This window comes from Momordica charantia (assembly GCF_013281855.1).
Source record: "Momordica charantia cultivar OHB3-1 chromosome 3 unlocalized genomic scaffold, Mcharantia_2.0 BLBB01000003.1, whole genome shotgun sequence".
In the NCBI taxonomy this organism is placed as follows: Eukaryota; Viridiplantae; Streptophyta; class Magnoliopsida; order Cucurbitales; family Cucurbitaceae; genus Momordica; species Momordica charantia.
The window spans coordinates 543,283-614,881 of NW_028275161.1; the positions used below are offsets into that span (position 1 = coordinate 543,283).

Here is a 71,599-nt window from a genome sequence, read left to right on the forward strand (position 1 = left end):
AGGTAATTGAAAGAGGTTCAACCGCGAGAAACATCACTCGAGGTTGAGCCCCTTTCAATTACCTCGGGCTCAACCTCGCCCGAGGTCGAACCCGAGAAAAATGACGGAGGCTTATCAAACATTGAACGACATTTCAAATCTCTTGAACCTTGCTCGAGGTTCATCCCACTTCACCCGAAATACTTCTTCGTCTTCAACCTCCCACCACACCACTTCAAACATTTCAAATCAAACTCTCGCAGCCACATACCTCAATTCCAACATAAACGAAAAATCAAAGGAAAAACAGGGAACGAAACGAAGAACACTAGTAAACAAAATCAACAGAAAAAAACCTAAATTGATGCAATATTATACATGTATTCGTTCATCTAAACATTGAAAACTGAATCGACGCAAATAGACAACTATTCAACTCCTCAACACACATAAAAGCGAAACCAATCGCCAAGAGAAACAAAAATTAAGAAGAAATTCGAAGGGACTGCGAAGAAAAATCGAGAAGACGAATTGGGGCTGAAAACGGCGAGGAAGGGGGAAGGTAGCGTGAACGGTTTGGTTTTCTGAACAAAGGACAGCACTGTAATTTCGCGACCTTTTAAAATTAATTAAATATTCCAGGGGTCATTTGGACACATTTTGAAGGGGTAGATCATTAGGCCATTTGAGTGAATTCCCCATTTTGGTTGAACATCTAAATCAAATTGTTGGCAGGCTAGAAAAGGTAGATAAATCAGGAAGGAAATAATTATATTAAAAATTATATAATAAATGTTAAAAGATGCGCAAAAAAATTTGAAATTAAAATCTCGAAATATAGATTTGTAAAATAAAAAAAATTGTGAAATATCATGGTTAAATTTAGCCATTTTGAAATAATTTCCATTAATAGTTGTACTTGCCCAACAGTATTTAGACCATAGATTGGGCCTAGAGTTTAGTAATTGGGCCATAGATCGAAAAACTACATGTCGATTACTCAAAGAAACCCCTTTCTTTCCTCTCTGCTAGAAATCAGAAGGATTAGCAGCTCATCCTTTCAATTTTGTTGTCAATTAAGGGGACAAAACACTTAACCCTTTCTTTCTTTCTTTATTTATTTTGAAATATTGTTCACCTTAACTATTGCCCTTTAAAAAGCTAATTCTAAAGAGCTATAGTTAAAACTATAATTAAATTGAAATATAATCTAAACACCAAATTTATAACTCTGTACCAGAAAAAATCTAAGCAGTAATTGCACCAATCAAACAGTAATTCTAGTTTCAAACGCCCAACAGTTCTAATCCACCATTGTCAATCATTCAAGTAGAGCTTCAAAACTTCCATGGCAAAGCTTTGAGATTAAATCATATTCAGAATGGCCCTAAAGATACCCAGTTGCAGTTTCACCAGATCAAACCAATTAGAATTACAACCCAAAATTTCTTTGCCAACTGCTAACCTAACATTCATAAAGATTGCGTTTTGTATAGATATATTACAAGCGATATTGAACATTGATGGCTTACCCTTTACTTCCGCCCACTGCCCGATCCGCTGCCTCCTTCGAACAACTTGGTGATCCGAGCTTCCACGTCCTCCGCCGTGTACTTCAAATGCCGGTCTGTACGCTTTGCCAACTCCGGCAAACTCTGGTACCTTGCAATGAAGTTTTGGTAGGCCGGAATCAGGATTTTGGCCACCGAGATTCTTGCTTCCTCTCTGAGCTGATGCTCGAATATTACCCATGTGGATTGGGTTTTGCAGATTTCTTCAAACTGCAAGTTGAATGATTTGAGCTTCTCTTTCATTGTGGCGGCGCTTGGAGCTAACGAGCCACTGTCCGTTTTCAATACTCCGACCACCTTGCTCCATGAGCTTTTCAGGTAATTCCCGAGGTATTGCCGGCTCTTCACCGAGTGTTTTCGAATCCAATCGTCGCCTAAAAGTGATCCTAATTCACTGTCTTTCACTTTCTGAACAATGTATCTGCCGTTGTTCATCAGAAACACAGAGCTTAAGGAAAGATCCTTGTATATCTTCGACTTCGCCTCTAAATTGCTCTCTAGAAGCTCCATAATCCAGTCCATTTGAACCGATAACGAAGACGATGCTGCTGCTCTGTCCTCCAGCTTGGTGTAATCCTTGGAGGGAAGAGCGGTTTCTTCGAAAACTTGCTCCAGAGTTAGCCGCGACCGACAGGCTGCTCGTAGATAATTCATCACATATCGAGTAATTGGATGAAGCCCGCCGGCCGGCACTGGAGTTTTCGCAGGATCACGACGGATCAAATTCTCAAGCTCCATGAAGATCCCCTTGATTGTTTGGCCCAACCTTTTCCAGATTGTAATTGCTTCGTTTCTAAGCAATAAACAGTACTGGTCCGAAAACACCGAGTCCAATTCCGGCATCAAGTCTCTGAAGGTCTCGAACATGTCGAGGATTTTGAACAGCCGTTCCGGTGCGCGCGAGCCAATTGCTACCGCATCTGCAAAATTCAATAGCTGAATCGTTGATCCTCGGCAGACGTCCATGAAAGAGAGATGGGCGGCAGAGGAGAGGCCGAAGAAGACGCGGTCGCAGAGGCGTCTTTCGCTTGGGAAGAGGATTCGGAGGGAGACGGTAATCGCCTTCATCCAGCGCTCAATCTCCTCCTCAAGGTCCTGCCATGGCAATTTCTGAACCTCATCGATGCTCAGCTTCTGTAACCCCAACCTAGAAAGACTCTCCTCCAGGAACTCCCTCCTGCAGCTACTGTAAGCGTGCGAACACTCCTTCTCGAACCCGGCCGCCACCATACGCTTCGCTATCTCGTGGAGATCGCTGAGAGTCCCCGACGGGAGCGCATCGATCACAATGTTGTAGTCCGTAACCGGCTGCGCCACCGGAATCTGGTGACCGTCGCCGTCGCCAAGAATCCCCTCCGTAGCTTCCTCATCCTCTTCAGAATCGAAGGAGAAATCGCCCGTTGACTCGCCGTTCCTGAAATGGCGAGTGAGTTCAAAAGACTCACCACCGCGCTCCATCAACGAGCGGAACTCTTCATCGACGCGGAACATCGCCTGGTGCATCAGATCGTCGGCGCGGGCGAGGTAGGAGCCGACGGTGTTATCCCTGGCCATGGGGGTCCAGTCCCTAATGGTGGCCATCAACTCATCGATGGCGTCGAGAAAAGCAGAGGAATCGGCGGAGTCGGCCCAAATCGGGTGGTCGGCGGCCAAGTATTGGGAGATCCGGCGGTCGAGAGACTTGAGAGTGCGGTGCAAGGCGGCGGAGCCTCTGGGATCAACCTCATCGACCTTATCAGACAACTTATCGAGGGAAAACCTAGCATCGAAATTGGAGAAAATCTGGAAAATATCATCGGCCATGGACTCGTTACGGCCCATGGTCTTGGCTATGTGGCGCGCCATAGCCAGCAGCTTCTCCTCGCCGTTGTCAACCATGAGAAAGAAGAAGGTGGAAGCAGCAGCAGCAGAGCAAAGAAGAGACGAAGGGTGAGGAAATTGAGGAGAGAGTGAATGGAAATTTGGTTTTGCAAACCAAAAGAGGAGAGAAGAGAAGGAGGTGAAAATGGGGACGCGGTTTTGCGTTTGTGGGGAAAACGAAAATATCTCACCCTCACTCGTTACTCTGACTCAATATTATTAAATAATTACTTTATCAATTAATCTAATCATAACTCAGCCGTAATTAACTTCTCCTTTTAACTTATATTTCTAAATTCACGTAGCTGTGATGATTTACTTTACGGGTGAGATCCTTGGTTCAAGTCCAAAGTGGCCCAGTTACACCAAGAAAAATAATAAAAGAATAGAAAGAGCATCTGACTCCTTCGTGCATGTCCTACTTAGCTTGGAGAGATATGGCTCAGAGCTCTTGCAATTGGATTATTGCGATTACGGGTTGAATGTCTACTCCTGGTGATGATGAAAGTATCTTGTACCTGAACCGATGGCTCACTTTTTTTAAGTAACGAGGAAGAAGACCTAAATATACTACAGAAAGATTCTACTAAGACAAAAACCTGTTTATTGAAACTTCTTATCTTCTAGATGGAAATAAAGAAAATTCTCGTTTGTTTATCTACGTCTTTCAACTCTAAAAAATATCTATTATGTCAATTAAGTGTTTAATAAATTAATATATTTTTACTAAGTATTACTTCTTTCTTCAAACATTAGAGATTCAAATCTCCACTGTGACATTTTTGTAATAGAAAAAAGTTTGAAACATAGGGATGCACTTGTGATTTAAAATTTATTTTTTAGATCTAAATCCTCCTTTGGTCCTTATTTTAGAAGCATTATTGTTGAAGAATAATATGATAGTCAAATTGGTTCTAGAAGTTCATTATAAATTCATATAATTCATGTTTGAAGAAACATGTAGTGTTAGATTGAATCAAGTTAGGCCATTACAACATTTTTAGGGCAAATTAATGGTTGTAATTGCAAATATTAAACCTTTAGACTTAATTAAGTATTAAAATAGACCCCTCCTATAATAAATTTGCATCTCCAAGATAAAGTGAGAGAAGTCAGAAGGAATTGGAGAGCAAATGAGTTGCTTGGAGAGTGTCAAAGGGGGAAAGAAAAGGAAAGGGCAATTCAAAGATTGAAAAAAAGGCATTCAAAAGAAGGAAGGAGAGAATGCTTTGCTTCTTTCATAATCCTATAAGAATAAGGGACCAAATGACTTTTGGTGTTCTTTTTCAGGCTACATCATCATCATACATAGCCTTTGAATTGAATCATCTTCATCTGAAAAACACAAATTAAATAATCAAAGGCTAAATTGACGTTGATTGGTATAATAATAACCAACCTATGAACGAAGGAGAGAGAATATTTGTCTTAGTCACAAGGGGAGGGGTTGAGAAGTGTGAAATACGGAGAAACTAGTACGTGGATCTTTTAGTCCATGTATTTCCATTGAATTAACGATTAGTACATTTGTGAAGACCCTCCCTCTGATCTCTATCCTTTGATGATAGCTGATGTTATGGGGCCTCCATGCCTCGTCTTGTTCCTTCTTCTAGTTCTTAGACTTTTGTCCTTTCCGTATTCGAAAAAGAAAATTTAGTCGATAAACTCGACCAAATATGTTTATAAATGATTAAGACTAAAACGTTATTATGATAAAAATCAACATTTACTTTTGATAAAAAAATTTCATGATAGAGATTGAATTATTACAAATTTAAAGTTAAAGTTCAGGTGCTAACTTGCTACCAATTTAAAATATAGAGATTAAGTTGTTACTAATTAAATTGTTACTTCAATAAAATTACAGGACCAAATATATTTTTTAACCCAGAAAAAAACTTCTTAATAGTTGCAAAACTAATTTCGATTATACTATCTTACATTTACATATTTTAAAATCTTAAATTTTGTCCTGATATAATTAAGAGAAAAGACAAAAAGTCTCACCTTTTAAAAGAAAAAACTATTGTTACATATATTTTAATAGTAAAATGAAAAGAAAACATAACTATTTGTCTAAAAAAAAGTAGATCTATAAAATTACAAAAATATATTGGAAATGGTCATGGGTGACCATTTCTATATTGAATTGAAGAAGAGCATAAAGATCAACAAAATGGAATAATAAACCAATATTTTAAGGGGCAATTGGGTAAAATGCTTGAAAATGCCATTTGGATAGGATCAAATGAACGACTTGTCGTTTTCTCATACTGCAGTGAACGATGGAAGAAGACATGCAGGCAAGTTTCTGCAACGGCGGCCACAAGAAACATCTGCTGCGAACTCCGAAGTTGAAGGATTCAAAAGAACAGATCAATTTACAATATCAAACCTCAGTTTCACATGAACTTCATCAGTTCAGAGTGAGAACACAACATTCTGTAGGGACACAACTTGGGCAATAAGATGTTGAAAAAACCTTCCCCAAGTGTTCCTCTTTATGTTTTATTACCTTAAGAATGGTAAATTATATCAACAAAGTGGATATAAAATGAATCTAGTGAGACCAAAAAAGAAAAAATAAAAAATAAAAAGAAAAATGTTCCCAAGGATTCCAATTGCTGCCACGAAAGTTCATCAACTGCTCTCTTTTGAATAGCTGCTAGTTTCCTCTGCTACCTTTGCCCATACATGCGAAATTTTCTCTGCATATCCAACCTATTCAACAAAAGCTCACAAATTTAACATCAAGGATGATAATGGAACCACGGAATTTATCTACGATTTCGTTCACATAACCATTTCTATCAATCTCGATAAAAATCAGAGAATCAATCAGAGAATTTGTCACGGAATTGTAGCATAATCATTCATATCAATTTCGACAAAGGTCACAGATTCTATCTCTTTTCTACTTCTTATTCTAACAATAATACTTTGAAAACTGTCAAAATCTGCCCGGCTACAACTAATCGATGTCCGGTCCCCCATGCCAGGTCCCCTAGAATCTAAAAGCGCCTAAAGAAATCTTGAAAGCCAATTATCAACAGTTTCTGAACTAACAGAGCTATTCTTCAGCACCGAGTTAAAATGACAGAAGAATATGAGCTTTCAAAATATTTCATGACATTGGTTCTATCTGATAAAGTTGTGTAAAATTTAACTTCATACAAATCATACAAAGGATGAACTATGGATAAAAACCTGAGCATCATCCATTAGACGGGGTGGTAAGTACCTGATTTGTTACAAATCCTTTCAACATACTCAAGAAGTCAGCTTTTCTTTCCCTGTCAAATCTTTCCAGCTCACTCCTATTGTTTTCCTGAATTACATACATCACCATCGGACCATGCTTATTTACAAGTAAAAAATGACTGAGAATTCAAAACAGGAAAGAAGCGCAAATACTCTAGATTTTGCATTGTATAACTAACAAAATTATGGCAACTGAGTCAAGGTTTTGGAAACAGGATCCCTACTCCAAAAACATATTACAAAAGTGATGATAAATTTATGAAAAAAGGCATCAGGACAAAACATTGAAAAAAAAAGGTTCTCTTAAGACCCGACACCTTGAAAAGAAAATCTCACTGTTCAAGAAGGAAGAGAAAACCCCAAAGCTAGATATCTCGCATCAGATAAGCAACAAAGTGCAATTCTCTTAGGAGTACAATTAGGATAGGAGTTTAGAAATATTATTAAAGTATGAAGGGTATATTAGTCATTAGCCAAGGAATCAATTAAAAATAAGAGTGGGAGGAGATGAAGGTGGCAATAACTTGGTTTAGGCATGAGAATACTTAAAAGTGGGGTTCCAACTTTCCAAGTACCGCAAACACTTGGGAAGTATTGTCTTCTTTTACCCTTTTATCTTTTGATATAATTTCAGGACTCTGGTTCCCTTCAAATTTATTCAGTTATGAATCACCTCCCAAAAGTAAGAAAATTTTCCCTTTAACTGCAAGTACTTGAGTCAATGAGCTCACACCTTACTCCTTTGACTATTGAGCCAACCCATGACGATTTATGCAGGTTTGGTTTAAGTTTCCTCATAGATAACAAAGCCAATTTCATCTCTTTTACCATCACTCTTAAAGCACTGTGTTACATCCTTTAATATGACTGGAAGTCTGGAACAGATATTCAATCCATATGCTAAGAGAACGATTTCATTTACTCCTAGGGTTCGACCATGTCAATTCTCCCAACTAAGTTGTGTCTATGATCATAAAGTAAAAAATTAATAAAAGCAGTCAAAATTTTTGGTGTTTGTACATTCCACAACTACTTGGTCTTTGATAAAGCCCCCCAGGTCCTCTATAAAGCAATGTAAAATAAGATGCCGGTCTACTACTAAACATGCAATACCATTGTACCAACTCTACCATATTGTGCAGCCATTAAAGAATAAGCAACAGGTGTGACATTCAATTGCACTCTGAGTTCATATTTTAACCTCTACACGTACCAAATGAGAAGCCCTATGTTAATCGGAGCATCTTTCATTGAAATACCCAAAGAAATTAACAAATAAAAGATGATAACAAAAGTCTTAATCCAACCTCCAAGTACTACAATAAAAGATATATAAAAAGGAACTGCAAGATTTGATGGGAAGGCACCTTAATGCGCTCATATTCTCGAATTGCAACATTTTTAGCATCTTCTGTAGTTCTTATGGTTTCTTTTAACTGCTCTAACTTCTGAATCCTCGATTTGTCACCACCAAATACTTTAGATGATGCGGCTTCAAGTTTTTCGGCCCTTGAATGCAATGAGGACAAGTCCGACATTAGAGTTTGCTCAGTCAGTAAAGCACTTGAGCGTTCTGAGAATGCACCATGAACTGCTAGCATTAACCCCAGATAGTCGTGAAGTACATCCTGAAACATATAAAATGAATAGCCATGAAAAAATTAGAGGACTATAATGAAATGCAGGAGTATTGAGTTATCTGCTATTATTCTATCAGGACATGAACCAACTATAAGGTTCATAGTCTACATACATAAATGATAAGTTGAAGTGTGTTACGTGTGTTTGAGCTTCTTCTGCAATACTAACTGTCCAATTTATTAACTAAAAGAAGAGCAGTTCTAAAAACAGCTTGATCAAATTGAAATATTAAAGTTAATGATCTATGAGGAAATAAAAAATTTACCAAATGCTTCACAGTTTGAGCATTTAGTTCTCGATAGCACCTGCTTGCTTTAACAGCAGCAGTTGCTACATTCTTCATATCAGCAGCACGGACTCTTTGACAGTTGAAGACAGCTTCCTCATTCTCAAATTTCGTCAACTTGATTAATGTTAAACCTAAATCTCCCAAAGTTTCTGCCATATCTTGCTGCGCCTTGACCAAGGATTCAGCCTGAGATAAGTTCCACCACAATTAAACAGTCAGAAAATCAAATACACATTCTCAAAGAAACAGTTTTGCTAACTCTGATAAAGTATAACTTGTAGTTTCACCTGCTGAGATGCAGCACTGAGCTGCTGCTCGAAATCGTGCAACTTTTCTTTCTTTTCCAAGAACTCCTTATCCTCCTCGACAACTGGAGGCTTCGAACTTCCCCAGTCATTTGTCACGGACTGCTTCAATTCCTTAAACAATCTTAACAAGTCCCTTCCACCTCTGGCTGGCTGGACCACCTCCTGTGGTGCCACCGAGCTCTCATTGAGCAACTGCTTCGGTAGCTTCACTGCCCCATCAAGCATCCTAGAAGCAACATCCGTCGTCGTTGGCAGTGGCAATCTCCCCTGGACCTGCAGAAACACCTTAAATTCATCGCTCTTTCTAATCACTGGATGCCCTGCTAGTTTCCTCAAGTATTTCTCCAGTGCCACCCTCCTCTGCTCCACAAACTCCTGTTTCTGCATCACCTGGCCTTCCACAACGCTCTTATCCGGCCGTGGGGGTATAAAGAACCCTCTGTACGACTCCGCCAGCCGTTCTGATAGTGTGACCACATCCTTAAACCTCCTTCGTACGCTGAATTCTGATCCCCCAAATTCTGCTAAGTTAGTCCTGGTAGTGATCAGATAAGTGACATACGAATTACCACCGGGCACAATCGAGTTCGAAACCTCTTGCTCCTTCTGGGGATTCGAGACTGTAATTTTTATATACTCCGAGTTCGAAGACGAAGATCTGGATAAACCCCCAGAATTATCCGAACTCTTGCTGGGGCTTTCAACACCGTTGACATCATTGCCATCATTCCCATCGAAGGGACCAAAATTCACATCAGAAAAACGAAGCGGCTGGGAAAGAAAATGATCAGACGCATTAGGGTTTCGGAGATCTCGATCCACGGAGGGCGCGAGGAGGGGATCGGAGTCGGCCGGTGTAAGGACAGCCGGCGGGGACAGAGGGTGGTGGGTTTCGGAGAGCGAGGAGATGGCACTGCGATAATTAGAGAAAGATTTGGAGCTTAACTGGTCGTTGAGAACCAGATTTTGCATCTCCCCATGAGCGGGAGCGGCTGCGGCAAACAGTTGGGCTTCTTCAAAGCCCTGGTTCTCCGAGTCCATCATCTGATTATCTTACACCCGAAACAAAACAAAATCCAGTGAAACAACAACAGAGAAACACAGGAATCGAATTACCACTTCTTAATCAGGTCGAGCAATCTACAAAACAAAATCAAAGACAAAGAAACTTGGTAGGGTTTTCAATATGAACAAGTGAAAAAAGATGAGAGGAATGCGGAGAGGACGATGGCGATGACAGTAGCGGAGGACGCCACCATGCGTCGTGGCGGAGAGAGGCAGCTGAGGACGAAGACTGAGCAACGCAACCACGTGGCCATGGCCTTCACAGAAACCTCCAAACCCAAACGGTGCCGTTTCGAAGCCTTTCCGTCCACCGGGGGTAGTACCGTAATAGTATGGACGTGGCAATCAGAATCTGATTTTATCGCTCTCTTTCCCCGAGATTTACAAAATAACTCTCTTCTCTATTTTCAGTATTTTTAAAAAAAGCTGTTTAAATATACTTAGTATTATATTTGCAACTAAATATTTAGTTGAATTTAAAAGTATTATTAATTAATTTATTAATATATATGTTATAAATTTTGTAGAATTATTATTTTATAATATTATATAATTTGTTGAGGTAGAAGTCCGAATAGGACATGGTCGAGCGTTAGGGATGACAGAGGCGCGGGATTACAAACAGTTACATCATAAATTGTGCATGTGTACAGGCACGTCACTACTAGAGTTGTATATGTATAGGTAAGATGTCAATGATTGCAACCTACGATCTGTGGCTACAAGGAACAAACCAGAAGGCGGAGGTGCCACCCACTTATTTTCGAAAACATCTGTCCCTCTTCGTTAAAGCCTCGTACAGCCCAGTGTGTCCTTACACCTCTAACCACCATCCTTCGTGGTCGGCCTTTCGTGCCTATAAAAGGGAATGACTTTATCACTACCAAGTAAGTGAAAAATCTGTCACTGGATTTTTGGTGTCTACTCCTATTTCTTTACTCTGATTAATAATTTGATCATCAAAATGTATTACGCTAGACACCCCACCAGTTGTTGCAGAATCATTTGCTTCTCGGCGAACACACCCTCATCCGAGGGACACGTGGTCCTCTCCAGAATTCACCGTCAACGTAATTTATAATATATTATATTTTACATATCTTAATTCTAATAAAACAAAAAACGAAATGAATTTATAATATGAAATAATATATATTTTTTATGTTTTTATTTTTATTTAATGTAAATGTGTATTTTAAAATTTTAAATTCTAAATTTGAAAATACTAAAAATATTATAAATAAATATTCACTAATGGAGTGAATCTGAAAATAAAAAGTAAATAGGTCTTAAAATATCGCAAAATTATCGTTGACTATTATAGCTTCCATAGGTGACGGGAGTCGGGCGTTGGGAGAATTGGATAAGGAAATGGCAGAAATAAAGAAGAGTTTGAGGCTGGAACTGTTGATATTAACGAATGGGATAAGCCTTTTTATAATCATTTTAGTTTTTTTTTTCTCTCGTAAATACTATATTTATATATATATATATATTTTTTACTTTTATACTTTTAAAAACGTTTCTAAAATTTATGTAAAATTTTGAAAACTAATAAAAAAGAAAAAACTCATTTGATAACATTTTCCGGCGTGTTTATTAACTATTTCAATTTCTGTTTTTTGTTTTTAATTTTTAAAAGACATGATTATTTAATAACCAATTTAATTTTTAATTTTTTGTTTTTCAAAAATGATTTTGAAATTCTATGTAAATTTTAAGGATAAGCAATTGTCATTACATATTGTGTTTGCCCATGAATGTGGCACATCTCATAGTAAAAGAAACAATGGCAATAGAGATCTGATGAAAGCACTAGAGAATAGGTACCAAAAACTCTAAGCTAATATTAGGTATTTCTCGTAAGAAGATTTTTTAATTTTTGCATGGAAGAGAGTATTGATTTTTTAATATTCGCATGGAAGAGAGTACTTCAATCAATTCCCACATAAATGAAGTCACAAATTTAATCAGTCAATTGACGATAGTGATGAAGTGAATGTTATTTTATTACTAAAATTAAGGAAACGATGAAGACAACAGTATCCAATTTGTTAGAAGACAAATCTTTGAAATTTTCAGAATTTTTTTATGCTACAATTGCTAAAAAAAATTGTAGGAAGGTGATGGGAAAAGAGTCTACTTCCAAACAAGACTCAGCAATGACTATTCAAAAAGGTAAAGAGAATGTTGCATCTAATGACAGGCAACAGAAATATAACAGGAGGGATTAGAAGAGAGATGTTGAATGTTTTCACTGCCACAAAAAAAACAACATAAAAAAACTGTAGAATATTAAAAGAGGATATGAAAAAGTATATAGTGGAGGCAAATACAGTTGTAGATGATGTCATCGTCTATGTTGAGAACAACACAAAAACAAGAAACCAGTTATCGGAGTGGATAATAGACAACATCGCTTCAGTACACATATCTTCAAATAGGAAATTATTCACATTTTTTAGAAGAGGCAACCGCGACCACGCGATGATGGGGAATGAAGAACTTTCAAAGACTAAAGGAATTGGAAACATACGATTGAAGACTAATAGTGGGACTAAATTATTACTGCGAGATGTCAGACATGTACCCAGTATCGAATGAATCTTACATCTACAGGTAATTAGTTGGACGATGATGGTTATCAGAGTGAGTTTGGTGGAAACCAATGGAAGCTTGATGGGCCTTGATTAAAGGCTAAAAATATATATGTCGTCATGCTTATTTGAGGGTTATTTAGGTTGAAAAATGTATGGTCATGCATGTAATTTAGTGAAATGCACATATTCTGTGATAAAAGACTCGGGCACTTAGACGTAGGTGAATGCAAGTTAATTGATGCAAATATGTTTGTTTTATAGGGAAAATCTAAGATTGGTGATTAAAATACGCCATATGCATGACACTCCCAAATTCCTAGACTTTTTTGTCAAAATGTGTCAGCCACATTTTGTCGAAATCTTCTGCTGCATCCAAAATGCACCAGACGCATTTCTTGCCCAGATTATCAAAACTCGCGTTTGAACTTATTTTGACCAAGTATTGTGAAATCCACTCTATTTTCCCTAAGATCATGCAAGATGAGGCGAGTGGTTGGTCCAAGATTTTGTTCTAAACTTTCCAACTATTCTCCAACAGGAGCATCCAAGCCTATAAATGCAAGCCTCCAAAAGAGTCAAAACACACTTCCATCTTTTTGTTCTTCATTTCTAAGTTTTTTATCAAACTTTGTTTTCTCTTCCAACATTGAATCTTTGTTTAGTTCTTTAATTATTTTTTAATTGTTCCATTGTTTATTTTTGCAATTCGATTTGTTCTAATTTTGTACTTGTTTTCCAATTTTAATGAAAATGAACTCTTTTGTTATTTTTTCTTATGATTTCATTTACTTTATTCTCATGAGTAGCTAAATTACTTTTTCAACCTTCATACGAATGTTTGAGTTCATATCTTATTAAATTACATTCATCAATAAACACGACGTATTATGCGTATCTTGCTTATCTTAATTGATATAATTTACCCAGTTGATTTTCTTGTTGGCCACTTGTTTAAATCGCAATAGTTTGAATCTAATTCTGAAAATGTTAGAATCAAACGGAGCTCATCAAGTTTGAAAGGGAAGTTACTTAGAAATAAGAACTAAAACAAGATCCTAGACATAAGCTCTCTTACTCATTAAACCTAACTTGGAGTTTGCTTAATTTAGGATTCTAGTGTTTAATAGACATTTGGTAAATGCTAGCCTAAACTTCTAAACAAACCAAAAGCGATATGGAATAGGAGTTGAACCAATTTGCATAAAATGAGCGAAAATATATCTTGCGTATTTGGTAGGTGTAATTCATCTTTTTAGAACGAAACAATAGTAAGGGGTTGACTTTTTAAATTATGTTTTCCTTGTGTTTCTAAACCGTGTTCCAAATAATTTCACATATTTTTATCCTAAACTCAATTGCTCATTTAAGCGGTTTGCAAATTTACTTAAAAAGAAAACTAGTCCATGTGAAGACGAGCTTGGAATACTTCCATATTGTTACTTGTGACAGTGTGCACTTACACTCTACCCTCTAACTATTAGATATACCTTAACTAATTGAGTTATGTTCAGAAGAAATAATTATAATGCTTTTCTAATTACCTGAGACAAATTCATGACTTTTAACCTAATTTATATCTTGAACTCTTTGTATTGCCCTAGTTTATCACCCTTCTATAGGCAATTAGTTTGCATGCGCCCCCTTCTTTTTCTTTTTCGTCTTCTTTTTTTACATTTTTAATTTTTAATGTTGCCTATCAATTTATTAATGGTCGTATTTAATAGGTTCTAGATATATCTAATAAAGTTTTAAACTTTCAATTGTGTCTGATAGATTTCTAGACTAAAAAAATGACAGATATCTACAAAACATAAAAATTAAAATCTTAGAGATTAATTACAAAAAAAAATTGAAAGTTCAAGAATGTTAGATATTTTTATGTTTTACACCACATTGAAAGTTTAAAAATTCATTAAATATTTGTAAAAATTAAATAATTTACTATACACACCTCTCAAAATTCATTTACCAATTTTTTAATTTATTTTTTTAAAATAATTATTTTGTTTTAGTATTTTAGCTTTGGTTCCTTTTGGTTCTTGCTTTCAAAACGTTCATTTTTGTCTCCCTACTTTAAATGTTTGTTCATCTTAGTCTATGTACTTTCAAAACATCTGTTTTGCTTTCTATACTTTTAAAGTAAATATTTTGATCCATTCTTTGCAAAACTTTAACACAAATTTTATAGGCAATGAAAATCATTTAATACAAATTTATGGCTCATTTCAATAAACTCAATGAGTGAACGTCATTAGTAAAATTGTGAGAAATGAGATAAAGATGAAAATGTCAGGACTAAAATGATCGCCTTTTAATTCCTCTACCCCGCTTCTTCCCCTTATCTTTCTTTCACTATTCCTACCCCCGGGGTTGCTTGGTCGGTCTCGAACCAGCGCTTAGTAAGCTAGGCCAAGGCCCCTTGTATAGGTTGGAGCTTCAAAGCGGACCTTCTTATTAGAGAAATGAGAAAGGGCTTTTTCACTTGCAACCTAGGGTTGGCAGCGAAATTCAGTCTTCGAGACTCCATAACATAAGAAAGTCGTGGAGTGCATAAGCCCCCTTAGAGATAGGAGCGACTTTCTTGTGGTAGTCATTTCGAATGAGCAAGTAGGGGACGGCAACTAAAGAGATAGCGAGACTGACCGCAATTAGTATATGAATCAAAATAACCATTATGAAAATATAGAAACTAAAACAAAGCAAAAGAAAAAGGTACTAAAATAAATAAAAGACTGAAAGTGCACGAACCAAAATATGTAGTTACTATTGTTTTCTTTTGTTTTGAAGGAAGTAGTTACTATTGTTATATCATAAAATTTTGTCTAAGTTACCACTTACCATGTGTCACCGAGAGTCAATTGGCAGGCCAACTAATCCGTTATCAAATTCCAACGAACCAGACCTTCCCTTTGACCTGCTTCATTTCAACTGTTAACCGATACAGTTCCATAATTGCAATAAATAAATAAATAAATAAATAAATATATATATATATATATATATATATATATATATATATATATTATATACTCAACCACTGCACATGCCAATCAGTGCCTTAATTGATGTTTAATTAATTACAAACATTAACTACTTTTTTTTTTCTAACTACTTTTGACTTTATTATAAACAACTAATTATAAACACTACTCATTAAACTAAGCCATTATCATAAGAAACTTTTCATTTATCTTTGAAAAATGAACTAAAAAATATTAAAGTTTGACTTCCTCCACATTTTTGTAATGGTTTGATATTGTCAATTTGGAGCGTAAATTATTTTGCTAAATTAACCCACTAGTTTTATTTAATAAAATAAAAAATAAACTCTCTTTGAAAGTTACTAGAAAATCAACTCGGCACGAAATCATGTCGATTACTATACATTGACCATTAAATAAATCTTCTAAAACTCGCAGATTTTTTTTTCTCTAAAGTATTTTGGTATGAGACATGTTTTATGATTTATTAAACAAATATACAAATATTTCTTTTAACCATTCTTTGAATGAGAACGTAAAAATTGCAACATTTATTAAAGTCTAAGATGAAGATTGTAATACTTATTTATTATAAGGTCTGATTTAATCGTATTATATACTAATTACTACTGAGCTATGCTCGCTTTGACAGAGAATAATTACTTATTAGTACCCATTTTTTACGTCATTAAATTTTTTGATAAATAAGAGAGAGAAAGGTAAAAAGAGAGAGATTTTTTTCCTTTAAACGAAAATATGTTCAAGTTTTAGTATTACTGAACAATCGAATATGTGCCTCATCGTTAGCACCTAATTTTTGTAGTGTAAATTTTGTTCTCATATTGAAATATTATTTTAAACAAAAATAAAATCAATTGACATAAAAACTGAGCAAAAAGACACTATTTCAAAGATGAATCATTGATATTTAGATATAGTTAGTTGATATGTATAAATTTATTTTATAAAAAAATGGGAGTAGATAGTTGATATTCTATTTGATAGTTGAGCTAACCAATCATTGAGAAAGACCAACTTCTAAGTACTAAACAACAACTCGAGCCTTGACGAATGAAATTACCAAAAAAAAAAAAAAAAAAAAAAAAACAAAGCATCACATAAGTTAAAAAATGAACATAAATTTTGGTGAAAGTTATACTTCCAACAAAAGGAATTACAAGAAGAAAAAGAAAAGAATTTCTCTGTTTTGTTTTGATGTGGAAAAAACCTTGCTTATTACCAATGAAGAAAAAAATTTCCTTACTTTGTGGCTTATTTTTAATAGATAAAAAAATAGAATGATAAAATATACCCGATTAAGTATGGACTTGTTTTTATTTGGTCTACGAGTTTTCAAGATTAATTACATATCTGATTTGACCTATAACGAAGACGCAAGCATACGTTTCATGCTTGTTTGAGTAATTATTATTATTTTGTCTAAGTGACACTTTTCTCCTTCCTCTTCTTCCCTCTTTCTCTTCTCCTTCTCTCTTGAGGAGCTTTCTCGTATTCCAACACGACGCGTCTCGTGGTCTCTCACTCCTGGGAGATCCAACTGCCTTTTTCCTTAAACTCTTGGGACATATTTATGATCGGTGAAATCTTATTTATTTGCATACAGACAACTCTAAAATCTAACTTGTTTTAAGTCAATCAATTTTAACATTTTCTAATTAGATGTCCAAAAATACCTTCAATATCGTCGATGGCAACTTTGCATCGGGATAATATCGCGACATTGTTGATGTAGTTTCATCAAATACTAATTTGTTTAGTCTAAAAAAAATAATCTACATCAGAAAGTAACCTACCTACTAGACTAGTGCAGGAGCAAGTTTTTTACAACTTATGAAATCTAGTGATTTATGAACTGAGAGAGAGACAGTATGTTTGAGGGAAGAAAGTGGGTGCAACAAATTCTCTTTTATGGTTGGACCAAAAAGACACATAACCTTAAATCCCAACTCCAAGTGTATCTGTTGACTCTCTAAACCTAATTTTGCAACAATTTTTTTTTGTTTTTTGTTTTGTTCTTCCCCTTTTTCCCTCCTTTTTTCTTCTGGTTATGAATATAAATAGCTCCTCTCAAGAACCTCTCCCATCACAGAGCAGAACAGATGGAGGGTCTAAATTTAATCAAGATCAAAACTTTGTGCTCTTTCTTGGCTGCCCTTTTTGGCTTGCTGGCTTTAACATCCTCTTTTGCTATTGCAGAGACTCACTACCATGAGTTCATTGTGAGTTTTCCAAATTCTCCACTTTCTCACCCATATTTCATTTGATTCTGTGTAATTCTTCTTCAATTCTCTGTTTGGGTGTGTTTGTGTGTAAATTTATTGTTCAGGTGCAAGGCAAGGCAGTGAAGAGGCTGTGCAGAGTTCACAATATAATAACAGTGAATGGGCAGTTCCCTGGCCCTACTTTAGAAGTCAGAGATGGCGATTCCCTTGTCATCAAAGTAGTTAACGCTGCTCGCTACAATGTCTCTCTCCATTGGTAAATCCCTCTAATTTCCCTCTCTCTCCCGCCGTATTCTTTTAAAAGTATAGATACTATCCTTGACCAACAATTAGCTGATACTATAACAAATTTGACCTTTAACAATGGTAAAAGAGGTTCATAGGTAGAAATAACGAACTTAATACATGAATTAACGTGGAAAATTCCAAACAAGAGAAAAAACCACGTATGAAAAATTATTACAATCACACAATTTCTCTCCCCAATCATCGAATTACCAAAAGCGCTCCCTCATAATAAACTCCTTTTATAGTACTTGGAGCACACTCATGTACCTTTCCGATGTGGGAAAACTTCTAGCAGTTGGAACACACTCCCCGTGTATCTTTCTGATGTGGGACAAACTTCAATTTTAATATTTTGCCAAAACCCAACGGATTCATACCAACCATGTTAAAGGTCGAATTTGTTGTAATACCAATTCATTGGTTCAACCAAACTTTCATGTCACCTAGCTTGTATCACGTTTATTTCTTCAAAAAGTATTTTCGAAGTGAAAAATTGAAGCATAATGAGGTGTGATTCGGTTCGAATTGGAGCAGGCATGGAGTCCGGCAGCTGAGGAATCCATGGGCGGATGGGCCCGAGTTTGTGACCCAATGCTCCATAAAACCAGGAGGAACCTACACTTACAGATTCACCATTGAAAACCAAGAGGGGACTCTGTGGTGGCACGCTCATAGCAGATGGCTGCGGGCCACCGTGTATGGCGCGCTCATAATCTACCCAAAACTCTCCAATCCTTACCCCTTCTCCATGCCCAAGCGAGAAGCTCCTCTTCTTCTCGGTAACAAAACAACTGCCATTGCTCAAATCTTCATTTTTCTCCTCTCTCATTGCTCTGCTTTCATGGCTGTGATTCTACAGGGGAGTGGTTTGACAGAGACCCCATTGATGTGCTGCGCCAAGCGCTTTTCACCGGAGCAGCTCCTAACGTCTCCGATGCCTACACCATCAATGGCCAGCCCGGAGATTTCTATAGATGTTCTGCCAAAGGTATGAACTCGGAGATTTCTTAATTGTTGATTGTTCATCACTCATTTCTTAACTCCTCTAGTTAAGGAGCCAAATTTTTTCCATTATGATATGTGCAGAGACGACAAGATTCACGGTGGATCCCGGCGAGACGATCCTTCTGAGAATCATCAACTCTGCACTCAATCAAGAACTGTTCTTCTCCGTCGCGAAGCACCAGCTGACGGTGGTGGCCGTGGATGCCGCCTACACCAAACCATTCAAAACGACCGTGATCATGATCGGCCCCGGCCAGACCACCGACGTCCTCCTCACCGCGGATCAGCCCCCGGCCCACTACTACATGGCTGCGACCGCCTACAACACCGCCATGAACGCCGCCTTCGACAACACCACCACCACCGCCATCCTCCAATACAACTCCGCCGCGTGCAACAACCAAAAACCCCCAAAGCCCGTCCTCGCCCAGCTTCCGTTCTTCAACGACACCGCCACCGCCACGAGATTCACGTCGCAGCTCCGCAGCCCCCACGCGGTGGACGTGCCGAAACAGATCGACGAGAATTTGTTCCTGACTGTCGGATTAGGACTGATCAACTGCAGCAACCCGAGGAGCCCCCGGTGCCAAGGCCCCAACGGCACACGCTTCGCCGCCAGCATAAGCAACGTCTCCTTCGTCTTCCCCCGGAGCAACTCCATAATGCAGGCCTTTTACCAAGGTACCCCTGGAGTCTTCACCACCGACTTCCCCCGGTTTCCGGTGGTCCAATTTGACTACACCGGAAACGTGAGCAGAGGGCTGTGGCAGCCCCGCAGAGGAACCAAGACCGTCAAGATCAAGTATGGATCGACGGTCCAGATTGTGCTGCAGGACACCAGTATTGTGACCACCGAAGATCACCCCATGCATCTCCATGGCTACCATTTCTACGTGGTGGGCTCTGGTTTCGGCAACTTCAACCCCACCGCTGACCCGCCCCGGTTCAACCTCCTCGACCCACCGCAGAGGAACACCATTGGAACCCCTCCCGGTGGCTGGGTCGCCATCCGCTTCGTCGCTGATAATCCCGGTCAGAAAATTTTCTAAATCCTTTCTTACTGGAAAATACTACTCAGTAGTTCGGTAATTTTGATTATAGTGATAGATTTCAAATGAACTTTTTGGTAGCACGTGATTTTGAATGGTTTGAGATCCTGTTTTAAACTTAGAACAGTGGCTATATTTTCATGTGTGTTTTGAATGAGGATTTGATGATTTAATTTGGTTGGAAAAACAGGGGCTTGGATGCTGCATTGCCACATAGACTCGCACCTTGCTTGGGGACTGGCGACGGTTTTTCTGGTTGAGAATGGTGAAGGGGAGATGCAGTCTGTTCTTCCTCCTCCGCCGGATCTCCCACCTTGTTAATAAATTAATGTATCTTACAGATGGGTTTTCTTCATCAATTTCTTTCGGTTTCTTGTGCATTGTTATGGAATTGAGAAAAACTAAGAGCTTATTTAGATTTTGTAACACCAATATCCTATGTCCGCCCCTCCAATTTATATGTCAAATATTTTATTAGAAATGAAAGATATGAGACTTTATTAGATTTGAGATTGATAATTAAGATATGATGATATATAATTAGATTTGAGATTGACTACATATTAAGAAAATTATTGAGCATAATGCGATGCTGACCTCTAATCCAAAAAATGAGATAAAAAGGAAAATAAAGGACCAAAACGGTCCCATTTTCTAAAAGAACATGCAAGGAGATTGTCATGGGTAAACACTAAATTGAGACGGTTAGGAGTAAACATTAAACTGTAAATTGATAAACGACCGATGGTAAACATTAAACCGTAATTTTAGATAGCTAAAGGTAAACCTAAACTGTCAAGTGTGAGACGGCTAGGAGTAAACACTAAACCTCAAATTGTGAGACGGGAAAGGCAAACGCTAAACCAGCCCTCTGTTCGCTGAAGCTTCAGTGAATCTCCTCTCTTCTTGTCTTCTTCAAACACTCTTGAGAGCTTTCTTGAAGTGAGAGTGAATTGATGGTTCAAAAGTGTATGTGGAAACTTCCTTAAATGTGAGTATTTATACCCCGTTTATTTTTAGGGCAACAAACAAATAAAGTGGGCCCACAGCTCTCACTCCCAGGTGATTCTCTAAATTACTGTGGTAACTTCTAGGGTAAAGTCATATCACTGTCAGATTTGTCGTTTTTTGCTCCTCTTTGATTCCAATGCTGCAACATCGACAATGCTACAATAAAATACCCAAAATTAAGCCATTTTCCCTAACTTTCAACATTATCAACTAAATTTGGAGAAGATAACAAAATCATGCAATCTTTGTACAATATCAGTGTAGGATGTGTGCTAGGGAGGCTTTCCTTAGCTAATTTTCGTGAGATTTTAACCCAAAATAACTCTCTTCTGTAGAATTATCATTACTCTACTAAAAAAAACCTGCTGCACTCTTCTCACTATAGAATATTTTTAAGTCTGCGGATATCGACCATTAATGGTAAGCCAATCCTTCACGAGTGTTTGTAACTGATTTCTCATGTTTACAAGGGTAAAAAGGAACTAGTTAGGTGCTATTTTCTACTGTTTTACACTTAGAAATCGTGTTTTAAGCTTAGTAGTGTCCAAAACCTTTCATTTGGAGTTATCTTAGGTTATACATGCATATAGGACATTTTTACATTGTTTAGAGTTGATTTCTAATCGAAATTACAATTTTGAGCAGAAAGAATCCAAGCTAGGCACTTAGCGCCTTGTCCAATTCCGAGAATGCCCTTAATGTAAAATTTTATGTGTTTTAAAGCTTCCCCAAGTCCCTCCGCGTGTCTTCCATGCATTGATGATAGCCAATTCAACAACAACCCAAATAAAAGATGTTGTAAAGGGATGACTCTCCATGAAAGTTTCAACCTCCTAACCGACTTGAAGCTCTCTATAAATACAACATCTCCTTCTCTTCATTCATCATCCAAAGTGATCATTTTCAACTTTAGACACTTTATTCTCAGCTTATTTACGTTTTCCCTTTAAGTTTTGAGTTATTATTGTTTTAACCTTCGCTTATTTCAAATTCTTCCTTTATTTTCCAGCTTGTTATTCTTCAATTGTAAGTTTGATCTTATTCAATTAAAATTCCAGCATGTACTTTGATATTCACCTCTCTCTCTCTCTCATTACGAAGTTGTATTCACACAAACTTGTGGAATTGATCGAGTACTGCTCCCCAATCTTGAAAGAGAACGGGTTAGGGTCTTTTGGGTTGCAACTCACTCATTTTCAGCTTGTTTTAATTATATTCATCTTTTATCATGTCGTCTACTTCCATCAACGTTCAATTATGTTTTTCCTTTAAAGTCATGAGCTAAATTTATTTCCCCAAGCCCGGGTTGGGGATGATTAGCTAAAGTTCTTAAAATCCAACAAGGCAAAAGGTGTTTTTCTCTTCTTTTATCATTTAAGGTTGTTTTACAAAGTTAAAACTTGATTTGGCCAATTAGTGTTTTAACCAAGCATCAATACTGAAAGGGTTGATACATTTTCACAACTTTGAAGATTTAACTTTAGAGAGAAATACTTTAGACATAAATATTTCGCTCGGGTAGCCTAGACATAGGATCTCGACCTAAGGTTACATTTAGTTTTTATTAAATTAAGTTACATTTTCTAATAGACATATTAAGGATGAACTTATTCCTTCAAAATCACTTAGACATAAGAAGATGGTGAAGCAAAACCGATGAAAAATATTGAGAGGCGCATGGCGCCTAATTGGAAAAAATTGTCGTATTTTTAGCTAATTCGAAGTAACTGGGCTGGGTTTATTGCATTGAGTCTTAAAATACCAAAACCAACATTATCCTTGATATTTGTTACCCCAAATTCAATTGCAAAGTCACCGATCAACATAATATTCATTCAAAAGACTTTATTTGTCCCTGAGGATCAATACTCAGAATACTCATTTTGTTTTACTACTTATGACGGGTATACACTTGCGCTCTATCATTTATTTTCATTCCAAAATCTCAAACAGTAACCACAGCTAGGTCAAATTATCATTTTATCCTGTGTTACATCTTTTATCTTAAGTACCGCTGATCCTTTAATAAACAACCCGGTTATGGTCCGACCAATAACCGAAAGTCTCTCTTGGGCCAATGAGAGGATGAGGCTCCTTGTTCAAGTCTGGAGTCAGCACTAAAGTAAACACTCATCTACTCCCCTAAATTTGGGAAGGAGTGAATTTCATCTTGTGAACTTATGTTCCCAGCTCCCCACTTGGTCTCGTCCCCAAAATGGTAGAAATGTTGAGTCGGCGACTTGGGCCACTCTCACCTATACAGATCAAAGGACGAACCCTCACGAGAAATGGTCCACAACTCACTCAGGATTGAGAATGAGTTGTCTGGTCATCCTATGAAATAACAATCTATTAGTCAACGACGGTACATCTAAATATTAACTATTTCGCGGTCCGGTCTTAGTTAAACTCATTATATACGATACCCCACTCACATGTCTCCACACAAACGACCTGGATCAGGTCGTTTGTAACATTTACAAAGTGAGTTGTATCCGTAGTGTTGTCAGGATATGGTACCCAACCTTATCCATATACTATAGACCCTTTAGGTTATTCCCAAGACATTATCCACTTGTATATCGAGGGTATATCAAATATATACCCAGTATATATACTGTCTCGGTTACATGATAATAACCTTGGATGTGTAGTTTATTGGATTTGGACAATGCAATGTTGTAAATTCAGCAATAATTTGATTGAATAAGAAAACATAACTTTATTGAATATAAATTTGTTTTTACATAATTACAAGATACGAGTTTAGGGCAACACAACCAACACACACTCTCTTATCTCCTTCATGGAAGTCACATAGCACTCCCATGAGGCCCGCTATTGCCTTAGGACCGATCTCGTCCCCCGCGATGTAGGGAACTTCATCACCTGGTGATAGGTGGAAAGGACGGCTCGAACTTCATCTCGTCCCTTGTAGTGTAGGGAACTTCATCACCCGCTATTGCCTTAGAACTAATATCATCCCCTGCAGTGTTCTTTTTTTCTTTAATTCTTTTATTATGAGAAGTGAGATCTAGGTTAGGTTAGGTAATGGCGAGCAGCGGCAAATGGCAGATTTGGTGGTGGGCGGTAGTGAACGACGATGAACAGCAGATCTAGTTGTGGACGACAGTGAATGGTGACAAACAGATCGAGCACGGACAGCAGCGAATGGCGACGAATACCAACAAGTATAAAAAACAAACGACGACGAAATCTAGAGTGAATAGCAGCAAACATCGACGAGCAGTAGTAGATCTGGCATAGAATAGCAACGAACGACGACAAAAACAATAGATTTGACGGCGACAATAACAGATATGGCGATAGACATCAGTGAGCGACGACAACAAATAGGATGGGAATCTGAGATTATGGGAGAGGTGAGGATGGGAAATCGAGAGTGAGCGACGAGATTGAGAGTGAAGGAGATGATGAGAGAAGGGAGACAAAGGGGGAGAGGGAGGAAGACAAAATGGGGCAGGCCACTACGGTTTTTGGCTTATATATATATATATATATATATATATATATATATATATATAATATCTTTTTTTAATTTAATGTTGTGTTCAGTTCAGTTCGGGTTGAACTGACTAAAAATTCACTAAACCCGCGAACCAAACCGAAATTTCGGTTCTGAAAAAAACCAACTCAACCCAATCTGAAAACATTTCTAACCCAAACCATGGTTTGGGTTAAGTTGTTCAGGTTACTCAGGTCACCGGGTGTTTTTGAACACCCCTACCCAGGGTCAATACATTTGCCGAGCTTCCCCTGTTCACCAGGATTCGGTACGTATGGACGTGGTTAATGTCAGCGACTATGACCAGTACATTGTTATAGGGTTGGAGTTACGTGGTGACTTCTTCATTCGAGAAAGTCATAGGGGATCAGGCTCGGCGACCCCTACAGTTAGTTACTCTTGGGCCACCGAGTCGTTCATGGCCTGCCTTGGCCAGGGCCTTTTGCTTGTTTCCAGAGTATCCTCCAGCCGGCCCTCCACAAATAGTAAGAATCGCCTGCAAGCGCTCATCCTTCTTTGGGGACTTAGGCTTCGCATCCTTTCGTCTGATGTAGCGCTTAGTCCTTTGGTTGGACGAGACACTCTACCCTACGAACTCCTTCAAGTAACCCTGCTGGACCAGCGATTCGACTTGGTCTTCTAGGTCGTGGCAATCCTTCGTGTCATAGCCATGGTCAAAGTGGAACTTGCAGTACTTACTTCGATCTTGCTTGCCAGAGTTATGTTTGGTCGCTCGAGCCATTGGAGAACGTTGTCAGCCGACGTTCTATCAATCTTGGCTAATATTTGATGCACCGGGACGTGGGTCGGCGTATATTTCCCAAACTTAATCGGTTTGTCTACCTTAACCTCGAGCCGACCTGTGTTTGACTCCTTACGCAAGGACGAAGCTCGGTCGGATGCCTTGCCTTTGTCCCTACGCAAGGATTCCAGGTGTCTCGCCTAAGACACTCTGATGCTGAGGTCAGTAATCGAAGTAAGAAAATAGGAGTAGACACCTTTATGTTTGAATGAAATGTTTTTCACCCTAAACTCGTAGTTTGTATTTATGTAAAAACAAATTTATATTCAATAAAGTTTTATTCAGTCAATTTGTTGTTGAATTCATAGCAATGCATTGTCTAAATCCAATAAACTAAACATCCATGGTTATTGTCATGTAACCGGGACAATATATAAACTGGGTATATATTTGATATACCCTCGATATACAAGTGGATAATGTCTCGGGAATAACCTAAAGGGTCTATAGTATATGGATAAGACTGGTACCTTATCCTGGCAACACTATGAATACGGTCCACTTTGTAAATGTTACAGACGACCAAATCCAGGACGTTCGTGTGGAGACATGCGAGTGGGGGTATACTATACAATGTGTTTGTATAAGATCGGACCACGAAATAGCCAATTTTTAGATGTAACGCTGTTGACTAATAGATTGCTATTTCATAGGATGACCAGACAACTCATTCTCAATCCTGAGTGAGTTATGGACTCGTCCTTTGATTTGTATGGGTCAGAGTGGCCTGAGTTGCGGACTCAATATTCCTACTATTTTAGGGACGAGACCAAGTGGGGAGCTCGGAACATGAATTCATGAGATGGAATTCACTTTTCTCCGACTCTCGGGGAGTAGATGAGTGTTCTCTTAAATGCTGACTCCAGGACTTGAACAAGGGGCCCCACCCTCTTACTGGCCCTAGAGGGACTTTCTGTTATTGGTTGGACCATAACCGGATTGTTCATTAGAGGAGCGGTGGTATTTAAGGAGTAAGATGTAACTCAGAGGTAAAATGGTAATTTGACCCAACTTGAGTTATGAGCACTCGTGAAGGATTAACTTGCCATTACTGGTCGTATATCCGTAGACACGAAAACATTATGCAGTGAGAAGAGTGCAGCTGCAGGTCTTTAATGGAGTGACCCGTAATTAACGAATATTGATTAATTCGGTTAATGAGTTTGACCGATTAATCTCATATCGTTGGAGCTTCTGATCTGTAGGTTCATTAGGTCCCCTTGCTAGCTCACAACGGTAAAACGAGGATCAAGTTTTTGGACAAATTTGAAATGTTTAAATTTCTCAAGAGAATATATGTATATAGATACATTATAATATATGGTTAATTCTTGTTTGGGATTTTGGAATGACAATAAATGATAGAGCGCAAGTGTACACCCGTCACAAGTAGTAAAACGGAACGAGTATTCTGAGTATCAATCCTCAAGGACAAATGAAGTCTTTTTAATGAAAATGATGTAGTTCGGTGACTTTGTAATTTATTTTAAGTTGGTTTTGATATTTAAAGATTCAATGCAATGAATCCAGCCCAGTTACTTCAAATTAGCTAAAAATACAACCATTTTTTCCAACTAGGCATCAGATGCCTCTCACAAATTTTCTTCGGTTTTACTTTGCGATCTGCTTATGTCTAAGTGATTTTGAAGGTATAAGACCATTCTTAATATGTCTATTAGAAAAAAGATCTTACTTTAATAAAAATCAATTGTAACCTTAGGTCGAGGTCCTATGTCTAGGCTACCCGAGCGAAATCTTTATGTCTAAAGTATTTCTCTCCAAAGTTAAATCATTAAAGTTGTGAAAATGTATCAACCCTTTCAGTATTAATGCTTGGTTAAAACATTAATTGGCCAAAGCAAGTTTTAACTTATGAAAACAACTTTAAGTGATAAAAGAGAAGAAAAACACCTTTTGCGTTGTTGGATTTTAAAAACTTTAGCTAACTATCCATAACTGGGTTTGGGAAAAATAAATTTAGGTCATGATAATAAAGAGAAAACAGAATTGAACGTTGATGGAAGTAGACGACATGATTAAAAGATGAATAGAATTAAAACAAGCTGAAATGGTGGAGTTGTAATCCGAATGACCCTAACCCATTCTCTTTCAAGATTGGGGAGCAATACTCAATCAATTCCACAAGGTTGTGTGATTACAACTTCGAAGATAGAGAGAAAGAGAGAAATAAAGATGCACGAACTTGCTGGAATTTTTAATTGAACAAAATTAAAGCTTATAATTAGAAAGTAACAAGTTGAAAACCAAAAATGAATTTGAATTAAGTAAGGTTTAAAATAACAGCAACTAAAAAATAAGGGAAACAACGAGGTAAGCTGAGAAATAAGTGTTTAAAGCTGAAAGTGATCAGTTAAGGATGATAATTGAAGTGAATGAGTGGCTGAATTTATAGGGACTTCAAGGTGGTTAGGAGGTTGAGAGTTTTGTGGGGAGCCATCCATTTCAAACACCTTTTAGTTGGTTTGTTGCTCAATTGGAAATCTTTAGTGCATGGAAGACACGTGGAAGGGCTTGGGGAAGCTTCAAATCATACTAAAACACGCGTTTTACATTAAGGGTATTCTCGGGATTGGGGAAGGCGCCAGGCGCCTAGCTCTGCATTTTTTTTGCACAAAATTGTAATTTCCGTTAGAAATCAACTCTAAATGATGTAAAAACGTCATATATGCATGTATAACCTAAGATAACTCCAAATGAAAGGTTTTGGACACTATAATAAGCTTAAAATACGGTTTCTGAGTATAAAACATTAGAAAACAACACCAATTTAGCTTCTTTTTACCCTTATAAACAAGGGAAATCAATTCTAAATTGAAACTATATATTATGAGAGAAATTATTTGAATGAGATTCAAATAAAAGATCAATATGAATAAGATTCATATTAAAACTATAGGTTAAAGATAACATGCATAAGATGTACATTAAACTATAGGTTATATGAGAGAATTGTTTTAGAATATGGTTCTATTTTGGGATTAAATAATTAAATGTTAATTATTTATTTAATTAATATATAATTAATTAATTAGATGAATAATTATATATATATATATATATATATTATTAATTATTAATATTAATATTTATCACTCCCTTGCTTAATTGTAGGGAAATGGGTGGTTTGTGATGAGGTGAGGTAACTTCTATGTCATCTTGTTTTTTTTTTTTTGCAGAAATATTATGCACAAAAAAACAAACGAAAAAAGAAAAACTCCTCTGGCAGTTTTCTCTCTCAAGCTCTCTCTCTCGATTCTCTTTGAGCTTCCAATCGTTACTCTCGCAAGCAAGGATCCTCACCAGAGACATAGCAAGGAAGATCATTTGGTGATGTCAATTGGGTTTTGTTGAAGAATTATTCATCAAAGGTAATACCCAATTCCCCTGTATTTTCCTTTTGTTTTGTGGGTTTGGTCGTCAAAAAATTCAAGAACAAGATCCATCTCCACTGTGGGATTAACATCCTTTCACAAAGTCCCTGCATTTTATAGGCACAAGTGGCCGACCAGGAAGGACAACGGTTTTGGAGTTTAGGGGCACACCGAGTTGTACGAGGCCCTGACGGATGAGCAAACACTCTCGACAGTTAGTGCGTGGTGCCTCCACTTGCAGACCTGTTCCCAGCAGACTACAAGTTTCAGGTTGTAGTCCTCGGCATCTCCCCCGTACAGCTATGATGGCGACACATTTGTACGCCTGCACAGAGTACGGTGTTGACTGTCTGTGGTCGTGTGCCATGTTGTCGCTCTCGAAATTCGACGTGTGTCCTACTCGGGTTTCTCCCTCAACACATATATATTACTTTCAAAATGCTATATTAAAATTAACGATATTTTTTAAACCAAAATTAATCAAATTGTACTTAGATATCAAGATTGAATAGGTTACTTTAATGAAATTACATCATCAAAACTTAATAGATATAATTGTTAATCTCAAAATGTAATATTATATTAAGGTCTTTTAATAAAACAGATGGTCTTTAAGCCCTACATTATCTCGAACTCTATCCTAGTTACACTCAGATTGTGCAGCATACCTTCTTGAACAAACAAGTAAATCGAGATCAATCAAAAAGGAGTATTAGAGGTAGAGAAAATCACACCAGAATCACTAGTTCAAACCATATTGAATGGTTAAGTGTCACACATCATCAATTCTCAAAACTAACTCTAAACGTCAATCTGTGTACTTGTTAACACATACATCCTAACCTTTGGAGGTTCAAATTCGAAACCTCACATAAGGTTAAACTAAAAAAAACGACTCTAAATTATAATAACAATATGTACAGATTGAATTATTGATGCTACCGAATTATATGATGATTTATCTAAATTCTAAGCTTGGCACAGAAGTTAAAAGGAGATTTGGCGTGGGCTCGCAGAACTTGCTGCTGCACCACCAAAATAGAAGCCGCAGCAGTGAAATCCGTGGAGGCAACATAATCTCCCACAATCCCCAGCTCATTATGGTCACTCCAGTCCGACAGCCCCTCCAATAGAACCGGGTTTACACCTTGCTTCCTCCCCACAATCAAAAGCTCGTAAGAGTTCTCATTCAGTGTTTGTATGGCCCCTATTGTCTCTGCCCCATTTCTTACCACTATTTCCCTGTAAATGACTCGCTCGTTGGACTCGTTTTTCACCCAGAACCATGTCACCACCCCGTCATCCAGCTTCTTCTCCAACTCGTTGTCACCTCTCGCATTGTAGGACAGAAAACGCACCACTGTCACGCATACATCCAAGTTCCCCACCACTCTGTCCGCGTAAGCTAGAGCCTCTCGAGCATCTGCCCCTCCCAAGAACAGAACCGCGAAATGCTGCATTGAGTTCCAGAATGACTGCCCCACCATGGGGCTATGAAGATTGTTCTTTTCCACCAGAATTCCCACCGAACATGGTGCGTGTTCCAGCACACTTGAGTTCACAGAATTATTCAACCCCACCGAATCTGACCCCGCACTCCTGTTGAAAGGAAGCACAATGAGGTTGGCCTTTTTCACAAGAGCAAGCTCACAAATGTCCTGATTCATGGACCGCTTGGGTGCCACAGCCGTGTAGGTGTGCAACTTAACCAACTCAGTTCTGGCCTCCTCGTACAGCTTAAAGGCATTGTGGATGGTGTCAGAAGCGGTGTACTTGGTGGGGGCCTTGTGCTTCTTGTGGTCGATGAACACTGGTGCCGCCCGCCCCACCAGCTCGATCAGGTGGAGCGCATAGATGCCGAAGGGGCTGCTCGTAGTCGGGTTCGACATCTCTAGAAAGTCCACTAGCGCCGCCACGTTCTCCTGGTCCTTGATGCACAGCACCATCCGAAGCTCTGTGCCCGGTGGATTGTGTTGGATGCTTCTCCTTTTGCTCACCATGTACGGTCTTGTCGGGTCATACAGTAGCCTTATCAATGGCGTCGCTGTCGCTGTCACCGCCGCCGTAAATAACACCATCATTGTGAATTCTGGTATCTTTATTATCTGTGTGTATAAATAATTAAAACTTATTATCTACCTATTATTCTTTTTTATTTTTATTTTATGTTGTGTTGATAAAGTTGAAAGAAGGTGGCAAAATGATACCTTTTTGTCTATCCAATGGACTAAAAGAATGAGTTCGACTTCACCTCTTAAGCACATAATGAGGGTAACGGCGAGGCCATCTCTAAGAGGCAACTGAAAGTAAAGAGAGGCAACGAGAGTAGCAGCAAATTTGAAGAAATGGCCAGCCAGAGCCAAGAAAAACAAAGGCGCCAAGCTTTGCCACCCGGCCGCGGCCATTTCATAAACATCCGTGTAAAGCCCAACAAACGCAAACGAAAATGGCATAAGAAACTCCATTATTATGGTCTCGCTCCTCTCCACTAGCGTGGTTCCCAACGGAGGCCCATCTGGAATGGCCAGGCCCAACCAGAGCGGCCCATTAGCGATTGCAATCCCGAAGAAATCCGTCAAGAAGCCCATCACGAAAACCCCCAGCAAAATGGCCACCACAAACCCCTGCTCCACAGCCTGCCCTTCTGGTGTTTTCTCCACAATCCAACGCATTGCTCTTCTTACACCAAACACAACAAACGCCAACAGAACAATTAGCGAAATCAAGTACCATATTGCGTTCTTCCCATTGTATTCTCCTTGTATTGCCGCCTCGAACGCCAGGATCGCGTTAATGCCCACCGCGTCGCTGATTATCGACGTCGACATCGCCATTCGCCCCACCTCGGAGCTCAACAGATTGAGCTCGTGCAAAATTGGGTACACAACAGGGAAGGCCGTGATAGCTAGAGAGGAAGTAACTGCCCCAATGGAGGAGAATTTGGCGAGCTCTTTGTCCATGGACTTGCGTATCAACAAAGCGAACGTGATGTTCAAGATCAAGGGGATCACCACGCTAAACGACGCGATGCAGAATTCCTTCCTTCCCGACTTCTTCAAAAGTGTCAGATCCATTTTCACTCCCGAGATGAACAAAAAGTACATGAAACCGATTATCCCAATGTTTCCCAGCAAGAAACATACGTCATCAGGGAGCATGGTCCCTTTGAAATTCTTGTTGTGCCCCAGAACGGATGGTCCAATGATAATACCGCCCTTAATTTACACACAAAAACGTTTCAATTCCATATATAATTTCATACAATTATTGCATCTTAAAAGTAAGATTTTTTTATTATTCTATCAATTATTGCCACTAGATTCTAACATTTCTGTCTAAAGAATTGAGTTGGAAGAGAGAAGAGAAGATCTTACGAGGATCTGAGAAATGATTTTGGGCTGTTTAAGAGGGCGGCCGAGGAGCAAGTGGAGGATATGAATGACGAGAATGACGAACACAATATCCAAAACCAGAGCGGACACTGAATTTTCCAAAGGGCTTGTTCCATAGAAGATGCCGGTGGCGGTCGCATGGGTTTTCCGGCAGAAAACGGCGGCGGCGGCGGCGTCTTGGGGAGGGGAGTCGGTTCCGCCGACCACCTGGAATCTCTGCATTCCACCGCCGGCAAAAGCCACCACCCTAATTACCATGCAAAAATATTTTAACTACAAACTAATTAAAAAATAATTGAAAAAAAAAGAGAAGAAAAAATTTTCACACAGAGTGTGGACGTGCGCTCAATGGATTAAGGATTCTTTATACTTGATCGTATTTTACGGCCAATCGACCATTCTCCTTTTCCCTCTGTGTGGTTGCTGTCATTTTGTCAACTTTAATTTCCTATTTTTCTCACGCCTAAATTATACAAAATTAATATAATGCTCCTATATCTATAATATATTGGTTTTAGAGATTAAGAGTAGAATTGAAATTTTAAAAAATGTTGCAGAACTTTATCACATACGTCACGCTAAGGGTATTTGGGAGAAAACCTCCCAGTTATACAAATAAAAGGAAAATAATAACAATAAAGAAATTCGAACTAGAAAGAAAATAAATGTGGATGGAGAGAATCTATCTGAGTTTCAACTTTTCTAAGTTTCATTGTCGGATGTTTTTTGATGTAAAAATCTAAAACTACTCCCCGCTCTAAAATCTTGAGTTTAGCCAACAAATACATTTTTATGGTAAATCATTGAAAATTGTTCATTTACCATATAACTCTTTGATCAGCCTGACACATACAATCTTGTGATAAATCTCTATTTTTGTCATCTGCCCATCGTAAGAGTATTTTACTAAGCCTCTATCACATAGCATACTAATCTATTAGGACCGTCCTCATCTATTGAGTGTTGACACGTTGTAGTGGAGAAATCACCACCAACCATTATAAAAATTATAACATACATAAATCATTGATTACTATGATTATAATTAATTAAAAAGTTCCATGTAAACGAAAATTAGAACATACATAAATAATGTAGTTAAAAAAAAGAGCATACAAAAATAATTAAATATTATAATTATAATAAATAGCTAGGTTAATTAAAAACTTATGGTGACTAATCAATATTTAAATCAATCGTCAATTTATGTAAACCATATAAAATGAAAACATATTATCTCAATCAATAATTAAGAATTTTAGACATGGTTGATGACAATTTTAAGAATTTTTTTTTTTTCAACTCGAGCCCAACTTAATAATTAACGTTTCAGTTTTTCGAAGAAAACATTCTAAAGAGATTGACATATTTTAAAAAGAAAATTAAAAAATATTTATTAAGTCATTTAACATCTACATCAACTAATTATGATCATACCAGCACGTGAATATACATATTGGAAGCTACATTATCCGTTTGTTAAAAAATTAATGTCACAATAATAATGAGAATCAAAATAAAGAAAAATAGAGGACCAAATAGTTCTTTTTTAAAAATTGACAAAATGACGTTGTAATGTCAAAATGTGGTTTATTAATTGAGTTAAAAGAACTCTATATCTTAATTTGATGAAATGGACAAACATATAAAATAAAACATTTACTCATTTCTGCACAATCCAATGTTTCTTGGTCGTGAATATCTGAATAGGATGAATCGTCCTATGGTTTGCGTTCATGGTTCGATATTCTGGTATCCTAGACGTAAAGAAACCACACAAATCCATCCCAAACCTCCAATCCTGTTCCTGATCCAATGTGGAGACAAGGTATGTTTGTTATACCTTTCATGACTCTTTAGGAATAACTAACTCATAGGGAGGTTGGAGTATCACAGGTGCAGTAACTTACCCAACTCGAAATTATTCCTCCTATTAAAATATTGGTATACAAAAAATTATCAAACTTAGAAAAGAAAAAGATAAATTCATATAACGTTATTATTTTAATATTTAATAATGATAAAGATTTAATTGATAAAAATGAATGTGAATTAAAACTAAACATATATTTAGACTAAAAATTGAAAAAGTACATAAATATCAAAATACAAATCCAAATTATAGTCAAGCGAGGAATAGGAGTGGGCCCGTCGGCAATCAAATCACACCATGTGGCCGAAGAAGATCATATTGCAGTATGGGGAACACGACATGTCGTATCCGACTATATATTATAAAATAATAATTAAAAAACCATAGTCAAATGCTTCATGAAGACCATATTTTGTTATCGAATCAATTATTCAAGATACCTATGTGTAGGGTCTCATACACCTAGAAAAATAACCTAAAAAAGTTACCATTCTATTTTCCGCTGTTGTATGAGTGAAAAAATAACTAAAACATTACCACCAAGTTAAATGTATATTATAGATATATAAAGAATAAGTGGAGTGGAGGAGTCTTATTAAATTTTAGATGTAAATTTTATGTCAATTTTATTTTGACAGGTAGGGCATTATGAATAGATTATAGTTTTAAGAATTTTTTAATAAAAATGTCAGATGTAGATAGGTAGTCGCAATAATAGATAGAATTTTTCACAATATAATTATTACAAATTTTAAACTACCAATCAAATTATTTCATACTAAAAAATCAAATTGTTTCATACTAAAATTCAAAAATTAAGAATCCGTTTGATAACTATTTTTGTTTTCTGTTTCTAAAAAACAAAAACCATATATGTTTGATTGTTTTTTTATTTTAAAAAATAGAAAACCAAAACATGTTTGGTAACCATTTTTAGTTTTTTCTTTTTAAAAAGTTTAGAAAATTGAAGATACAGAGAGAGAAAATTTTATATAGGGTAGAGATGACAATCGTGTGGGTGCGAATGAGTATGCTCTCCCAATTCTTGTGGTCGTGGAAATTTTTAGTCTCCGTCTCCACCTCGTTCTTGGGTCCGAGAGTTGTTCTTGAGAAAAATTATCTGTTTTATAATTGTTTTTAATCATTTTTAGAATTTAAGTATAAAAAAAGTATAATAAATATATATTAATTATTTAAAAAATAGAATCGATGACAGGGTCGGGACATGCATTTCCTATTTTTGGGACTCAACTCTGCGAAAATTTTTACACATTTAACAATAAGTAAATAAACTTTTGGACCATAAATTTTAGAGAGATAAATAAAAAAAAATTTAGAAAGAAATAGTGAAAGAAAAGTTAAAAGACAAAAAGATAAAAATTTTGGAGAAAAAAAATAAAGTCGAGAGGAAAAGATATGTTAAAGAAAAAAGTTATAAAAAAAATAAAAATTAGAATGGAAACAAATTTAGAGATAAAAACAAGATTCAAAATATAATTTTTAGAGAAAATAAATAAAAGTTACAGCGAAAGGAAATTGAACGAGAAAATAAAATATAATTTTCAGAAAAAAAATAGAATAAAAAACAAAGAAAAGTTATAAAAGACAAAATTTTAAAAAGAAAAAATTAGGAAAAATATTAGATTTTCAGAGAGATAAATGAAACTGTTAAAAAAATAATAAAAATATAGAAAATTTTAGAGGGACAAATAATAATAAATATTTAAAATATGAAAATTTTAAAGAGAGAAAAATAAAGTTTGTAGTCAGAAATTTAGAAATAAAAAAAATTTAGAGTGAGAAATAAGTTTTTTAGATATAAATATGAAAGGAAAAAAAAGTTGAATATGAGAAGAAAAAATCAGAATTTGAAAAACAAAAAACTTGTTTTTGAAATTTTTGTTTTTAATTTCAAAATGATTTTTAAAAACAAAAAATAGAAAATTGAATTGGTTATCAAATAACCATATTTTTTAAAAACTAAAAATAAAAAACGAAATGATTATTAAACGACCTTAAATTGTTATTAATTTGAAAGTAAAAGAATTAAACAAAAATTAAAAACTAAATCTTTATATAGGTTCAAAATTTAAAAACAAAAATAAATGTGTCAAAATTTATATAGGTTCAAATTATAACAAAATTTTGAATAATGCCAAACAGCATCATATCTTATTTTCTTGATGAAGTATATAAATTAGTGGAATAAATATTTCCATTCCTAAAATCTTACATGAAGCATCATATCTTGTTTTTTTAATGAAGCATAAAAATTACATTATTATTAAAAATTTTCTGTCAGCTTAAATTTTCAATTTCATTCTATTAAAATCTTAAACTTAAATTTAATATCTCCTCCAAACTAAAATTTAATATTGCTCACAAAACTAAGCGATAAATCACACGAAACTGAACCAATAAAATTCTCTAAATGAAAGCTACAAATATGTCGTCAAATTTGAACCATTAAAATACTAAAAACCAAGCAACAAATTTTATTTAGTATATGTTCCCACAAAAATGATCTTTTCCAACTGTGAGACTAAGTGTTCTTAGTTAGCCATAATTCTTAAATTTAAAAAAAAAAACTTTTATGCATTTCAAAATATATCACTCTTTTTTTTAAAAAATTTCAAATATAGCACAAAATTAGAATTCTGATTTTGGAATGTTTTATTATTTCAGTTTTACCTTTTTTATTTTTCCAGATATTGCGCATAAAATCGAACCTTGTTTCTCCTTCGTTCGTATATCATACACTTATATCAGTTATCATAGATTCATACCAGTAGTATACTAGATGTATATCACATGTATATTGCAAATACATCAAATACTCATATTAGTAGTATATCAGATATATATTACATACATATATAAGTATTCAAATATATTACAGATATATACGACACATATAGCACATATTACAGGTATATCATATATATTACAGATATAATATCACACACCTTCCTTCGTTTTTTGGGCTTCTCCATATTTTGGGCTTACACGATAAATTAGACACTTTTCAAATTGGGCATCCATAATTCTGAAAATTTTGATATATTTGAAAATACCTAAATGTTGGTGCTAAATTTATTATTTTACATCTTTTTGTCATTTTTGCAAGAGCCCAAAAAAATTGTGGTCTTTTTTTTTTTGTTGCAAATGAAAATTTTGAAGATTAACATACCACTCAATAATATATGTAAAATTAGATTTAATGATATTGAAAGTTTAAGGTTAAATAGAAAAATAGTTAAAAATCACGTTTGGTCCCTATATACTTTCACTAGAGTAAGATTCAGCACCTGAACTTTTGCTTGCAACGATTGAATTTCTATATTTTCAAATTTGTAACAATGTAGTCCCTAAATTTTAGTGTGTAACAATTTAGTACTTATAGTTTAAAGTTTGTGACGATGTTAGAAAATAACGTTATATAAGTAAATCGATAAAATTACGATGGACTAAATTGTTACCTAATAAAAACCTACCACTTAATTTTGATGAAATTTTTTACCAAATTCAAAAATTAAATCATTACCCATTTGTTGTTTGAGTGAAAAGAGAAGAGAAAGGGGGAATAAAAAAATAAAAAGAAAGAAGGTAGTATTTGGTAAAAAAAAAAAGTAATAATTGGTGAAGAAAAGAGTAGGGTCAAAGGGTGGGCATAGGGCCTGGCAGTGAAAATTAAACATAAGAGGAACCTTTTTCTGGGGGATTTACCAGACTGTGAACTGTTAAGTCAGAGCTGTAATTAATGGGTCATAGACCAAAATTCAACTCACCCATTTCCCATTTCCCATTTCCCAATCAATCCCCAACCAACCATTTCAAATGGATGCTATCTTTTTAACATTACTCCATCTTTAAATATTATTTTCATCTTTTTTTTTTTTTTTTTACTTTTACCTTTTAGTCTATATTCTTTTAAAATATATTTCTATACTCTTAATTTTTGTATATTTTGATTTAATATTTTAAAAAAATGATCATTATAAATTTATTGAAATATAGTTGTAGTTTTGTACTCAAGAGTATCATTATGTTTTTCTTTTCTTTTTTTAGTTTAAGATTTAATTGGTCACTTTTCAAAAGTACGGACCAAAATGAATTTTTTTGTAAGTACATGCACTAAAAGTTGAAATTATGAAAATTAAAATAAATCAAAGCTAAAATATATAGAGAACAAAATAGTATTTAAACCTTTTAGAATCGTTAATGTTTGGATTATAAATTTGTTCCATTTAAATAGTCCTAACAAGAATGATATGCCCAAAATTCAATGTGATTTTTTTTAGTCGGAAATATGTGCGTTACAGTAGAACATAATCTAAACAAGTTTGAGTTTGAGTTTTTCTAGTTGAACTATTTGTTTATAATTTTGCAAAAAGAATAATGAAATTATATTTGTTCCATCTCAATGGGATTTATTAAATTATTTTTTATTGTCCCTAAAATTTGAGCTTTAATTTCAGTTTGTCATTTGATTAAAGATTATGTCTCACAAATTATCTTTGTTGGTGAAGGTTTAAGAAAATATTTGACTAGAAGTTTTAATAAGCTTTGATTTTTCAAGCCTAAAGTTGAAGAGTATTTATATTTTACATAAGAATTAATTATACTTGAAATACGATTTGTGTAAGTGCATTTGATTTGTGAGCTTTCTGATTTGAAAATGTATAATTTAGGATTAAAAAATCATCACCACTTTTTTATGAAATCGAAAGTAAACTCATTTGAAATTAGACTTAAAATGAATAATATTATACTATTGTAGAAAAACTTAATCTAACACAACTTTTTAAGCTAAATATATATTTTAGTATCTAATGTTAGAGTGTTTTTAAATTTAATCTCTTGTGCTTTAATATTTTTTAATTATATTCTTTCTATTGGTAAATGTTAAAATTAGTTAATGATAAACATACATGTCGAAGACACGGATTCGATTCCGTAAGGGATGGGTACTCATATTCCTGAGTTAGACGTTAATTTAGAGAATGAATTGGTTACTTAAGATAAAGTTTATAATTCTCCCTCCAAATTTCAAAGAATTAAAAAAAAAAATTTGACTTTTACTCTTTTAAATAACTTGCCTTTTCTCTTCTATCATATAAAAAAAAAAGTTTATTAACAACTAATAATGATAAGAATATAATTGAAAAATATTTAAACATAAAAACTAAACTAAAACTTATTAAACTATATAGACTAAATTGAAAAGATAGTAAGACATATATTTAGATTAATTCTACCTAAGATTTTAGGCTTAAATACTACTGTACTATTCCTTTGGTTTATTTTGCTCTCCGGATTTTCAAATTGCTTATTTAGTCAAAATATTATCAAAACACATACGTTTTGGTTTGGTACCTATAATTTTGAAAAGTGACAATTTTAGTACCTATAAAAAAATTAATACAAATTTTATATACAATGAAACAATTTAATACAAATCTATAACTATATTTCAAGAAATTCATTGAGTACAATGATGTGTTGAAATTCTAATCCAGAAAAATAAGATACTTCCGAAAATATATAGACCAAAATAAACAAAAGTTGAAAGTAGATAAATTAAAATAGACATTTTGAAAGAATTGGAACAAAAATAGTATTTGAAACCAAAGTTTTAAATGTCGATGTGGATAGAAATATCGATAACATGTCAACGTCGATGTATATTTATGGAAAAAGTTATAAAAACAAAAAAAATATAGTAAAAAAATATTTAAATGATCAAAAAAACATTTCATCATCTCTACTTAAATAAAAAGTAATTAATATTAATATATTATGTCGTCACATTTTGTTGATATTCTTCATGTTTCGTCGATTTTTTAAAATATTATGCCGAAATGACATAGCTCAATTGAGAATGTCGCTTTTTAAATTATTTTATTAATAAAAAATGTCGACAAAATTTGATTGAGAGTGGTGTTGATTCCATCTTAACCCTAGGAGTGATGTGACAGGCAAGGAGAGGAGCGCTGCCGACATTATAAAGTAGGCTTTATCCCCCTGCCGGCTGCCAAGTCGCCACCCTCCCTTTGACTTTGCCCTTTGAATTCATTTAATGTTCCTCTCTTCCTAAAACTATTTTATATTTCACATTAATTATTAGGCCAAGACAAAAATATGTACGAATTATAACCCTTTTCTATACCACTATTCTTATTTCTTTCCATATCTTCAATAGTTATTAATGGATCAAATCATTTGTTCAACTATCAATACATGTTTAGAGTTGGAAAGGGCAATCCATTCACATAAAAATTATTTTTTACAAGGATATTAATAATCAAAATAAAATATAAAATTTTCGAAATTCTCGGTGTCTCTTAAGACATACCAACAAATTTATCTAGTGGGATTGGATTTGTATAGCTTGAAATTGATAAATCAATCCACATTTAGCACATAAATTTGTTTATTTTAAATTTTAAATTTATTAATTTCATTACATGCATATGTTTAACTATATACTATATAGGTCCATGCTTTTAAAGATTGGAGAACAATTGACTCTTACGGATTACAAACACTCGTGCATGTAGTAGTGAATAAAAACATATAGGTACATGAATTCATATTTTCCGACAAATTTTAGCTTTTCAAACTCTTAAAAAGAACGCTCCCCTGATCGAAAAAGTAATCATAATTTCAAAATTGATAAGTCGGAGTCTATATTTAACACATGAGAGTTTACTTACCCAAATTAGTTTCATTAGATATATATGTTTAACAATATAGCATAGAAATCGGACAATAGTGGATTCTTACAAATTACAAACATATATAACTAAAATTCAACTTTTTATATAATAAAAAATATAGGTGTGCATGAAACTCATATTTTCCGGCCCTAAATTATACAAATTTAAGCTTTTCAAACTTAAACAAAAAACTAACCATAGTTTAAACTCACAGTCCTGCCAAAGCTAAAATAATCAAGCTTTGATTCTCAAACTCGAGAATTTTCAATCCAACATATTGAGCAAGAAGATTATTTGTAATGTCCTAGAACAAGAATTTGGATTAGGATTCGGAATTCGAATTTGGTCCTAATTGTCTCGGCATTCATCTGCGGCTTGACTATGCCAACGTACATTGTGTCATTTCAGCATGTTTTATCCTCACCCACATTCTTCCATTTTGACATGTTTTGTCTTCAGTCACATACATCTTAGTAAATCACTAGGAGATCACCTAACTCAAGATCGCTCCAAACCAAACATGCTTGAAGGAAAAGGAAGGTGCATTTTGTTAGCCATCATATCTCATAATTATACTCATTCAAATGTGGCATCAGTTAATTCATGTAACTCGAGCATCGCATTATTATATATTGAAAAGAAAAAGGAGAAAAGGTGAAAGATATAGTTACTAAAAAAGTGAGAAGAGAGGAAGAAAGGGACAGGAAATCTAAGATAGGACGTGAAAGAGGATCACAAAACTTAACAAGTTTGACCTGTTGGGACAGAGCGCAGAGGGTGGTGATGGGACGACGATAGTGATGGTGGAATTGGAATTGGAAGAGGCAGAAGCAGAAAGCAGAAGCAGAAGCAGAAGCAGAGCCCTTTTCCTTCTACAGTGGCCTCTTCTTTATTGCAAATTATGTTTTGGATTCAAATCACAGCTTAAAGTGCACTGCAAAAGTAAAATGGAAAACTTTTTTTGCAGGACAGTTTCAGAGAAAAAGGGGGCTGAGGGACCTCAATTTCAGAGCACACTGTCCTTGCTTCTCTCACGCCCTGGGACTGCCTATGTTTCATCTGTTACCTACACAAACCTGCAGGTGGGGGGAGCCTCTACTATCTTTTCCCTTCTTCACGACTCAACACTTGTTTCCAATTCTTCAATTTTCCGGACTTGCAAGAGTTGGATCACCTATTCCTTTTATTTAGGTCATGAAGTTTGTAACTTCTTATAATGTCGGACCTTGCATCATTCTTAAATAATGTTGACCTGACTAACGATGAAAAACAGTTAAGTGATGAAGAAGTAAGTTGACTTGTTCTACTTGTGAAGATAAATGAGGTTGTAAGTCATACTAGTTGAGATAGTATTGTATGGAAGAGATTCATTAACCATGGCTATCAAGCTGGAATGGTGAATCTTATTTAATGATGTAAATGATTCGTGTTGGAGGCAAATTATCACTTGTCACGTGTCAATATTTGAGATCCTCAATTACAATAATGATCAGAATAACCTACTATGAGGTTCACGATCGAATTGGATCATTTTCGTGATCAAACAATAGGAGATTTTGTTTTTGAAAATTTCACCCATAATATTTATGGTCGGTTAAATATGGAGAAAGAGTTTCATGTAGTTTGCTAAGTGAAATCAAGAGATAAACAAATTAGAGATAGTATTTCGAAAGGTTCCATTTACCATAGCTACTATAGCTATCAAGTTACGCTAGTGAAAGTTTAGAGTCTATTTGGTAATATTACTGTTTCTCGTTTTCATCTCTTAAAACTTAAAAAACTTGAAATGAGAAATAAAAAACAAGAGATGAATATAACCCTCACGACTTTGTTATAGTTTTACCTAAGATGACTCATAACAATAGGATAATTGCTCTCTCTTATACCATGAATCACTCATTTTCTCCGTCTATGTGAAATCTTGTTTGGACTTTTACGAATCCAACAGTACTTTTGCTTTTGAAATTTTCACAAATATATAATATTTTATAATGTAATTAAATTAAATATGAGGACACCTTGATGTTTTAAAGTCAGATATTTAGAAAATAGACAATAGCCAGATTAGCTCTATGGTCATCTTTGTCAACAATTAGATTATAATTAATTCTCATTGTAAAAAATCAAAGCTAAGTCAAAGAAATGAATAACCTGAAAAATGGTTACCAATTTTCTTTGCCTAACTACTTTTCAAACTCTACAAGTCAGCATCAACATAGAGATCAGGTGGAGAAAAAAAAAAGGGTGAGAAAAACAGTAAAAAGTTTATTAAAAAGGTCAATGTGAGTTGAATTCAACAACCACTCCCCACCCCTCCCTCATTCAGTAAAAAAAATATAAAAAGTTACTGACAAAGTCTTCATCAGGTCTTCTCTATATGGAAATTGACATGAAAGCACTTAACAAGGTAAATAATAATAAGAAGAAGAAGAATAAGAATTAACAGGTTTTTAAGAAAAATAATCGAATAAAATGTCAACTTAGCTTGGCTCTTTAATATTCTTAATTTCATAATCTATGTGTAGAAAATTTTCAATTAAAATTCTCAAAAAGGAATTACATTCAATTAAAAGTAATATTTTTTATAAAGTTGTTAATTGTAAATATACCAACCATTTAACTCATAAAGTTTAATAGGTTAATTTTACATAACATTGAACAATTTCAAATCAAATAAGTTACAATGTGCTAAGTTAATAAAAGGAGCAACTTTTTTATTTTAGTGGTATGTGTATTTTATCAAATTAAAATATAGAACATTTTTTACTCAATTAATATTGTATATACATTTCAACATTTCATAATTAAAATTCAATGCTTTTGTGAAAATATGAATTTAATAAAAAAAATTAATGGAATATTATGAACCAAATTGAAGAAATAAACTAAAAATATATATTTAGCATTTTATTTTTTAAACATAAAGTAATAACGTACCATAAAAGAAAATAACATGTACCTCTGCTAGGTTGGAATCTCATGCTAACTCTCATTATGTTTTTTTTTTTTTTTTAGAAAATGTGTTAGAGAAAAGAAATTTCTTTTTAAAAAAATCAATTAAATAACTATCAATTTTTAGGAGGGGTGAGTAAAAAGATTGTGATTGGTTAGGAGGTAGAAAAATTCTCAAATGTTTACTAATAAACACCTATTTTTTATTGACCACCGGTAATTTCTGTGAAACAAGTTACTTGGAGTTAGTACTTATGTCAAAAATTTTATAAGTAACAGAGAAATTTTATCTATTTTTTCGTAAAATTAAAATTTTATCAAATTTTTATTGATGAGAAATCAGTAATATTTCGAAAAGGAAAAAGGCATAGATTTTGAGGACTATAAATAAAGGTTTGGGGTTGGCTTGAAAGGCAAAAGCAAAAAGAAAAGAGAGAGAGTTGATGTGGTGAAGGAGAAAAAAGGGTTGGATTAGAATAGTACGGGAGAATCTGTTAAGCTCAGGAGGGATAGCGCCGTTGGGGTTGGGGTTGCGGCTGCCATTGCCATGAACTTCATTCATAATCTTAATGGCGCTATCTATCCTGAGTTTCATGGCTTCTTCTTACTCTTACTTATACCCTCATCCACATCTTTTTGATTTCTTCTTCTTCTATTATCTTTTTTCTTGCTTTTCCATGGCTTCTTTTACATATATATATCATTTTTCTCCTTCTTCTTCTTGTCCTCCTTCTGGTTTATATGCATTTGCAGACGACATGTCGTGAGTCGTCCCTCAATGTTCACGGCAAGAAAATGAAGTTTCAGAGACGCGCTAAAAAAGTTGTTTAAAGCCAGTCTTAGCAACGACACGTTCGTTTGGCGGTGTTTTGATTTATTCTCCTTAATAATGTTAAGAATATAAAAGTAAATTATATTAAACTTGTGTAGATCTGTGTCTAGAGTTCTGGGTTTGTGTCTGTAGGTAGGATGGGATGCAGAGAAAGGTGATGAAGAAGAGAGCTCCTGCGCGCTTAGGAAAAAGCACTTGCTAAGGCACAAGTGTCAGTGCATGCCTCAGCTCACCGTTTTCCAACCCCTTTTCTTTTCTTTTCTTTTCTTTTCAGAACACACTCAAGCTGCTTTTTTAGGAAGCACTACATTTCATAGCATTCTTCTACACATTATTTCATTATAAACACTTCTATGTAAACTCAATTTCGTAGCTCACTATTTATTCACAGCACTCAAACTTGCATAAAAATGTCTCTTGGGGAGGTGGGTCTAATTTTCTGGGAGCTTTCACGGATTGGGTTGGATTGGTTTAGACCAACTCCAAATTTCAGATTGATTAGTTTACTAGCCCGACTAAACTAAATGTATCACTCAATCCAACCGACCTTATTCGTTGGATTCGATTTGGGTTGGGTCGGGCTACAGTATTTGAACAAAAGAATGAAATTAGAAGAACAGATTTGAATCCCACATTACATACATCTAAAGAAAATATATATATCTATCTTAATTTCACTCCCTCATATTTTAAATTTTATGTTTAAAATATTTAAATATTTTCATTGGTATTGTCCTATGTCTCCGTGATTTTTGTTTTTTTGTTAACTAAGAAGTCTTATATCAATGACGATGTGTGATCTTACTTTATTTTTAAGTAAAGTGGGACTTTGATTTTTTTTTTTTTTCTTTAACTCATGACTTAATTCAGATAATATATTTTATTGGGTGAAGTTTTTATTTAATAGGATTTAATGGTGAGATTGAAATATAGTATTAAAAAGAAATATCAATTCATGTCACTTCGATATGTTAAAAAAATGAAAAATGACTGTACTTGACAATTCCTTTACAGATTTAGCCTACTCAGTACTTCCAACATATAATATTATATATGAGCATGAAAGTAGAGTATAGTTCGGTAAGTATGAAAACAAATACTACATATAGTTTAAAACTGCTATTATTTCCTTTTCTTTTCATTTATTTTTTCTTATTATTTTATAAGTCAAATGAGATATTACACGTCAAAACGAGCATAGTTCAACGGTAGTTAACATATATCTTATACAATTGGTTTAAGTTGATACGTTGATTCTTTCGAGATCATGAATGGGAAGAATTTTCCCCAATTCATTTAAGAGATGAAGGATGGAGAATACATTCTTGGTCCCACCCCGTCCCAACCCTCAATTTTAACATGATAAGTGTTATAATTTGTTTACGTTTGCAATTAAATTTTTAATAAGAAAACATTAATTTTTTTAAAATAATTATTTCAATTATAGAAAAAAAAAGCAAGCCTACGAAAAGTTGACAATCATACTCTTATAATTTTTGCAATTAACTTAACAGACCACAGACCACTCCTTTATAAACTATACATATAAGATAAATATTGTTAACAATCTCGGTAAAAATATATATATATATATATTTTGATAACAATCAAACCCTCAAATCAATTATAGGTTAATTGTTACCATTAAACTCAAAATTTTGGGCCTATAGCTTTCCCCGTCCGACCTGACACGGCTTTACTTTTGGTTTCATCTGTAAGATCTCACACCAATAGAGATAATTATCATCTCTTATATACCCATGATCATTCACTTCCTTCGTCGGACTTGTTTGCCTTCCTTACAAACCTAACAAAAAAAATAATTGAAATTCTTTGTAATTCTTTTTTAAAAAGTAATTTTTAAAAACAGATTTTTATTTTTCAAAATCTGGTTTTCCTTCTAATATTCAACTTAACAAATTTCTTTTTCATTCTAAAACTTTTCTCTCGACAAATATCACTCTAAAAAATTTATTTTTCTCTCTCTAAAATTTTAATATTTTAATATTTATCATTGTTTATCTCTCTATCATTTTTTCATCTTTATGTATTTTTCTTTTTTTTCCTCTTTTTCTAACAAATCACTCTCATTTATCTCCCTAAAAATTTGATATTTTTTCGAACTTTTCTTTCTCTAAAATTTCGTTGTTTATAACTCTTCTTTCTATTCCTAATTTATTTTTCATCTGAAAATTATATCTTCTTTTCTTGTTCAATTTTCTTTTACTATTATTTTTATTTTTCTTTGTATTTATTTATTTCCTCGAACGAGTATATTTCAAATTTTGTTTTTATCTAAGTTTTTTCTCGCTACAATCTTTCTTTTTCTTTCTAATTTTTTTCTTTACTCTTTTTCTCTGTTGTGTCTAACTTTTCTTTGATCACTATCCTTTTTTTTTCTCTAAATCTTATTCTCTGTCTCTCTAAAATTTCTCTTTCAAAAATTTATTTTCATCTCTATAAACTTGTGTTTTCATATCATTACATTAAGGATGACAAAAAGTCTCGCACGGTTAGAAATGCATATCCCAACGTAGTCCCAATTCCATTTTTTAAATAACTAATATATATTTTATTGACATATTTATTAAATTGGGAATAAAATATTAAATATTTTTAAAACTAATTATTTATATTAGTAAATAATAATTCTAAAAATAATTAACATATATTTATTACATTTTTTTAATTATAAAAATAACTAAAAATAATTATAAAACTAGTAATTTTTCTAGTGAATATCGTCGTCCCTAAATAAGGATTCTTTAATCTGGATCTCAATTACCGGATCGAAGAACAAGGTGGAAACGAGGGACTAAACATTTTTACGAGCACTGAGAATGGAAGAAAACATCCTCACTCACTCCCGTCCATAAAAAAACTAAAAACTAAAAAGAAAATGGTTATCAAACGAACCTTTAGTGGTTAGTTTTAAAATTTATAGAAATTAAAAAAAAAACAAAAAGGAATAGGCTAAATTGTTTAACGATGTTAGTTTGAGCCTTTGATTGCAATAATCCTTATAATTTACATGTAGTTTTTTCATTTGACAATATTTAAAGGTTTAATGGTAAGAACTAATTTATAAATTTAGGAGGAGATTGGTCAAATTCAAAGTTTACGAGGGTGTGTAATGTCAACTTCAACTATACTCACGTGGTTAGGTATATATCTCTAACCAAAAGGTCATGAATTCAAATCCACAACCTCACGAGAGGTTTTTGCAATTTATTAATAATTAATTTTTAAATATATATACACACACATATATTTATAAATGGGTATACTAAAAAAAAAATTATAAATGGGCATCCGGAATTTGAATCTCGAGCCTAAAAAAATTGTAGATTCAATCTATCGTTGAACTATGCTCTCACATGTTGGATAATTTCTTTTTAGTGTGTAGTGGGTCATTTTTATATTTTAGGTATTTGATGTCACCTTGTTTCCGTGGTCTGCGAATATAGATTTTCATGATCTTTTTAGGAGAGTTTGATATATCTTTTCACATTTAAGCACTTTTTCTTTTTGTAATTGTGTTGAGGAATCATCTATCAAATGTTTAACTTACACTTGTGTCAATTATTAACGATTTTTTAACAATTCTTGTGCAAGTGTACACAAATCGTGTACCAAATAATAAAAATATCGAATTCATAGGGATTGAGTAATTAAACACTTCAACTTTCACTCAATAAATGGAAAAACAAACTAGAGATATTCTTGATTATCGCTACTTTGCAAATAATATAAAAGTGCATTTAAACGAGAGTAAAACATAATTGAAATCACCCAATCTTTCAGTATAAGGCACACAAGAACAGAGAGAAAAGAGAAGACTAAAATTCAAGTGTAAAAATAGGGAGTTGTGTACCTATTATTGTGATGTTACTAACTGATGCTCCAGCAATAAGGTTGTTATAACTACTGGCCAAAGAGACGTGGAAGCTTCCCAGATTTCCTAGATTTCAACGCTATTTTAACCATTGTTAAAATCAGTGCCACTTCAACTCAGTTTATAGCCATGTTAGCTAAGACCTATTCCTAAGTACCGACGCTCTAAACTCGTTTGTAGATCTAACACAAGTTAAACTATTCCCTCTCTACAATCTTCTGAAAGTTAATAAAGAGTTCATTAAACACGGCGATCAAAGCACATTGAACTTAAAAATGCAAAACAAGCTTTAACTAAGTAGAAACAAGTTTATAAACCAGAAAATTAGCATTTACAAGCAAAAGTCCACAACCTCCTTAATGTATTTAGCTACTAAATGCTAAAGTAGGGGGAGGAAGAAAATACAAAGCCCATCGAAAGTGAAATACAAAAGGAGGGAGAAAGTGAGAAAAACAGTAGAAAATCCACAGTTAAAGCTCCAAGCTCCCTCTCCTTCCGGTTCTTCTTCGTGTCCCCGCCTTAATGAGAATCTTCTCTCTTTTTGGGATTGATTGAGAATCAATGGAGTCAGCCTTGAATGCAAGCTTTTCTACCACTCCTCAATTTCAGGGCAACCAAAATGGATAGCATGGGTCCAACTCAATTTCAGATGAATCTACATTTTACAGCAGTAATTCTCGAGTAACTTTTTCCAAAATTGGCTCCGATGCTCCAGCATCATTATCTTCACTACAACAAAACATTCAAAATCAGAAATATTTTGCAAAAGTCACAACGTTAACTAAAAATGCAAGATCACTTTGAACTTTTACCTATTAAGCCTAAAACAATTGTTATCGGAGCTTCTTTGTGAAATTTCTTACGTACCCAAGACATTTTCCTCCTAAAATATATTTGGAGAGTTATCATCAATCATTTTAAAGTAAATTTTTTAGTAATCAAACTCTCAAGTGTCTTATTAAAAAATGTATTATAAGACAATCCAATTTTTTAAAAACTTATTTTATTTATGACAAAATATTGTAGATTTTTTAAAAGATAGGTTTAGGTACCCAATATTCCTTAGAAAATCATACTAAAAGTAATCCATAAATTATTATTTTTTTTTTTGAGAAAAAGTAGTTGAGACGGAAATAATTGAAACATATCCTAAAATTTAGTTGATAAATAAAACCTGAAATTTTTATGTTTCAAACAGAAAAATTGACGGATGGATAATTTTGAAATAAGTTTGAAGTTTAAGGATAAAAATGGAACTTTAAAAAAATTTTAGAATATTATCATTGACCTATATTCTTATAAAATTATTGGTTGGTTTACAAACAATATTTTAATTTAATAATTTTGAGGAGAATAAATTGCCATAGTTATTTAAATTTTAATGAAATTCATGTCATTTCTTGATACAACCAGATGAATCTCTCAAAAAGCAAATTACATGCGAGTATATGTTTCTCTTTTCAACTTCAACAACAACATTTTTTATACGTTAAAAGTGAGCGTAATTAATATATATCTTTAATTAAAAGTGAAAAGATTTGATACCTAAAAAAAATTAATAATAACATTTCGAAAAAAAAGCGAAACAAGAAAAATCTCAGCCAGAAGATTAAAAGGAAATGGGGCGAAAAAGGAAGCGGAAGAAGGAACAGTAGCTACACAAGGAAAAAGCAAGAAATATGTGTGGTTGGAAGAGCTCGTTTTTGCATTTGGATTCTAATGGTGCGAAAAATAACAGAAATATATGAATTTGTTTGCTCACTGGAATTGGAAAATTCTCCACTGAAGCAGCAATGGCTTCACTTTGTCTGAATTCATTTTCTCCACCATCGCCTTCGCAGCCTCGCAGGCTCTTCGAACCCTCTTTTCCCTCTTCTTCTTCTTCTTCTTCTCTGACTCGCAACAATTACACCTTAAAACCTATCGTCGTCCGTGGAAATCCCCCGACCTTCGTCTCCGCTCCAGGTCGCCGAATCGTTGCTGGTTAGTGTTTTCGGTATTTGAACTGGACCTTCGCAATATCCGTGGTGGATTAATGGCTTTTCCTTTTTCATGTTCGTTTCTTCAGCTTCATGGAGAAGCTTTTAGGACTTTGCGTTTCCGCTTTTTGCTTATTAGCAACCGATCCATTTTAATCTCGAACTAACAATTTTCCCTCATTTTTGCTTGTTCTTGACTCTGTTTAGTTGGGGATTTGCATGGAGATCTTAAACAAACTAGATTGGCGCTTGAGATGGCTGGTGTCTTGGGCTCCGATACACAGGACTTGTGGACTGGAGGACAAACGGTGCGCCTGCCCTCATTTGAATACATTTTAGACCAAACATATGGCGTAGTTCCTATTGGTTTGGTGTTTTCTTTTTCCTTTAATTTAGTCCCTATTGTTTAAAATGTTTTTATTTAGTCATTTTTTTAAGTTTAAACATTTTTCAATTGTACCATGTCGTATGAACTTAGTGAGAAATCAAGGCATGAGGAAAAGTTGAAATTTATATCAACTTGTTAGAAATTTGGAGTGGGTAAGGCTTTCTTTAAACTTTTGCCAATTCACTACTTGGTTGACATTTAGTAACGAAAAGGGTATAATTTAAAATGGTTAAATTAAAAAGTAAGGGACTAGATCGAAACTTTTTAAGGGAATAAAGCATATATTTAGGTTACATTTTATCTATGAAGTCCCCCACCCGTCACCAAAAAAAACAAAGTGTCAGACATGCTGCCTTATTTCTCGAATTTTAAGGCTGTTTTTTTTTTTTTTTTTTGGTCTAGGTATTGATTCAGCTTGGAGATATACTGGACAGAGGGGAAGATGAAATAGCTATATTGTCCTTATTGAGATCATTGGATGTCCAAGCAAGAGCAAAAGGTGGTGCAGTGTTTCAGGTTTGTGCTGCAAACATCTCGAGCTTCATGTAAATTTTAAAAGGAAAGAAAAAAACAAATTCAAGATAGTTCTTGTGCTACAACAACGTTTTATGTTGTCTTATTTTGTTGGAACATTGTTCAATGTGGATTTCCAGGTGAACGGGAATCATGAGACGATGAATGTTGAAGGGGATTTCAGATATGTTGATTCTGGGGCTTTTGATGAGTGTCTGGATTTCATGGAATACTTGGAAGACTATAGAGATCACTTTGAAGAAGCCTTTCTTAATTGGATCCAAGTCTCAGAAAGGTGGAAAGATCAGAGGAAATCACAAAATTTTTGGGGTCCTATGAATTTGGTGAAGGTACTAAACTGAACTATTCTATGAATCCTTGCTTTGTTAGTTCATTTAGATTCTCACATCGTCCCAGTGCAGGAGCAATTAGAATGATATAGGAATTACCACAGCTAAAACTCATGCAATTACTAACAACAATCATTTGTCTCCAGTAGAAATGACTAAAAGCCTGGGGACATTCAAAACTTTAAATAGTTTATCTACCATTCATCAAAAGAATTGACCTTTTGTGAAAACTAAACTAATGATGATTTGGGTCATGTGAATGAAGTATTGATGTAATCATATTTTCAAAACTCAAGAAAGTGTAAGAAGCATAGAGAAAATTAGTATCTCTTCTCATGCTTGATTTCTATTTAAGATAACATTTGGAATTTTGGCTGTTAATAAGTTCGGTAAGTTTAAAATTCATGTGGTTTTATTCAACTTGTGATCTATAAATGTTCTTGATAACAATTATTCGCATATTTTTGCCAGAAGCAGAAAGGGGTGATTGCCAGATCAATCCTCTACAGACCAGGTGGTCGTTTAGCGTGTGAGTTGGCACAACATGCCGTTGTTCTTAAGGTTAATGACTGGGTCTTCTGTCATGGTGGCCTTCTTCCTCACCATGGTAAAATGAGTACTATCACCCTTTTTTTTTTTTTTTTTAGCGTGTTTTTTATGTTGGAAAAAATGGCGAAAGCATTCGTCAGAGTTTAAAAATGACTGTTTGTACTCGATATGGTTTGAGAAATGACATCCCAACGAGTGGATATTGCACATGTCGATCGTTTGGTTAGGTGGCACATTAGTGAAAAAAAAAATCGAATTATATGAAGTTATATGATTGTTTTTAGACTACATAGGATGAGTTTACAATCAATTGTAGCTATAAGACCAATTTGCAACAATCCCGTGTTTTTCTTTTCAGACTGATTCAGGATGGTTTATGTTTTCAAATTTTAAATGTCTGACAGGAATATTGGTCCTTCCACAGTTGCATATGGCATAGAGCGGATGAACAGGGAAGTATCCCAGTGGATGAAGGGCCTTGGTGAAAGTGGTAATAGTCCCTTTCCTTTCATCGCAACGCGAGGCTATGATAGTGTTGTTTGGAATCGATTGTACTCGAGAGACTTTGGAGATTTGGACGACTTTGAGATTCAACAGGCAAGCCTTGAAACTCGAACTTTTTCTCTACTTTTTTACCTGTCAGCTGTCAATGAGCAGAGCTTGTTAAGAAAGACCAACTACTTTCCAAACTAAGCTTTCTACTGAATTTGGTCTACATAGGAATAAGTGTTCATTTCTTCTCTTGGACATCATTTAATTTTCCAACCTTTCATGAACTCCCAGTGTTCCTCTGTGGAATTTTCTTTCATTCCCTTAACAAACTACTCATGTACGCCCGGTACTTGTGGTAATTCTTTTCGTAATAATATTAAGTTTTGGTCCTACATTTTTGTTTCTTGACAGATAAATTCGATTCTTGAAGACACACTAGAAGCAGTAGGGGCCAAGGCAATGGTGGTAGGCCACACTCCTCAAACAGCAGGCGTAAATTGGTATGACTACAAGAAATGAGAGATCTTTTTGCAGTTTTTTTAACTGAAGATGGCTATGGGACTTTATAATCATTATAGAAAGGCATTGTACCATGTACAATACGTTTTGGTCTCAATTGAGATAATTACATTTACCCTTTTCAAAATGTTTTTAAAAGTTTGGTTTTTCCTTGCAGTAAATACAATTGCAGCATTTGGCGAGTTGATGTTGGGATGTCGAGTGGTGTTCTTAACTCGAGACCTGAGGTATGCGATACGTCTAGTGGCTCGTTATGATGGGTATATAATTTCTTACATACAGCAACTGATCTGATTAATTCGAAACTCCTTGCAATGTTTTGAGCTCTTGATATGTCATATAATTGCATACATACCAAAAATTTGAAATTGAAAGAGGAATCGCATCAATTCCCACGTTATGCAAAGTTAGTTTTGTATCATTAAATTTGAACTAAATTGATACATTTATAGGAACTAAAATGTAAAAGTGGCAAAGTATAGGGACTATAATCATAATTTTACATTCTTCTCTTTTGCATATATAAATCCTATTTCTATTTATCACCCTAATGTTCATTACCTGTTACCAGGTACTAGAGATCAGAGATGACAAAGTTAGAGTTATCAGGAGCAAGAGGGATAGATTTAGTGAACTTCAAGTTGTTAACTATTTGTAGCAAGGTATTGATAAATTCCAACTCTGTCTCCAAATCTTCATTATTTCTCTACAACATTAAGACAGAAATTTGAACAATCCTCTCGGTTTCGGTCGCTTCTGATCGATCTGTAAGCTACAGTTGGCTCTAAAGCTGGAAGCTTTGAAATTCTGAATGTTCGGCTTCTTGACCATGTCATGACAAACGGAATAACATGTGAATTTATTCTCATTAGGTTAACCAGAAGCTTGAGAAAATGTCAGGCAAATTCAACTGTAATTTTGAACACTTTTCTGTTGACAGGAAGAATCTGCATCGTGCTTCCTTAATGTGCTGGTTTGGATACACCTCTGATCATCTGCCCTTTGATTAGATTCTGCTTTTTGCAAGAGTTGTTACATCTCACGAAGACACTGACGGGTTCCATTTACGACGTCGAAAAGAACACCAGAGACACAGCTGCAGATACCTTCGAATGAGGTCGGGAAAGAGATCAACTTCAAATCCGCCCTCAGTTCAGTCAATCTGATTTTGTAAAACACTGAATTTGAACCTTTGATACCCACTGCCATGGAAGTTGCACTTGTACAGTACATCATATTTGTAAAATAGAATCAGTTAATATTCAATGATTTGATCTTTTGCATTTTTTTTTACTACTGCTACTTGACTGGACTGAAAATGCTTTGTGGAGAAATATGCTCTGCATGGTACAGATGCCTCTGGGATTAGAAATATATGTAGTTTAAGATAAATTAAAGGTTTTAATAGTAAATACCATCTAAGTTCTTATATTTTCGGTTTTGATTTATTTAATCCTGATAAAAACGTTTATTTTGATCATGTACTTTCAAATTTTGTTCATTTTAATTCCCATACTTTCAAAACGTCTATTTTGATTTTGTATATTTTTAGATGTGGCAAATTTTGGTTCTAAGGGATGTTTTGCAAGTATATGACCTAAAATAAGTGTAAAAGTTGTATTTAAATCTAAATTAAATTTATGCTTTCTTATTTTTTTTAGTACAACATGTGGAAGTAGAGGATCAAACTCACAACCTCTTGTTAGAGATATATTCGAATTACCATTGAGCTATGCTCCCTTTGACAATTAAATTTACGTTAAAGCTTATTTTAGCTCCTCTATTTTCACACTTTTTTATCAACTTGGTCCTTATATTTTCAAATATTTTATTCTAATTCCTAAAAACGTTGATAACTAATTGTTAAATAATTGTTTTGTATTTAATAGAAATTTTGTTATTTTTTCCAAAATTAATTCTATATTTGATAAACGTTTGTTCAAAATAGAATACAACCAATAGGATTATGGCTCAATGGTATTTGGTAGGTATTCATTCCTTCGAGGTTGAATGTTCAATCTTCCATATCCTCAAACTGTTGTGCTAAAAAAAAGGTCTGTGTTTATATGATAAACATAACTGTTTTGGTTGTACAGGGAACAAATAATATATATTATTTTTTTTAATTGAATTGGCCCTGAGAAAGTTATATAATTATGCTGCATTAATGAATGAATCAATAGAATTAATTCAAAGAAATAAATATAAACTAGTTGATTATATAATCAGTAAATAATTTTAATTGAACAATTTATAGTTATTGAGAAATAAATTCTTATCTTAAATTGACTTAACCAACTAAAATTGATTAATTACATACATTATTAATGAATTAATATTTTCAATAAATACTTTTTTTTAGTACAACATATGAAGGTGAGGGATCGAACTCACAACCTCTTGGTTGAAGATATATGTTAATTATCGTTGAGCTATATTCGTTTTAACATTTTCAATACATACTTAATTGCACTATTTAATACATTTTTATCGATAAAAATGAATTAAATATATACTTTAATCCAATTGAATAACTAATTATATTCATTTCAGTAGTGGTTGGCCCGTGATTAATCGACGCACGCGCACTGGACACACGGATATCAAAAGAAAAAATTATGTTTATTTTTAATGCATTAGTATCACTTCAAAATAATTAATTTATGTATTATACTTTTAATTAATTTAATGTAGTTGTAGAATCACAAATTTTGGGCTAATCATAAAAAGCCACGTCACTATCTATTTTATTTAGGGATCAATTATATATTAACCCCATAAATTAAAATTAAAGATAAATTGACAATTGAAATATGTCACATGTCTTTCATTGGGCCCTGGATTGAATTGAATTGTTTTAATTGGGTCATATGAGGGTTGAGAGTGGAAACAATTTAGTCACAAACTTGGCTCAAAACTCAAATTACCATGAGACCAGGTAGATTAATATTTAAATTTAAATAAATTTAAATACACTTAAAGAATTTGGCTCGGTCCAAAATTATCAAAGCCAAAATGTTTTGAAATTAAATTGGGCTCATAATCCAAATAGAGCCCAATCCATAGGTTGAGTCCAAAATCACTCAAGTCCAAAAACCCACCATGCCCGTGGAAACCGCCTATAAATAAGAGTCTCCTTCATTTTGAGGGGCTTAGAATTTCAGAATTAAGAGAATTCACACCAAATTAAAAACTCTGTGAAGACTTGAAGATTCGAAAACCAACTTAAAGACTTTCGAAGGAACATAGAACTTCAATCTAAATTAAAGAACAACTATCCCAATCTTCACATCAAGTTTGAGAGAAAGAATCAGAGGATAAAGACTAGACATTGAATCCACTATACAACATATACAAAAATCAAAGTTCAACTCCACGAAATATAACTTCTCCAGAAATCTCGTGTGAACAAATTAGCACGTCTGGTGGGACCATCTCTACCTCTCATCTCTTTTTCAAGACTCGGGCTTGTCTCAAGAAAAAGAAAGAAGAAACAATGACATTTAATAAAACTTCTGCAAAAAGTACTTCTACTTCAAGCAACACCTCCTACACAGGACCGATCACCCGTAGTCGTTCAAAAGAAATCCGGCTAGAAGAAAATCAAACTCCTCCAGCTTTTGCCAAAAAAATACTGCAGCAGATGAAGAAACATGTTCAAGTTGGGGTCGTTATCAAGAGAACTCTTTGTTCATTGAGTCTACTCCTTCCTCTGTGCAGTTTGAGAAAATTCCAGAAATCGATATGATATTTGATCTAATGGCTGATGCAAGTAACATAGAAGAAAAGATGGCTGTAATGGAAAGGAAACTCGCTGCACTGATGAAAACAATGGAAGAAAGAGACTATGAATCGCTTTCTTGAAAAATCAGATCGAAAGCCGAGATGTTGCTGAGTCGAGTCAAACCCTTGCTCTCAAGATAAATGGTAAGGGAAAGATCATTGCTTAAGAAAATCAATCGCAATATTCCACTTCAATTGCTTCGTTGTCTGTTCAGCAACTCCAAGATATGATCACGAACACCATCAGAGTGCAGTACAGAGGACCTACTCAAAGCTCCCTCTTGTATTGTAAACCATATACTAAAATGATTAATGATCTGAGAATGCTTGCTGGATACCAACCTCTAAAGTTCCAACATTTCGATGGGAGGGGCAATCCCAAACAACATATTGCTCACTTCATTGAAACTTGTGAGAATGCTAATACAAGAGGCGATCAACTGGTCAAGCAGTTTGTCCAAATGTTGAAGGGAATTATTGTCTACTGATCTCGAACCTGAAACAATCGAGAGTTGGGAACGGCTTGAAAGAGAATTCTTGAATCGCTTTTACAGCACGAGGATAACCGTTAGTATGATGGAGCTCACCAACTGCAAACAAATAAAAGGTGAACCGGTTGTCGAATATATCAACCGGTGGAGAGCTCTAAGTCTTGACTGTAAGGACAAACTCACGGAAGTATCTGCGGTAGAAATGTACACCCAAGACATGCACTGGGAACTTCTTTACATCCTTCAAGGGATAAAACCCCGTACATTCAAGGAGCTAGCAACTCGTGCTCATGACATGGAGATAAGTATTGCTAGTAGAGGTAATAAAAAGTCTCTAGTCTCATATGTGAAGAAAGAGAAAAAGGAAGTGAAGAGCACTGAGAAGATCTCCAAGGGTTCTACAAAGGAATCTATGGTCGTTAACACGACCCCTCTCAAATTTTCCTCGAAAGGAAAAGAAAAATAAAAGAAGATAGAAAAGCGACAAGATGGAAACGTAAGACGTCACCTATCTCTAGAAGAGAGACAAGAAAAGGTTTATCATTTTCCAGATTTTGACCTTGCAGATATGTTATAACAACTATTGGAATGCAAATGACCCGAACAGATGGGGAGAACAAATGACCCCAACTATTGTGTATATCATCGAGTCGTTAGTCATCCAATAGAAAAATGCTTCATTTTGAAAGAATGAATTTTGAAGCTCACTCAAGAAAAGAAGATTGAGTTGGATCTTGATGAAGTGGCCCAGACAAATCACGCTGCAGTAATCCCAAGTTCCGGCGTCCAATCGTCCACAATCTCATTTCGCGATGAAGAAGCGGTTTGGACCCAATTTGGAACCCTCGAACCTATAGCAATTCTGTACCAACATAAGGCTCATAGGATGAACTCCCCAAAAAAAGAAGAATTTACAGAGGACGGAAAAGGAGAATGGAATCTTGTAACTCGTCGAAAGAAGCAAAAACAAAATTTTGTTAAGAAAGAGTCTCGCATATTTCGCGACCATAAAAGAAGATGCAGAACTCAGAAGAAGAAAGGAAAGAAAAGTTTGTGGAAATCTAAACTGGTTGTGGAAGACAACGAATATATTTCTCGACCTCGACAAATGATTACTTTAGAAGATTTTTTTCCATTGAGTTTCCTTAATGATAATTAAGAGGAAATTTTTTAAATAGTCACCTGCCACACTATCACTGTGAATGACAATGATAATGTTTCTACAAGTTAAATAGAACGAATGACAAAACTGGAAGATCTGTCATATTTCAACGTAAGTGATTTGTTGTCGCTTCCTCGAGAGGTAAAAAATGCTCTTATTGAGGAGTTAAAAGATTTTGACATTCCAGTCTCTCAAGCAAACACATGTGTTTCATGTTGTATGTCTAGGCTTCACAGACGAAGATTTGTTACTTGGGTTAAAACCCCATAATAGACCGTTATTTATCTCAGGATATATTTGAGAACAAAAGGTAAGCCAAATTCTTATTGATGATGGCTCAGCTGTCAATATAATGCCCAAGTCAACCATGAAACAACTAGGCATTTCGATGGAAGAGTTATCAAATAGTAAACTAGTGATTCAAGGCTTCAATCAAGGTGGTCAGCGAGCAATTGGCATGATCCATCTTGAACTCAACATTGGGGACTTAAATGCTAACACTCTATTCCACGTCATAAATTCCAAGACCACCTACACGCTATTATTAGGGTACCCTTGGATTCATGGAAATGGAGTAATAGTGTCCACACTACATCAATGTTTCAAATTTTATCAAGATGACATCAAGAAAATTGAAGTTGATACGAAGCCATTCTTGGAAGCTGAGTCTCATTTTGTAGATGCGAAATTCTATATGAAGACTGAGGTTATAGGGGAAACTATATCGGCGTAAATCCCCTTGATCAAGAGTTGTGATAAACCTAAGTCGAAACAACTGGAAGATTCTTTAGCCAAAGGATTAATCAAAGAAGTAAATACTTTTGATATCCAAAAGAATGAAACATCTACCAGTGCCACAAAGTTATGGGCTTCGAAGGTTGAGAAAGCGCCAAGTGCTTCTATCCTTCGCTATGTCCCTTTATCTCGATGAAAGAAGGGTGAATCACCATTTACAGAATGCTCAGGAAACCTAAAGGTCGGTGATGTAGAAATCTTGAAAGACAACTTCACCATGCCTCTTACAAAGATAAGAAAGCAAGAGGCTAAAAAGCCCGAGGACGACCAGATAAAGATGATCTTGCCAGAGAAGCAAACAAATGATGGATTTGACCCAAAAGCATATAAGTTTTTGGCAAAAGCAGGCTATGATTTAACAACTCATACTGAGTTTAAAAGTCTAAGGATCTTTGATGAAAGACCAAAACTTTCTTCAACAGAAAAGAAGTTGCAAAAGGAGGGTTACGCAATACATACCTCAAGAGTAGGCCTTAGATATAAATCACCAGAGTCTGTTCGCATTACCAAAAAAGGGAAAGCAAAGGTCGTAGACACGAACTATATTACGGTAGAAGAAGCTGGCGACCTTAAAGAAAATAAAGAAAGTGCTAACCAAAAGGTTTCTGCCTTAGATCACATCAGACCGCCAGTTGCATGCTCTTTGATCTTCGAAAGATTAAGTGCGAGTACTTCGACTTTTCAAAGGTTTGGTACGACCACAAGAGAAGAAGGAAGCTCACGTGTAGCTATTCCTTCTACACGACCTTCAGTTTTTCGAAGACTAAGATTTACACCAGCGAAAAATAGGACAAACGTTCTGCGTCCGTTTTTGAACGCCTGAGACATGAAGGGACAGGAGAAGCTTTAAAAAAGAGGCAACTTACTGAGACGAAATGTGATAAAGAAATCTATAGCAGTGTTCCTTCAATAATGAAGAGAATGAATCGTATTTTTGTAATTACAGAAGGCTCTGTGAAGGTAAAGCCACATACTATCATCCTCACTAAACTGACGGATGAGAGTGAAGAATACGAGGAAGATAAAGGCCGAATGTTGCCATGTTACTGTTGAAGAGGCCTCAGACATTGAAACATCTCAAGAAGATGTCGAAGAAGCCCCATAATTATTAGAAATGGCAACCAGCCAACAGTTGACGAACTTCATGAAGTAAATCTTGGCACGATAAAATATCCGCGTCCAACCTTCATAAGTGCGTCACTTACTCGTGATGAAGAAGGTGGATATATGAACCTATTCACATATAAAGATATCTTTGCTTGGTCATATAAAGAGATGCCAGGACTTGATCCAAAAGTAGCAGTCCATCACCTTGTCATTAAACAAGGATATCGGCTAATGAAACAAGCCCAACGACGATTTCAACCGGAACTTATACCTCAAATCGAAGTTGAAGTCAATAAATTTATAAAGATAGGTTTCATCCACGAAGTGAAATATCCAACATGGATTGCTAACATCGTTCCTGTTAGAAAGAAGAACGGAAAGCTTCGTGTGTGCATTGATTTTCGTGACCTAAGCAACGCATGTCCCAAGGATGATTTTCCACTACCCATCATCGAAATTATGGTTGATGCTACTACAGAACATGAATCTTTATCTTTCATGGATGGATCGTCGGGATACAATCAAATTCGAATGGCACTCGAAGACAAAGAAATGATGGCATGTCGAACTCTGAAAGGGATATATGTGAAGAAGAATGCAAGTTTGAGTGGGATTAGGCTTGTGAAAATGCTTTTGAAAGCATAAAAAAATATTTGCTTAATCTGCCTGTCTTAGGTGCACCTATAGCAGGAAAGTCGTTGATACTATATATCACTATGCAAGAAAAATCGCTCGGAGCATTGTTCGCACAAGAAGAAAAGAAAGGGAAGGAACGAGCCCTTAATTACTTGAATAGAACCTTGATCGGAGCTGAGCTAAACTACTATTCTATCGAGAAGATGTGTCTCTCGCTCTTCTTTGTTGTCGATAAATTAAGGCACTATATGCAAGCCTTCACAGTGCATTTGGTTGCTAAGGCAGATCCAATAAAATATGTCCTGTCCAAGCCGATAATTTCTAGACGTCTGACAAAATGGGCAATTATGCTCCAGTAGTACGATACTGTTTACGTACATCAAAAGGCAATGAATGAACAAGCACTGGCAGACTTCCTAGCAAACATCCGATCTCATCATATTGGAAATTGGGCTAAGACTTACCTAATGAAAAAGTATTCTATGTTGAAATTAAGGAACCTTAGACCATGTACTTTGATGGTGTAGCACGAAGGGATGGAACAGGGGCAAGTGTTGTCTTTGTTTCACATGAAAAACATATGTTACCCTACAGCTTCATACTTGGTGAATTGTGTTCAAACAACACTGCTGAATATCAAGTGCTCATCATAGGTCTCCAAATTGCCATAGAAATCGGAATAACATACATTGAGATCTATGATGATTTGAAGTTGATAATTAACCAACTTCTGCTTAAGTATGTTATCAAACATGAAGACCTAAAGCTTTACTTCACTTATGCGAGACAACTGCTGAAGAGCTTTGACGGTGTGACATTAAAGTATGTTCCTCGTTCGGAGAACAAAAAGGCAGATACCCTAGCAAATTTGGCTACTACTCTTATAGTTCTGGAAGATGAAACATTGCACATCTCACTTTGCCAAAAATGGATCTCCCCACCAATCCAAGGCGAGCATCAAGAAGCAAACGCTATATTAGTTTGCATCCTTGAAGAAGAAAATTGACGACAATCCATTATAGACTATCTTCAACATGTAAAGCTTCCAACAGACCTCCAACATAAGACTAAAATACGTAGAAGAGCTGCTCGATTTATCTACTACAAAGATACTCTTTACAGGACCTCATATGAAGGCCTCTTCCTTCGATGTTTGGGAACGGAATAATCTGCTAAGGCGTTAGAAGAAGCACACTCAGGAGTTTGTGGCGCTCATCAGTCCAGACCAAAGCTTCATTTTCGATTAAAGAGGATGTGCAATTATTGGCTTACAATGGTTCAAGATTCTATGGAATACGCGAAGAAGTGTGAAGCTTGTCAGATTCACGCTAACTTCATACATCAGCCACCAGAACCTCTACACCCCACCGTAGCCTCGTGGCCATTTGAATCTTGGGGACTCGACCTTGTCGTTCCTATAACGCTTAAATCTTTAGCTGGATATTCTTACATACTCACAGAGACTGATTATTTTTCAAGGTAGGCTGAAGCAATTGCACTAAAAGAGGCAAAGAAAGATAACATTGTAAAATTCATCCAAACTCATATAATTTATCGATATGATATACCTCAGCGAATTGTCACGGATAATGGCGGACAGTTCTCCAATAGTTTATTGGACAAACTATGCGAAAATTTTAACTTTAAACAATACAAATCGTTCATGCTGCAGAAAATGGCTTGGCCGAAGAATTCAACAAAACATTATGCAACTTGTTGAAGAAAGTGGTCTCCAAGACAAAAAGAGATAGGCAAGAGAAGATCCGTGAAGTATTATAGGCTTATCGAACTATTCACCGTAATCCTACAAGAGCTACGCCTTACTCTTTGGTTTATGGTGTAGAAGCTATCCTTCCACTAGAGACAGAAATTTCATCACTACGAATGGCTATGCTAGAAGGTTTAACCACTGAGGACAATGCAAAATTACGCCTTCAGGAGTTAGAAATACTTGACGAGAAGAGGCTTGATGCGCAACAGGCATTGGAATGCTATCAGGCACTGTAAGGACTGTTTCAAAGTGAAAAACAGAAAAAAAAGGAAAAAAAAATTGGAATTTTAGTTGGAAGCGCATTTTGGTAATTTCGCAAAAAAAAAAAAAAGAACTGAAAGAAATGAAAGTTTTTTTTTAGAAAGGCACGTGTGTGTGTGTTGTTGATTAATGAAGGTGGGTGACAGGTGTTTTAAAAAGAAAAGAAAATGTGGGGAAGGAAAAGAATAAATAAAAAGAAAGAAAGAGAAAGCATAAGAACAGAAAAAGGAAAGAAAAGAAAGAAGTGTGAAGAAAAGAGAGAGACAACGTAGGAGAAGAAGAATGAACACGGAAGAGAAGAAAATCGAAGGTGGTGTACGGCTAAGGAGGAAGGAAGAGTTTTTTTTTAAACCGGTTGGAGTTTTGAAGCTTGTTTTTGGGTAAGTTTCAGTGTCTTAAACCATGAGATTCTCGAAAATAGACTCCTTTCATTTGTCGGTTTTGTGAAGGACAAGTTATTTGAGGTTAAAATTGTGGTTCTTGGTTGAAGAAAAAGAAAGAAAAACAGAGAAAGAGGATGGAAGAAAGGAAGAAAATTCGTGGGTTTTGGAGAAGAAAGAAGAAGATGAATAGTTTTTGGGAAGAGAGAGAGAGGAATTTTTGAATAGAATTTAATTGAGAAAAGTAAAAATGAATGGGTAAAAGAAAGGGGAAATCACGTGAGAAGGTGAAAGGAAAGAGAAATTCAATGGGTTTTGGTGGGACCCACTTGTAAATGGTATGAGAGAGAAAAATGGTGGGTTGTTAATGAAGAGGGAGAATGAGTTATAAAATTGGATTTATGTAGATTAATTTGGAAGATAATGTAATTTCAATTGGAAACAAAAATATGTTGAAGTTAAATTGGATTAAATGGTATTGAATCGATATTTCAGGTCGAGCAGAAATTGGAACGGAGGACGACCGAGTTTGAAGGATTAGTGAGTGGTTATTTTATTAAATGGTTTTAGATACCTATTGATATAGAATTTATGAGAAATTATATATTATGTATGATTTAGCATTTCTGCTAAGAATGAAAGAAAATGTGTTTGCTCGAGAATTTAGAAATGTTTTTGAGAATTTAGAAATGTCTTATGATTTAGAGAAATATTTGAAGAAAGATATGAAATGTTATTTAGAAAGAGATTTCAGAAAATGATTTTAGAATTTCATGAAATGTTCTTAGAAAGAAAGATTTTAGAAATGATTTGAGAAAGAAAGAAGGAAAGAAGAATTTTAGAACAGTTTATGAGATTGAGAAAGAAGTTTTCAAACCACCATGTTATTGTATCCAGGTGATTACCCGTATGCTATGTGAATGTGTTTCTATAGTATACCCAGAAATAGAAGGTCTTTGGGACCATTTTACTCCACGTGTTGAGAGAATTATTCTGCTATGCGTATTGAGATTACTCTATGCTAGTAGACCAGAATTATTCTGCTGTGTGTATTGAGATTACTCTACGCCAGTAGACCAGAATAGAATGTGGATACATGTGTGGTGTTGAGTTTTATCTATTTGTTTTATGTTTGAAGAAGAATGTTTTATATGTTTTAGAATGTGTTTTAGAGCATGTTGAGAAGTTGGCGTAACTAGGTCGCAGGGGATGCAGGGGAATGCCGGGGCGATAAGGGCCAAATCCGGATTCCGAATCCTGGTCCGAATTGTGGACTTGGGAGCGTTGTCTTTTCGGTTTGCCTGTAAAGAAATTGTTGTTACAAGTTTGATTTTGAGAAGTTTACTGAGTTTTATGAAATGTATAACGTTGCTCTAGTTTTACTCGAATTTTATGGAATTTTAATGAGAATGATTATTACTTCAGTTTTATGATGTTTGTTTTAAGAGCTGAATTTTCAGTTGTTTATGAAAGGAAGTTGACGACAATATTTTCTTATTAACTTACCACTCACTGAGCTTCTCAGCTCACTGTTTATGTTTTGTTTTCCCCCCAGGCTGTACCTGAGTATCTAAGTTTCTGAGTTTCAAGAAGAATTTAGTTCAGCTTCTACCACCTCGAGTTGTTCAAGAGTTGCATTCTCTTTGTATGTAGTTTAGTTGGTTTGTAAGAAATTTTATCTGCATTCTGTTGATAGGAAAAGAATGTATAGAATGGATGTAAGAATGGTTGTTTGGTTAAGATTAATATTTTATTGTGCATCCATTCGGAGTTGTTAGTCAAAGTTCAGGTTAAAGGAAAGAAAGAAGTTGACCACTGACTTCGTAGTTAGTCGGTGTCTGTGGTCGACGCAACTCGTTCTAGGACTAGTAGGTGTTTGGGATGGGTCGTGTCAGGCACGAATGACTAAAGCCGTCAATAAAAATGTACGACCTCAGTCATTTCAGGTTGGTGATATGGTGCTTACTGTTCGAAGACCTATCATCATATCTTCTTTGATGATGTAGGCATCATCAAAGAAGTCTATACAAATTGAGCGTATAAGGTCGTTGATAAAGATGATTGAGAATTGGTTCGATTAACAGAAATTTCTAAAAAAGTTTTATGCGTGAAATGTAAACACTCCTTATCGTAAGTGTCTAAACTACATGATACTCATGGCCCGCATGAGTTTAAAAGGTGAACGGCCAAAAAAAATGTAAATTCTTGTACTTGAACTATGTCATGACTTGATCCCTTTCATTGAAGGGTACGTAGGTAGCTTAGAGGAAACTTTGAGTTCAGTCTATAATAAAAAAAATCTTAAAGTATGAATAAGGCAATTTTATTTCTTTATGATTAAAAAGAAGTACTATTTACATGAAAACATAGAGTCCATCATGAAAGAATAAATGAAAAAATATATATATGAAAAAAAATCCTCTAAAATCGCGGCATCCACTGGAAGTCCTTCAACTCTTGTTGCCCGTCCTCCAAAATTTCACGATAGGCCTCAAGCGATCTAACATCTGCATCATCCAAAATCAGAGCACTTTCAATATCATTCATTTTTTCTCGAACTTTAGAGGCTTCAAGTTTTTGTTGGTCCATGTATCCATCTTGCTCAAGAATCAGTGTAGAAACTTTACTTCGTTGAGCTTGGGCAACTTTAATCTTGGCTTCTAGCTCTTCTTCTTTTTGCAGTAGTTGTGCATGTTGTTGTTGAAATTTGTTCTTCTCTGTAAGGGCATGCTCCTCATGGTGTGATATATTCTCTAAGCTAAATTTGCATTCCTCTAATTGACGATCTTTGCTTGCTAAAGTCAGTTGAGAGGAAATCGATGACTGTAGGTTGTTATAACTTGCAACCTTTTGAAAGTAGTCACCTAGAAATTCTTCAAGATGAGTAATAATGTTAGCTGCTCTAGTCTCTGAAATCGCATGGATAATTTTGCGTGCCTCTGGTTCGAATTTAGAAATTCTATCGAATGTAAAGTTTTCCACATAATTAAAGCAATTTGTCGTCGACCGTCGGAAATTCTGTTAACTGCACAGAGGTCAAAGACTTCAGCCATGGCAATATGCACTAGCCTTCTTAGTTGGTGTAGAATCCTCAACAATAGCAAACAAAGGATGTGAATGAGTTACAACCCTGTTAGTTAGCACCTTGAAATTTTCGATGCAAGCGACAACTGGATTTTGAACATGGGGACTTGTCAAAGATGGGAATCTACTTTGCTCGTCAATTCCTTCGAGGAAAAATCATAAATAATCATAAACAAAAAAAAAAAAGAATCTCACTAACCAAAATTGTAGAAGGAAGATGAGGACATTCCGAAGAACTTGCTATGCCATTAAGAAATTCGTCGCCGTCACAAACTAATAATGGTTTGGATTTCTTTGACCTTTTCCAATGGTGATCACAATTACTACTATGACTTTCCTCATTATACTCAGAATTGAACTTCTCAATATCTAACAAATGAATTCTTTCCCCTCTATTATCATCACCAACCTTCTTGGAAAGTTTGGGTTTGGAAGGAGGAGAGGCGCTGCTTATCAACTTGCGTCCGTTTTTTTCAAGATAATCTACATTTTTTGTTAGACATCAATCCTTGTATTGAGAAGTAACTTGGCTATCTGGGTTTAGCGAACGTACAAGGAGGTGTACTTGAGATGATTTTATAGTTAGAATGCAAAGCCTCCAATAACGTAATATATTATCTAAGTTGATTGCAGGAACCTCTTTGCCCAGATCCTTATCTTGATAAAACCCGAATTGTCGACCAAACCAATAAGGACCATAAGCCTCAATGACCATCAAACTTGAACATCATAACGATATGAAGCATGACCTTAGACTTGAGAAAAGTGACCAATCTCAAAATGAGAGTTTGCCGTTACCTTTCGGATCTTCATCTCTATTTTTGGATTGAAGAGTTGAATGTCATGATATACATTTACCCCTGTGAATTATGTCACGAGCAGCAACCTCGTTGAAGTATTTAGCTCACCTTCTCCAGAATAATCAACCACATCGGACCTCTAACTGGCATGGGGGCTTTGTAATGTGTATGAAAATAATGAGCAAGCCAATCATGAACATAATGTATGGGAAAACAAGTACCTGAGTTCCCAATTGAAGTTGACACATCATGGATCTGGCCAAGCCCATGATAATTGTTGGCCAAGACATGAATGACAAGGCTATATGAAATACCTTCAACCATGTAATTAGTAGTTTTAAAAACTTATGGATGAATAAGATAATTCTTACTAGGAAAGACGAATACACATAACCAACAAGATAGGAATGCGACTAAATACTTTTTTCCCCTCCATTCATCTTCTATGCCCAGCTGGTCAAATAACTCAATTTCTTCCACTGACCAACTACGACATATCGAAGGAGTCACATTCGGACTATGGGTTAAACGAGGTCGAGAAGTTTTTTGTGCCCTTCGAGGAGGCAACTGTGCATATTTTCGATCTCCTTGAGAGATCCACAACTTGACAGAGCATCGTAAACCAACACCATCTTTAGATGCAACATGGTGATTAGCAACAAAAAAATACTCAAAACTCTTTGGTAGATTTCCCTCATTTTGAGTAGATGACGCTAATAACTCTGAGCAACTTGGAATAACTTCATCATGACACTAGCCTTTGATGAGAAGTCCCCCTACTCCTCACATATCCTATAAACAGATGGATAACTCTCCAGATGTAGTATGAAGAGTATTAGTGGAAGGACACCAAGCTTCACAAAACGCTCAAGTTATATCGTTGTTACGATCATATGTGTACAAAGAAGCCAGCACAGCATCCAACGAGCGATTAGACTGTAGTATATCCTTATTTCGGGCGACCGTGACTTCTAACCATTCCCAATAATAGGGAATATAAAAGATATCTCCATGAAGCATTAATTTAGAGCCCCAACGAGTTGAGCCTTCAATGATCTTGCGACCTAGTGTTGATAAGAGATTTGAATTTGGATCCTTGTTATGAAGAGAAGAGTCTAAAAATCATGTCGTTGAGGAAGAATCATGAGTCAATGCTTTCTCTTTGAACCATTTAGATAAATATCCAAAGTCTTCTAAGTGGGGCCAACTCTTCAGATTTTGTATTGGCTCCTCTACTAGGAGGATAAGTCTATTTTTCAGCGGTTGATCATTGTCCTTTAAGATAACCAAACACCTCTTCTTGGGATTAGAGTGTTCCACAAAATATACCATGATATTATGGTTGTAGAATATATATATATATATTTTATAAAAGAAAAGAGGAAGTAATGTCGCTGCAAGGCAGATGGACGTGAGCATTGCTAGTATAGGGGCATGACCACTGCTGTTATAGGAACACCTCAACTAATCGAAAATATGTTAACCTATCCAGCAAATATGTCACTACTAGATAGATAACAATGCCTATTGTTGGTATAGGAACACCTTAATCGATTCAAAAGATGTTAATCTACTCAGCAAAGATGTTGCTACAAGGCAGATGGACGTGAGCATTGCTAAGTATTGAGGCATGACCCACTGCTGTTATAGTAAAACCTAAACTGATTGAAAAAGTGTTACCCTATTCAGCAAATATGTCACTACTAGATAGATAACAATGCTTACTACTAGTATAAGAACATCTTAACCGATCGAAAAGGTGTTAACCTGTTCAGCAAAGATGTCGCTGCAAGGCAGATGGACGTGAGCATTGCTAATATAGAGGCATGACCATTGCTGTTATAGGAACACCTCAACCAATCGAAAATGTGTTAACCTATCCAGCAAATATGTCACATAACAATAACTACTGCTGATAGGAACACCTCAACCGATCAAAAAGGTGTTAACCTATCCAGCAAAGATGTCACCGCAAGATAGATAACAATGACTACGGCTGGTATAGGAACACTTTAACCGATCGAAAAGATATTAACGTACTCAGCAAAGATGTCACTGTAAGGCAGATGGACATGAGTATTGCTAGTATAGGGGCGTGCTACTGCTGGTATGAGAACACCTTAACTGATTGAAAAGGTGTTAACCTACTCAACAAAGATGTCACTGTAAGGCAGATGGACGTGAGCATTGCTAGTATAAGGGTGTGACCAACTGCTAGTATAGGAACACCTTCACCAAACGAAAAAGTTTTAACCTACTCAGCAAAGATATCACAAATGGATGCGAGCACTACTGTTATAGGAACACCTTAACCGATCGAAAAGAAGTTAACCTACTCAGCAATGACATCACCGAAAGATAAATAAGGGTGACCACTGACGCTTGGATACCAAGATCACAAATAAATAAGTAATCGGCCAAAGCAGGAGTGACGCCACTGTAAAGAAAGGAATGATTGCAAGACTCAACTACTAAAATTTGGATTAGTCTATAGACTCTATCACAAAATCTAAGTGTTAACCTTTACATAGAGCAGCTTCATCAAATTGATGCATCATATTTGAAAATAAAAAATATATATTTATATAATTAAAAAAAAGTTTGATCAATAAGTTTAATGCATTAAAAGAGAGAGATGAAGCCTTTTGTTAAGGCAGTAAAACATTTAAAAAAACAAAAAAATTTAAATTTTTTAAAAAATCAATTAAATAAATTTTAAAACCCTTCTACTTCCTGGCAGAAGGTTTTGCTTTAATAAATAATTAAAAAAATTTTAAAACCCTCCGGGTGTTGCTTAAAAAAATTCAATTAAAAAAATGTTTAAAATCTTCCTCTCATGTGGCAAGTGTTTAATTAAGATTAAAAAAATTTCATGCAGCAGGAAATGTAAAGACAAATTTCTTACTCTTTGTCGATACAAACAAGATGGACGAACCGAAGATGGTAACCTCAATGATAATCCAAAGCTGCAAAGGAAGAATGTAAGAAAAAAGAACTTTCAAGCCTACCTTTTCACTGGACTTCTACTATGATTCTACTAATGCACCTGAAGGCTTAATATATAGGCAAGAAGTTGGGGTTCAAATCAAAAGAATAATCAAAATCCTAGTTCAAATAAGATTCCTTATTCAAGTCCAAGTTGGAAATTTGATTGGATTCCTAATTTAAATTTGACCAAAATCAAATGCCAATTCTAATAGGATTCGCATTCAAATTCGAAATTGAAATTTGATTCGATTTCAACTTAAATCAATTCAAATCCAAATAGGATAAGGACTGCAGTTTAAATCCAAATAAAATAAGGATTCAAGTTCAAATTTTATTATCTTGCTAAAATTTTCGATTTGGCCATATTCCAAATTTTAAAATTTTACCAAATTCGAATCTCAAATTGGTCATATTCCAAATCGAGATTGGAATAAAAATTCAAATTCAAGCTTTATCTCATTCAAGTTAAAATTAGTAAAATTTTAAATTTGGGCATATTCCAAATTTTACAATTTTACCAAATTCGAATCTCAAATGGGTCATATTCCAAATCGAAATTGGGATAAAAATTCAAATTCAAGCTTTTATCTCATTCAAGTTAGAATTTGTAGAATTTTTAATTTGGGCATATTCCAAATTTTACAATTTTAATCTCAATTTGACCATATTCCAGATCGAGATTTTGGTCAAAATTAAATACTAAAATATTTTCGAAATTCATCCATAACTATGTTTGACATAATTTCGAAAATGAGCATTTGTAGAATCACAAATTTTGGGCCAATCATAAAAGGTCACAGCACTATCTATTTTATTTATGGATCAACTATATATTAACCGTAAATTGAAACTAAAGATTAATTGATAATTGAAATATGTCACATGTCTTTCATTGGACCCATGGATTGAATTTAATTTGTTTAATTGGGTCATGTGAGAATTAGGCCTGGAATCAATTTAGTTCACAAACTTTGCCCAAAACTCAAATTATCATAAGACCAAGTAGATTAATATTTA

General features: G+C 35.0%; 5 protein-coding genes and 1 long non-coding RNA gene across 9 annotated transcripts; 3 read left to right on the top strand and 3 right to left on the bottom strand.

Moving 5' to 3' along the window:
• Nucleotides 1-1,309: 1,309 nt before the first annotated feature.
• On the bottom strand, nucleotides 1,310-3,591 carry LOC111022047 (exocyst complex component EXO70B1). The gene has a single exon (XM_022299210.2). The coding sequence runs from the start codon at nucleotides 3,426-3,428 to the stop codon at nucleotides 1,515-1,517; it is 1,914 nt and encodes a 637-aa protein (XP_022154902.1). The 5' UTR covers nucleotides 3,429-3,591; the 3' UTR covers nucleotides 1,310-1,514.
• Nucleotides 3,592-5,764: 2,173 nt separating this feature from the next.
• SNX2A (sorting nexin 2A) lies at nucleotides 5,765-10,352 on the bottom strand. The gene is made up of 5 exons (XM_022299177.2): nucleotides 8,889-10,352; nucleotides 8,578-8,787; nucleotides 8,039-8,299; nucleotides 6,652-6,738; nucleotides 5,765-6,131 (listed from the first exon to the last, which is right to left on the bottom strand). The coding sequence occupies exons 1-5, from the start codon at nucleotides 9,951-9,953 to the stop codon at nucleotides 6,051-6,053; spliced, it is 1,704 nt and encodes a 567-aa protein (XP_022154869.1). The 5' UTR covers nucleotides 9,954-10,352; the 3' UTR covers nucleotides 5,765-6,050.
• Nucleotides 10,353-17,675: 7,323 nt separating this feature from the next.
• Nucleotides 17,676-20,643, top strand: LOC111022028 (laccase-13). Its single transcript, XM_088121778.1, has 6 exons — nucleotides 17,676-17,795; nucleotides 17,903-18,054; nucleotides 18,621-18,865; nucleotides 18,946-19,074; nucleotides 19,173-20,123; nucleotides 20,331-20,643. The coding sequence occupies exons 1-6, from the start codon at nucleotides 17,676-17,678 to the stop codon at nucleotides 20,459-20,461; spliced, it is 1,728 nt and encodes a 575-aa protein (XP_087977904.1). The 3' UTR covers nucleotides 20,462-20,643.
• A 9,007-nt stretch (nucleotides 20,644-29,650) lies between these two features.
• LOC111022040 (cation/H(+) antiporter 24-like) lies at nucleotides 29,651-32,646 on the bottom strand. Its single transcript, XM_022299202.2, has 3 exons — nucleotides 32,246-32,646; nucleotides 31,079-32,086; nucleotides 29,651-30,976 (listed from the first exon to the last, which is right to left on the bottom strand). Exons 1-3 carry the CDS (start codon nucleotides 32,519-32,521, stop codon nucleotides 29,834-29,836), a joined length of 2,427 nt encoding a protein of 808 aa, XP_022154894.1. The 5' UTR covers nucleotides 32,522-32,646; the 3' UTR covers nucleotides 29,651-29,833.
• Nucleotides 32,647-50,167: 17,521 nt separating this feature from the next.
• On the top strand, nucleotides 50,168-54,617 carry SLP1 (Calcineurin-like metallo-phosphoesterase superfamily protein). 4 transcript variants are annotated; one of them, XM_088122115.1, is made up of 10 exons: nucleotides 50,168-50,517; nucleotides 50,721-50,821; nucleotides 51,304-51,417; nucleotides 51,555-51,764; nucleotides 52,242-52,371; nucleotides 52,738-52,910; nucleotides 53,217-53,305; nucleotides 53,482-53,551; nucleotides 53,896-53,986; nucleotides 54,265-54,617. In XM_088122115.1, exons 1-9 carry the CDS (start codon nucleotides 50,328-50,330, stop codon nucleotides 53,980-53,982), a joined length of 1,164 nt encoding a protein of 387 aa, XP_087978241.1. In that variant the 5' UTR covers nucleotides 50,168-50,327; the 3' UTR covers nucleotides 53,983-53,986; nucleotides 54,265-54,617. The 4 variants fall into 4 exon arrangements, 3 of the variants coding, with proteins under 3 accessions (XP_087978241.1, XP_087978240.1, XP_087978239.1); XR_015789950.1 differs by having other exon boundaries at nucleotides 50,169-50,517; nucleotides 52,236-52,371; nucleotides 53,482-53,584; XM_088122114.1 differs by having other exon boundaries at nucleotides 50,170-50,517; nucleotides 52,236-52,371; nucleotides 54,197-54,617.
• Nucleotides 54,618-63,541: 8,924 nt separating this feature from the next.
• LOC111022042 (uncharacterized) lies at nucleotides 63,542-65,663 on the top strand. Its single transcript, XR_002602919.2, has 3 exons — nucleotides 63,542-63,710; nucleotides 64,206-64,250; nucleotides 65,266-65,663. It is a non-coding gene; the product is annotated as an uncharacterized LOC111022042 (long non-coding RNA).
• The last annotated feature ends 5,936 nt before the right edge of the window (nucleotides 65,664-71,599 follow it).

What these genes read in the sequence shown, in the direction of transcription:
- LOC111022047 (XM_022299210.2), bottom strand. Translation starts at nt 3,428, where the DNA reads ATGGTTGACAACGGCGAGGAGAAGCTGCTGGCTATGGCGCGCCACATA.
- SLP1 (XM_088122114.1), top strand. Translation starts at nt 50,328, where the DNA reads ATGGCTTCACTTTGTCTGAATTCATTTTCTCCACCATCGCCTTCGCAG. An exon ending in TGTGGACTGGAGGACAAACG is followed by an intron (nt 50,822 to 51,303) that starts GTGCGCCTGCCC and finishes TTTTTGGTCTAG; the next exon opens with GTATTGATTCAGCTTGGAGA. An exon ending in ACGACTTTGAGATTCAACAG is followed by an intron (nt 52,911 to 53,216) that starts GCAAGCCTTGAA and finishes GTTTCTTGACAG; the next exon opens with ATAAATTCGATTCTTGAAGA.
- LOC111022040 (XM_022299202.2), bottom strand. Translation starts at nt 32,521, where the DNA reads ATGGTAATTAGGGTGGTGGCTTTTGCCGGCGGTGGAATGCAGAGATTC. An exon ending in AAATCATTTCTCAGATCCTC is followed by an intron (nt 32,087 to 32,245) that starts GTAAGATCTTCT and finishes GTGTAAATTAAG; the next exon opens with GGCGGTATTATCATTGGACC. An exon ending in TCCATTGGATAGACAAAAAG is followed by an intron (nt 30,977 to 31,078) that starts GTATCATTTTGC and finishes TTATACACACAG; the next exon opens with ATAATAAAGATACCAGAATT.
- SNX2A (XM_022299177.2), bottom strand. Translation starts at nt 9,953, where the DNA reads ATGATGGACTCGGAGAACCAGGGCTTTGAAGAAGCCCAACTGTTTGCC. An exon ending in TCAGTGCTGCATCTCAGCAG is followed by an intron (nt 8,788 to 8,888) that starts GTGAAACTACAA and finishes AACTTATCTCAG; the next exon opens with GCTGAATCCTTGGTCAAGGC. An exon ending in GAGAATATGAGCGCATTAAG is followed by an intron (nt 6,739 to 8,038) that starts GTGCCTTCCCAT and finishes TATGTAATTCAG; the next exon opens with GAAAACAATAGGAGTGAGCT.
- LOC111022028 (XM_088121778.1), top strand. Translation starts at nt 17,676, where the DNA reads ATGGAGGGTCTAAATTTAATCAAGATCAAAACTTTGTGCTCTTTCTTG. An exon ending in AGAAGCTCCTCTTCTTCTCG is followed by an intron (nt 18,866 to 18,945) that starts GTAACAAAACAA and finishes GTGATTCTACAG; the next exon opens with GGGAGTGGTTTGACAGAGAC. An exon ending in CTATAGATGTTCTGCCAAAG is followed by an intron (nt 19,075 to 19,172) that starts GTATGAACTCGG and finishes TGATATGTGCAG; the next exon opens with AGACGACAAGATTCACGGTG.